Source organism: Rhinopithecus roxellana, chromosome 3, assembly GCF_007565055.1.
Source record: "Rhinopithecus roxellana isolate Shanxi Qingling chromosome 3, ASM756505v1, whole genome shotgun sequence".
Lineage (NCBI taxonomy): Eukaryota > Metazoa > Chordata > Mammalia > Primates > Cercopithecidae > Rhinopithecus > Rhinopithecus roxellana.
The window spans coordinates 65,515,711-65,587,799 of record NC_044551.1 but is presented as its reverse complement, the minus strand read 5'-3'; the positions used below and the strand labels follow the sequence as shown (position 1 = coordinate 65,587,799).

Genomic DNA, 72,089 nt, shown 5'->3' with positions numbered 1-72,089 from the left:
TAGAAATCTACCCACACTATAGGATTTTTATCGGTAAGAAAATGGAGGGCGGCATGCTTTCTTAGACTAACTCTAGTCTAGGAACTGTGTGCGTGATCCTAACACTCATTATTATTCTTCCCCTGCTCCCCAGCGTGCGGGCGCCGCAGAATGAGGAGTGGCGAGCCGGCCTGCACTGTGGACGAGGCCCGCGGGCAGACGACGCGGCGGCTCCGGGCGGTCAGTGTCCGGGACTGGGGCCAGCGCCAATGCCTCCCGGCCGCCTGGGGGCGCCGTACTCCGAGGCCTGGGGCTACTTCCACCTGGCCCCGGGGCGCCCCGGGCATCCCTCGGGCCACTGGGCCACCTGCCGTCTGTGCGGGGAGCAGGTGGGCCGCGGCCCGGGCTTCCACGCAGGGACCTCGGCACTGTGGAGGCACCTGAAGAGCGCGCACTGGCGGGAGCTGGAGAGCAGCGGCGCCCGGCACTCACCACCTGCTGCGCCCTGCCCGCCGCCGCCCGTCCCCGCTGCGGCCCCCGAGGGCGACTGGGCGCGCCTGCTGGAACAGATGGGCGCACTGGCTGTGCGCGGCAGCCGGCGAGAGCGGGAGCTGGAGCGGCGTGAGGCAGCCGTGGAGCAGGGTGAGCGCGCCCTGGAGCGGAGGCGGAGGGCGCTGCAGGAGGAGGAGCGCGCCGCGGCCCAGGCGCGCCGGGAGCTGCAGGCCGAGCGGGAGGCGCTGCAGGCGCGGCTGCGGGAGGTGAGCTGCCGTGAGGGCGCCTCGGGTTGGGCCCCCACTGCGCTGCCGCTCAAGGACGACCCCGAGGGGGACAGGGACAGCTGCGTCATCACAAAGGTCCTCCTGTAGGGGTGTGGCCACTTCCCCACCCCAGGCCAGCGCTTCTCCGACCAACGCCTTCAGCCCCCGCTGGGACCGAAGCCAGGCCCGCAGCAGCCGCTACTGACTTGGAAGCTCCAGCTAACTGTAGGGCCTTCCGCGCCCTAAGACTTCAGCTTGAGAAGCACTTCGAAGCCAGAGCAGAACCAAAACTCACTTCCATGGGGTCACCTGGGGTGCCTGGGCGGCCTTTCGTGGGCATGCATGCAAGGATGCATACGGAACACCCGAGAGCTCCAGCAGCCCCGTGAACCCAGACCCCCTGGTGCCATGACCACTTAGGGCTGGGAACCCGAACCTGGTGACTTTGAAAGGATAGAGCGCTTCATTCCATACCAAAGACTTATCACACCATGTGCCTCCAGCAGCCCAAGGTGGAGGGTGCCGGGAAATGAGAAAGCTTTTTACCCAAAAAAAGAGTTCCTAATGCATAATCTGCCCAATACCACGTTCTGAAGGGTCGGAGGGATGTCCCCTCTAGTTTCCGTGACTGCTGTAGACCCGCATCATCTCTAGCCCTCATTGGGGCAGTCCCAAAGAGCCCCCTTTTTTACTCCCCATATTATTCAACCAATACCAGGTGCACTCTGTCTCCCCTCGGCCATCTTTCCCTTGGTTCAGACCTAACGACAAGTGTGGCACATATGTTCACTTTCAGGCCTCACATCTGCCACCTTAGCAAGACATCACCTCATCCCCTTGTCACTAGGAAGAGGGTTTCTTCCCCACGTGTCGTCATAGTCCTCACCTCTGGGCTGAAGGGGAAAGCATCCCTTCGCATAAGGCTATGTCTTTCTGTCATTTTCCATCCCATTCCTCTCTCACGTTTACTGGGTCTTTCCTCCTGTAGTATTCCCCCTTTCGCTGTCTCAGTCCCTCCCTTTCCCCCAGGATCTTCCTCATCAATACTCAGTCTCCCTTTCTTACTGAAAAGAAAGACTTAACCCGGAAGGGCCAACAAGTCCTTGCTACCTATACTTCCTCCCCAGTTTTTACTCCTTCACTCTGATTCAGTTTTCTCTGCTACAGTGGACTATTTCCAAGCCGCCGCGATCTCTCAGTGACCAAATATGATGCTCTATTTGCAGCCTTCATTTTGCTTAATCTCTCCCTTCTTGAAATTGCTCTCTTGGTAGGTGGATCCTGTTTTTCCTCCAAAGAATTCCTTTTCCTGTTGTATACTGGTTCCCAGATTTTTCACAGGCCTCTTTTTTTCTCTCTCTTTTTTTATATTGAAAAATTCCACACATCCAGAAAAAGTTGAAAGGCTAGCACAATGAATACTCAGATACATACTCTCCACTTGGATTGAATAGTTAACATTTTGCCAGATTTACTGTTCTCCCCACCCCATGCATGTGTACGTAAAATGACATTTCACCCCTGAGTATTTCCACAGAGATTTCCTGAGAACAAAGACACTGTTCTACATGATTACAATAAGATTATCATGCCTAAAAATATAAACAGTAACTTCTTTATAACCTTTAATATAGAGCCCTTAATCAGTATTCAACAATTGTCTCCAGAATGTCTTTAAAAAAAAAAAAAAAAACCGGTCCCATCAAGGTTCATACATTCTTTTGGTTTCAACTCTAGTCACTTTTAGTCTAGAACAACCCCGACATATTTTCCCATGACACTTCGTGAAGCATCCAGGCCAGCTGTCTTAGCAAATGTCCTTTATTCTGGAAGTGTCTGATTGCTTCCTTAGGCCTATATCTAATACTCCACTCGTGGCTCATCTCTCTGCAGAGTTGTAATCTCCTCTGGGCCAGGGACTCCTGAGTATCTCCAGGCCGAGTGTTCTCCCCAGGCCTGATCCTTCATGCCCAATCCCTTGCTGCATGTCTCCACTCCTTGCACATCCTGCCTCTGTGAGTGGAAGAGGTGAATCTATTCAACCCCACATCACACCCCTCACTTGATAACTAACATTTACTGGGCACTAACAATGTATCAGGCACATACTACACACTTAACATGCATTAATTATCTCACTTGACTCTCACACCAGCTCCATGGTAACACTGTGCTGGCTTTACAGCTAAGGAAACTGAGCTAGAAGGGTTAAGTAGCCTGTACAAGATCACAGCTGGCCGGCAGTAGAGGTGGGATCCCACTGCAGTCTCCCCGACAGATGCCATGCTCCCACCGTACCACCATGTACTGCTTCCTGAGATCTCTGCTTCCCTTAGTCGACCCAGCTGACACCCGGTTCCTTCCTAACTCCAACTAATTAATTCCAGTTAATGGAATTGACTGGAATTAGTGACATTAATATTTACTGAGCATTCACCATGTGTCATCAGAGCTGTGCTAAATGCTTTACAAGAATAATTACCTGCCATAAAGCAACCCTATGACATAGGTGCTACTATGCCCATTTCGTAGATGAGACAGGTTCAGGGGAGTTAGTACCAGCTTCAAGTCATGCCGCAGCTAAGAGTCTGTATGGGGTTTGAACTGCGGTCTCACTGAATGCTGGGCGCCTGCTCTGCTACGTCTATTTCTACAAAATATTGCACTGCCTTCCTGCCAAGCACAGGGCCCATTTATCGTGCATCTTCCCATCTTTGTCTCCCCCAACTGTCCCTTACCTGAGTCACAATTTGGCCAAAGCCAAAGGGATTGTCCTAAGCCAGTATTATTATCCACTCTTTCTGCTCAAAAGCCCCCAAGATCACCTATCAATCACCTACGTATTAGAGTGCAAGCTTTGACTGTCACCTGACATTCAAGTCCCCTTCTGCCCCCATGCCAGTCCTCTCCCTTCCCCTACATGTGCCCTATGCTCCAGCCAAACTGGATTCTGTTCTTCCTGATAAGACCTGGTATTGGCATCTTTATGCCAGTTTGCCTTCCCTCCACCTTCAAAAGCCTCTTCAGTCTCTCGGTACAAAAAACATCCCATCCATTTTCTAAAACCATGCTTTCCTTGATTTCTCCTCACGTCGAGACATTTCTTTCTTTTCTGGTCTCCTAGCATCTTGTGTCTCACAACCCTCAGGACAGGCCAGCTAGTGTATGGCTATGGGTTTTTATCTCACCTCCCCTGCCAGACCCTGAGCTTTTGCGGGGAGCAGACTCACCCCACTCCCACAGTGCCTTGCATTCCATAGCTGCTCAGAACATTAACCCATTCAATGTCTTTAAGATTTTTTACTAGTTTTCCTGTAATTACTAATATAATCATTTATCTTTAATTCTGAGTAAAATTCACAACAAATAAAAGGAAATAGCAGTAATAATTTTTAAGCTGTTTAGTCAATAAAGATTTAATGCATCAGTTATTGGACTGTTTGGTTTGAAGCCAATCAACCAACTATTCTAGTATGTAAAGCTACTTTTTTATTATACAAGTAACACAAAATGTATTGCCTCAATCGAGGAAGAACAGAAAAAACAATACCTCAAAATCCTGTCACCTGTGTAAAACTGCTATTACCATTTTAATGTATTTTCTTTTGTCTTTTGCAATTTTTATTTTATTTAACTATTACTATTACTCTAGTAATAGTATAAGTTATTTTCAAGTATTGGAACTTAACTTCTTCATATGGATTTATATGGGCTAGATGATCTGAATTTCCTTTTTAGAAGGAAAAAAAAAAGACTTCCACAAATGTTACTCTTCCATCTCACCAACTGTAAGAACCATGAAAACATAGGAAAAGATTTAGAGTCTTAACTACTGCCTCAAAGATGGCTAGTGTGAGCCTGAATGTTCTGTTCAGGATATACAGAACAATTAACCTGAGTGCTGAGTTAAGGGAAGAGGTTTTTACTTTGTTTATACACTTCTGCATTGTTGTAATTTTTTGCACAAAGTATGAATTACTTTTATAACAAATTTTGTTCGTAGACAAAATTCCTCTCCTTCAGCATTCAGCTTCCTTAGTTAAAATAAAATCTCCAACGAAAGCATGGATATAATCCCCGTTTCCAGAAAATCCTAGAAAGAAATGCAGCCCTTGTTCAGCCCAACTCCATCATTTGATAGATTAGGAAAATAGGTCCCAGAGAGTGACTCGTCCACTGTCAGGATATGGTGGCTGTGGTGCGTCATCTGACTCCAGCCTACTTAACGCATTTCAGCCTCTTCGGCCTTGAGGGCTCCTGCTGCTCACCTTGAAACCATTCCCAAGGAACCCACAAAAGCAGGCTCCCGGGAGGATTCCTGAGAACACCTACACATAAGCCTCAGAGATCTGCCAAGACATTCTCTTTCCAGTAAACTATTTAATATTTTTCTATCAAATAGTTGCCAAATGACCTGCTCCAGTCAAAACTCAATCTGACTTGTGACTACAAAGTAATCTGATGAATCCCAAAGGTATATACAAATCTATCTATCTAAGTCATTTTCTCTTCAAAGTAGAAGACCTGAAAGACTATACAGTTATTCCCAAAATGCTTCAACATTTCTGGAACTCCTCTTTTAGAGTGGCCATGAGTCCCCAGCACATTCTTTAAAACATCCTTGAGTTGGCATATACCCCTCTTTCCAGGACACATTTGATTTTTTAAAAGAACTGCCAATTATTCAGAGTCTGGTGAATATGGTAGATGATTAACCAGATTAACATTTCTGGTTAATAAGGTGAAATTATAATAAAACAATGATAATTATTTTAGTGTGGCTCATAAATTGGTCTTGATAGTGGTATATTAAGGTTAAGTAAATGCAGCATGGTCACCGTAGAGATTAAAGCCCATTTTAGTTGGTTTATGATGTGAATGAATTCCGGTAGCACTGGGAGTCATTATATGTTTAAATAGTATTAAATGTTTCTTTTTATGAAAATCTTAATTATGACATTCTCTGAAATCTGGTTTCACAGTATTAAAATAAGGCTTTAAGGAAAAACATTAAATGGTAATGAAAGCTTTATTCTTTCAGTATATATTCTCGTGGGCTTTTGGTCAAGATAAGTAATGACCAGATGAATGAGCTGGCAACCTTCTGCCCTCTGAAGTCTACTAGTAATTGGAAGGTAAGTACAACGTTGTCACATGTTTAAATACATTTGATAATATTCTACCAGCTTCTCCCTGTATTCTGCATGCTGGGCAATGAAATACCATAGCATTTTAACATAGATGAAGAGTGATTTTTTTAAAGGAAGAATTTCCAAAAGTCATTCTTGGCTGGGCATGGTAGTTCATGCCTGTAATCCCAGCACACTGGGAGGGCCAAGGCAGGAGGATCGCTTAAGCCTAGGAGTTGAAGACCAGCCTAGGCAACACAGGGAGATCCCATATCTACAAAAAATTAAAATTTGTAGCCAGGTGTGCTAGTACACACTTGTCATCCTAGCTACTTAGGATGCTGAGGTGGAAGGATCGCTTGAGCCTGGGAGGTGGAGACTGCAGTGAGCTATGACCATGCCACTGCATTCTGGCTTGGGCAATAGAGGAAGACCTTGTCTCAAAAAAAAAAAAAAAAAAAAAAAAAAAGACATTCTTACATAGCAGGCAGACATTGTTTGCCTCCATTCACATTAACTTTCCCATCTGTGTCTGCTCTTCACCCTCCAAAGACTTTTTGATTTACATTTCTCCATCACTTCCAGTTTCCAGTGACCTCATTCCTGTTGCATTTTTTTTTTTTTTTGTATAGTCAGGCACCACCTAAAGTTTCAGTCTATGACATACCACACATACAGTGGTGGTCCTGTAAGATTACCATACTGTATTTTTACTGTACCTTTTCTATGTTTAGATATGTTTTGATATAAGAATACTTACTGTGTTAGACCACAGAATTCTGTACAGGTTTGTAGCCTAGAAGCAATCAGTATACCATATAGCCTAGGTGTACAGTAGGCTGTACCATCTAGGTTTGTGGGAGTACCTCTACCATGTTTGTACAGTGACGAAATCATCACCAAGGCATTTCTCACAACATATCCCCATCGTTAAGTGATACATGACTGTACTTAGTGCTCAGATTTAGAACCACAGAACCCACATGTCTGAGCAAGCAGTTATTATTCTCAGGTAGAGGAGATACATCATTGAACAAGGGGCTGCAGCCTCAATGAGGTCTGTTGTTTCTACATACCCAGAACTCTCAAACACATGACTAAAAAGATTTTGAAAGCACAGTTTGTAAGATTCCCCTAAATAGATCTGGTTTAGAAACAGTCTGAAAACATTAAGAAAAAAGCCCCAAATCCTTCCTGCATCAAACACTCCACGCAAATTTTTGCTTTAAAATTTTGGCTTTAAAACTTTGGAATGAACAGAAACTATTTTGGATTAATACTCTCTGGAATTATCAAGGCCTGCATGTATTACTTGGCCCTTACATTCTGCCAAATCCTATGTAAAAATAAATGTAAGCTCCATGAAGGCAGGGAGCCTTGACTATTTTATTCACTGTTGTATCCCTAGTAACTAGAACAGTGCCTGGCCTGTGCTACATGTTTCATGGCTATTTGCTGAATTAACGTATGCTGCTGAAAGACTTTTACATATGGGGATCTGAAATCTACTTCTTGGAATTCTCCCTGTAGCTCCCATGCTCCCATGGAGTACTGAGAGCCAGGGTTGTCTGGCTAGATCTTCCTATCATTCCTCCAGATGACTCCATTTCCAAAGTCATGTAGAATCCATTCCTCCTCTTTTGAGGATGTTGAGAATCACCTACAGTAACTTCTATCCTTTCTCACTATTGTCTGCCAATCTCCTCCTCATTTTCCAATATTCACTTAGAAATCCAGCTCCTGACTCAGTCTTCTTGTCCACACCTATCTCCTATTGCCTTGTGGAATGAGGATGACCCATCCACTACTTGCTAGCCTCATTCCTCATCCTACCTGACTTCAATAACCACCATCTCTACTCTGGGATTCTACTCCTACAACCATGTCCTTGGTATTGCTAGCATGGATAATAACAATGCTAATAATCACTAATATGTGGAGGTTTATTATGCGTCAGACAGTGTGCTCAGTGCCACACAAACCTTATCTCATTTAATCTTCACCAAAACTTGAAACCACCTTTGCAAAAATTATGACAGTGAAACAGATTTGACCTAACTGACTCCATCTTGCTAACCTCCACGCTGTCCTTGTTCATTCTTGGGCCAAGACCAAACTAACTTTTAGAGGAACTTAGTTTATATTTTAACTTTGAAACAAAGATAATAACCCTTTCCTGAAATAAACCCCCTTCTTGCCTGGATTCCAGACTGCCTTTGTAGGACTAACAAATAGCCACAAGATTAGAAATTACTGTTTAGGAGTTACGCAACCAGAGGCCATAAGATTTGAACCTCTCCATTGCTCCTAGGGATAAAATCACTATTGTAAAACCTAAGATTGGTGGTTGAGATATCTTTCAGACCCTGCATTCTGATGCACCAGCTGGAGCCACCCAGACTGATAATCTGGCTCAACCAGTCCTGGCTCACCCAGGAACAGAAGACAGCAAGAAGAACCCACTTTGACCCCCTATGATTTCAACTCAGACCAAACCCATTAGTATTCCCAACTATCCTAGCCACCTATCTCCCAAATTATCCTTAACAAAAAAAAACCCAGTCTCCACATTTTCAGGGAGACCAATTTGAGTAATAAAACTTGTCTCCCACTTACCCAGCTCTGCATGAATTAAACTCTTTCTCTATTGCAATTCCCCTGTCTTGATAAATTGGCTTTATCTGGGCAGCAGGCAAGGTGAACCCGATGGGTGGTTACAAACTCCACAGAAGACACTTGGGTAGAGAAGTTCAAATAAATTTTTAAAGGTCACTCAGCTTGGAAGTGGTGGAATTTTAATTTAAACTCAGGTCAGTCAGACTCTTCAGCCTGTGCTCTTAATCATCCCTGTGGGATGGAAAGAATCAAGATAGAAACCCCAGCCCTGCCACTTCTGTCACACTGGCTTTTTGACTTTGAGCAAAATTAAAACCTCTTAAGCCTCAGTTTTCTAATTCATAAAATGGTGTCCAGAATAAAGAATGTATGTTAAGGGCCTAGCGCAGTGCCAGACGCAACACAAATGTGCATTCCATCAACAAATGCTTATTGAGGACCTCCCAAACATCCAATCCTATGCTAGGTGCTGAAGATAGAGCAGTGAGTAAGACAAAGAAGGTTCCTGCCTTCCAAGATGTGCACAGCATTTGGTGGGTGCTCAATAAATATTTGAACAAACTCTCAAAGAGGTCAACCTACTCTCAAGATTTCCAGTCGCCACTCTGCCTCCTTTTAATCAACCACAGTTATTCTGCTATAAGGCAATCTAATGAGGTTCCTTTCCTGCTTAAAATCCTTCAGTGGATTCCTCATTGTCTCAGAGATAAAATCCTTCATTTCTTAATTGTGTAAATTTCTTAACACAATATGCAGTTGTGGCTACAGGTAAGAGGCTCAGTTTTGTTCCCCCCTTCTTCGTTATGCAATCAAACCTATCTGGAAGCTTGAACTGCAAACCAGACCTATTGTAGTTAATGAGCCGGAGAACTGGAGTCACCAGTTTGGCATCCTAAACTCTCCCCACCTCATCACACAGACAGACTCACACAGCTGCAGCTCCTAAAGCAACACAGTGGGTTCTTTGAAAAGGTTTGAAAATCTCATTGTAGGACACAGCCCATTACTGCGTTATGAAAGCAATTTAGTGGATGCAATCAGTGATGTGGAAAACAAGAGTGTATTACATGAGCCTATGGCAAAGTACTGGTATACAAAATGTATGTTACATATGCTATGAACATGCTTGTGTACTGAATTGTAATACAAACTGTATTCATATTGTAGATCATCATCAAAACAGTTTGAAAGCCATTGTTGTAGATCCTCTATGTAGCCTCAGTTCCCATGTTTCTTCAGTCACAGCTTGATAAAACTCCATCAAGCTACTTGCAGTTACCCATTGTCTGCTTCAGTGCCTATAGTTGTATAAACCAGATGTGGTGCTAGGCTCTAGGGATGCAACAGTAAGCATACCCAAGGTCCTGCTCACATGGCACTTAAGAATCTAGAGAAACAGACAAATATTACACTAACCACACTAATATATAACTGAGAACCAAGCTAAGTGGTCTAAATGAAAGAAATGGTTTTTCAAAACACGTATCAAAGGCAATTAATCTAGTCCAGGGCTTCAAAGGAGGCATTCCTGAAGATTCAATCAGCAGAGACCTAAAGACCATGTAAGAATTAACTAAGTAAAATGGGGGAGGAAGAGCATTCCACATATAATACAATATTAAGAGGCTCTGTGATGAGAGAAGGCGGCCGTGTTTGACAAACTGAAAAAGGGGCCAGCATGCTAGGACCCAACGAACAAGTAGGAAAGTGACACAAGATGAGACTAGGAAAGCTGGCAGTGGCCAGATCCTTTAGGGTCTTTTGGGCCTGGAGTTTGTTTTATGGCCTCAAATTAATGGGAAGCCAAACAGGAGACGATGAGATGAAAGTTGTCTGCAGTGTGGAAGATGGAGGAAAGAATGCCTGCAGGAAGACCAGTTAGGAAGCCCTCAGAATAATTCTGGTGAGTGGTGACAGTGAACTAATACATTGGAAACAGACAAAGGGGAGAAAAGCTGGTGGTTGTGAAACAGAGGCTGACTCAGGCTTCTGGCTCACGCAACTGGATGGATGGTGTTACCAGCTGGAGAGAGTAAACTGGAAGAGACTAGGTTTGGAGAAGATTGTGGAGTTAGTCTTGGAGTTGCATTTAAAGTGACTCTGAGGTGGATATGTAAGTCATAAGCTCAGAATCAATATCCTAAGACAGACAGAAGTCATGAGTTTATAGATGGTAAGTGAAACTGGGTATACATGTGAGAAAAATGCCTGGGTTTGAGCCATGAAAGCTTAACCACAAATTTACCCACTTCTGGGTAAATTCCTACCACAAATGTGTATATACATACACATTAATCCCACACCTGTTTACTTTTTTAAAGTTGAAATAAAGAAATAATAAAATGTGAAAGTTTGCTCACTCTGGGTAATTAGCAACTCTATATGTACCTTTGTAATTTAAAAATAAAAATGGGATTATGCCATATATACTTTGCTACAATCTGCTTTGTGAGATATTCTTCTATACTAGGGTATACACAGTTCTATCCTATTCATTTGAATGACTAGAAAGTATTACATAGTAGGGATGCATCACAATTTAAGCAACCCCTAGTCCCCACTGATGGACAGGTACGTTATCTGGCAGACAGTTACCTACCTGCCCCATTCAACATCCACTGCCCCCTTCTGCTTGGTTCACTGAATGTATTTCATTCCAATGGCACATTCTCAGCTGCAGGTCATGGTTCATGACTGGCTTAAGCCAAATGTGACCATCTTGTTGGCTACTTTTATAGCATCTCTTCTATGGGTAGCCATGCTATCCGGTTCTGGCTAACGACCCTAAGAAGTCAGCTTCTGAGTAAGCTGTTGTTTTCCTAAAAAAAGAGAACTAACACTACACTCTGCTCTTTCCTCTTTCTTCTTGCTTTAGGTACGAATATGATGTCTAAAGTTTCAAAAGCCATTTTGCAACTACAAGGCCATAAGCCAACACTAAGATTGGTAAAACAGAAAAGCAGAAGAGAGCCTGGGCCCTGAAACACACAGCAACATAAGTCACCACTGCCTCGTTTTAAAGAATCAAAATGCATTTCCACTTTAAAGGCTGAAAAAGTAAAATGAAATGTTTGAATTAAAGATTCAGAGCAGAAATATAGTTATAGCCTACTAAAAGAAGCACACTTACAACAAGATGGTGGGGAAAATACTTTCAACTGTTCCTGAGACTGCCTTTGGGTTTGGGGTCCACAAGTGCTTTCTAGCCCCCTGCCAAGGACATCCCTCAGTCCTGCAACTTTACAGAATGGCCTTTGTGTGCAATCTCCAGCGTCTCTTGCTTTCCCTTGTTTGAGATTTCTGTCTTCTTTGCCTGCTCTTTAAAAATATGTCAAATTAAGAAATAATCTTTTGGACAGGTATGGTGGCTCACACACGCCTATAATCCCAGCACTTTGGGAGGCCGAGGCAGGCAGATCACCTGAGGTCAGGAGTTGGAGTCCAGCCTGGCCAACATGGTGAAACCCCATCTCTACTAAAAATACAAACATTAGCCAGGCATGTTGGCATGTACCTGTAATCCAGCTACCTGGGAGGCTGAGGCATGAAAATCGCTTGAACCCAGGAGGGTGAGGTTGCAGTGAACCAAGAGAGAACCACTGCATTCTAGTCTGGGCAACAGAGCAAGACTCTGTCTCAAAAAAAAAAAATAAATATAAATAAAAATCACAAAAAATAAAAAATCTTTCTACGAAAAGTCAGAAGGTTTTTGATTTGCGTAAACCATTACCTTCTATAAATTCAGGATAAAAATGAAACATCAGAAGTAATACTTGTTTCAAAAGCAGAAAAAAGTTCCTCTTTGACGATTAGAGTGCTTCCTCTATTTAATACTGGAAAAAAATTTCTATTTTACTTTAATGTTGAAGGCTTCTTCTGTTTTCAACTTTGCCAGCTTCTCATGTTCTGGCAAAAATATTAGATGTTAGATTTCTTAAAATTCAGGAACTTGCAGCTCCACTTAAAATATATACTTAAAAGCTACTCAGTTAGAAAATGTATTGTGTAATTAAACAAGTATTTAAAATTAGACCCAAAAAATTTATGCATAATTCAAACTGTACATAATTCACATTTATGCTTCTAAACAAATAGAAGCTAACATCTGTACTACTTTTACAATTTACACAGTGCTTTTATATACATTTTCTCATTTGCTATTCACGACAGACACGTGAGACAAATATTCTTATTTTACAGATGGAAATAGATCCAGACGTTATTCAATACTTTAACCACTAATAGTGGAACCCTGAGACTTTAGATCTGCAAAGGGGTTTAATAATACAAATATCACATATATTTCCATTTTCTACACCATATTTACGTTTTCCATTTTCTTAATAGAAAATGATAAAAAATGTTGTCCCCAATATAATAATACAAATGGAAAACATTATAGACAGTCATATACTAACCCAGTGACCAAGATTCACCAGAAGCAAAACCTATTCGGGGGTGTCTTGTATTGTTACATATAAACAGGGCACCAGCACCAGAACCACATTTAGACTAGTACTTTTTATTTCTAATTAAAAGAAAACAATGCAGGGCACTCCTGCGGCCTGCAAGTCTAATTGTACATACGTATGTGTCAGACTATGCACGTGGCCAAGAGGAATGCAAAGAGATATTTTATCCAAATTTGGAGTTTAGGGCCTGATTGTCCTAGCTTAAGCCCATAGGAACTTGACAACTCGTTCATATCTCTCATCTTTAGTCATAGTTTCTTTTTCTCCAACCCCCTTTCTAACTACCCTGTGCCATTTAGACTGGAAATTCTAACAGGTAGCTTTTTCTTTCTGAATTATCTTTACTACTGTATCATTTTTATTTTCAGAATATTTCTCATTTCTACATCTTGAAGACATTTCTTTATAGTAGTTGGGGGAGCTAGAGCTTACATTCACTGCCGGAAAAGGGTCAGTTCCAGTGTTAACTTCCCAGCAAACACCCGAGAGAAAAACTGAACAGAACGGTGATAAGTGGCAGAGCAGTGACACCTGCACCCAGCAAGCCGCACTGCAACTGTCTAATATTTGAGGCTCCCCTTTGTCATAATTCTGCCAATTTAAACTAGAAAATTCTGGCAAAGCAGATCAATACATTTAAATCACTGGTTCAACAAACCACTCTTTTTCATGTTATAATGTTTTTATTGCAATTGAGGACGTTTTCAATAAGTATTTTGAGCTTGAGGCCCTGACTAAGTATTCCTTTTGTACTAGAAATCAGATTTCTCTGGCACAATTCCATTGCCTGCAATGGTCTTTATCAAAACTACAAATGCCAGCACACTATTTCAATATGTATTCAGTGGTTCATATCTAAATACCTCATTAGCTATGAAACCAAATATAAATGCTGAATATATAGTACATAGCAACAGATTCTTCACAGAAGAAAACAATGAAAGACTAATTTTCTACAACATGTTACCTGTTCATTAGTTCTTCAATAATATTACTTAGGCTATTTCTTTCAAGGATAACAAAATGTATGCGCCACTACCCATGTCTTCTCAACATTTTTAATCTAGGTTCTAAAGGGCATAAATGAGGATGCATATAGTCAGATTTATTTTTATAAACTTTTGATGTTTCTTTTGTTGTGCATCTTACATGAATATCTGGAGACAAGAACAGGTAGATGTACATTTAAGTCAGTAGTTACATGAATTTTGCGTATATGGCTAGTTGCTTATATGGATGTTGTAAATGACAAGATAAAATAACGAAGTTGGATAAACTCATCCGTGTCCTGTGAACTTTAGTCTATTTACTGCATAAATTGGTTCAGTCACTATTTATTCGTTTGTAAAAAATGGTTTTTAAAAGCTGCAAACCATACACATTTCTGAATCAGGAAGAGGTAAACTGTGACACAGTTCCCCCGTGCTGCTGATTCTTTTGGGGAGAAAAAATAAGAGTTTCCAAATTCTATTTTTAAAAAAGCTAGAGTTTTCTTCTATGATTAACCTTCACTCTAAAGTCCCTTTTACCCAAGGCATGGTCCCTGGGTCATCTTTTTGAGGCTTAGTTTCTGGGAAGTTTTCAGTAAACCGCTCTCGTGCTTTGTCCCAGTTTTTTTTGTTCTTGTTTTGGAGAAGGTGAACATCTTCAATTGAGGATGGTTTGCCTGTCCCCAAGCCTGCATGTGTTCGCCGAAGCTGAAGCTGGATCTGTTACCAAAAGTTGAGCAGAGGACTTATTTTAGAGTCTAAACACATTGAAATCTGCTGTGTCCAATTAGGACTCTATACTTTTTTGATTTATTACAGATTGATGCAAAAGAAAAACCTGTCAAATGCATCAAATATATACAGGAATATATATACTTTTATACATGGAACTTACACTCATTTTTCTATGTTGTCTTGCCTGTCACTAAGTACAGCCTACTTTACAGAAAATAGAGTGCTCCTTAACTAGCAATCACCAAATTTCATTTAGATGCTGCAGAGTATGTCATTCCACCCTAAACAGAAATAAAGGCAATGGATATGTTCAAACCCACTGTCCTATCCTTACCTAAGTAAGTGAACAAGCAGGTTGAACATTAATAACCATAAAAAGAATCTGATTGTTTATTTTCATAACAGGAAGGGAGCACTTCTCAATATTTTAAGAACATTCAAAGCTACCATTTACTGAGTGCCTAATGTAAGGTACAATGCTTAGGGGCTTTATCTTCAAGATAACCCTGAAAAAGAGTTCTTATCCCCATTTTTTCACAAGAAAACTAAAGTCCAAACTTGCCCAAAGCCACATAGCTAGTAAATGACAGAGCACATATTCTAACCTAGGTCTGACTACAAAATCCTAGTTCTTTCCACTGTAACTCAAAAAAAATGAGAAAGCTGGTATATATTCACACTGATCCATCTATTATTTCTTTAGGTAGTAAGTCATTATCCAGAAAGTTCTACAGTCAGGTTACTTCTTAAGGTTTGTGTGAAAGATAACCCAAACCTCCTATGAACCATGGGACCATTAATTAAACCACTATGTCGTTTTCCAGACATTATTCTCTATATTCCATGTTAACATGCTCTGATTCTTGAACCTAACAGATTTTTCAGCTCATACAGAATCCACCTGTTTGTAAACTAACACTGTGATTGTTCTTCAGTGCTCAGTACCAGGCACAGTATGACAGTTATTAAAAATGACTCTAAAACACAGAAGAACCTTTGGCTCAGGAAACAGCACTTCTTACCCTAGCTTTAATATAGGGAAAAAAAAAACACTCAAAAAGAGGCTTTCTAGAACTATAAAACACAAAACAAAGCACATGTATATATCTGGTAATTGTGAATGCCACAAAGGCAGTAATCATGTCTGCTTTTGCTTTCTACTATATTCTTAACACTTAAGGCAATGTTTGGCACATTAATGTATACAGTAAATATCTGCTCTAGGAATAAATGAATACAAGAAAATGCAAGTCTTACCGGAGTTTTCATTCCTCCACCATCCTTCCCCAAGCCCTCTCCTTTCTTCCAGCCCATCTTCTCCAACATCTTCCGACCTTTGTTGCTATCAGTAATTTCACTTTAAGGAATATTAAAATGAGTTGATTGACAAAAGATCTTTTAGGTCGCATTTATAATAAATTCATGAATTAAAAGTAATTGGTACAAGTACTTTAGAAAACCACTTGGCGGCCGGGCACGGTGGCTCAAGCCTGTAATCCCAGCACTTTGGGAGGCCGAGACGGGCGGATCACGAGGTCAGGAGATCGAGACCATCCTGGTTAACACGGTGAAACCCCGTCTCTACTAAAAAATACAAAAAACTAGCCGGGCGAGGTGGTGGGCGCCTGTAGTCCCAGCTACTCCAGAGGCTGAGGCAGGAGAATGGCGTAAACCCGGGAGGCGGAGCTTGCAGTGAGCTGAGATCCAACCACTGCACTCCAGCCTGGGCAACAGAGCGAGACTCTGTCTCAAAAAAAAAAAAAAAAAAAAAAAAAGAAAGAAAACCACTTGGCATTACCCTAACAAAGTTGAAGACACAGAAATTCCACTGGTACATGTCCTACTTAAAAAAGCATGTGCACCAAAAGACACATACAACAATGTTCTTCCAGCAAATCTAATAGCAACAAATCAGAAACAATCCAGATGTCTGGCAATGATTAAAATGGATAAATTGTGGTATAGTAATACAGTAGAATATTATTCAGTAATAAAAATAAACCATACATAACAAAATAATGTGGAACAAAAAGAATATAGACACAAAATAAATATTGAATTGTTCCATTTCTTTAAAATTTTAAAATAAGTGAAATTAATCTATTGCTGTCAGGATGGTGATTACCTTTGGGGAGGAGAGCAGGACAGTGATTAGGCAGGGCACAGGGAGAATAAGCTTCTGGGGTTACTGATAATTTTCTATTTCTTGTCCAAGAAATGTGTATTCTGCAATATGTTAATTTTATGATGTATCACTGAGCTATATACTTATAATCTGTGTTCTCTTCTGTACATGTTATATATTAAGAAGTTCAAATGAAATAAAACTTCTTAATCACTGGTTGCATTTTGTCCTATGATTCTATACTCTGCTAATTTAAGAGTATTTTATGTTCTATTATATCTTTTCAGTTCCACAAAATATGCTGTTAGCCCTTCAATAACCAAGCAATGTCAAACCAATGTGTTTTATTTTAAATTTGTCTTATTTAATTTGAATGTATTCTTTATATTCTCCAAGATTATATTTTAAATATTAAACTTGAAAAAAAAAGTGTCATGTTGCTTAGTGTACCTATTTTGTAATCCTATATTTCATCAAATAAAATGTTGGTAATGGATCAAACTCCATCAACTCTAAGGTACACCATTATTTTATGTACAATTAAGAAAAAATTTTTGCCATTTGTAACCATAAAACTCTTAGTGTCAATGCAATATGATATTGAATCAAAACTTTATAATTAGTTATCAGTTCTATATGAAAAATTTTAATTTTAACTAAACTCAAAATTTATATTCTGAGGAAAAAAATGTAGCTAATATTTGATTAAACGCAGAAATATGGTCATATTGTAGGCCTCAAAAATCACCCTTTTCATTTTTATCCAAACTACTTTGCCAAGAGAAAACTGAATCAGAGAAAAATAAATAAGAAAAATTATATTTCATGGTCATTAAGAACAAAAGTATTTGAGTATTAAAGTAATTATTAAAAAATACCAGTACATACCAAGTTCTTACCAGTCTAGGCTTCTAGATATCTAGCATATAAAAGTACACACACACAACTGTGTGGCTAGACTGTTAACATACATATACGTGTGTTTAAGTACAGGTACTCATGTATATGCTCAGCAATTTTTTAGGGGATAATGGAATTCTAAGATTAGTGGAAAGTATAAATAGACTTAGTGTCTCCATTTTGTTGTTAAAGCGTTCATTTTAAGGCCACTTATTGGCTAGGCATGCTGGTTCACGCCTGTAATCTGAACACTTTGGGAGGCCAAGGCAGGTGGACCATGAGGTCAGGAGTTCAAGACCAGCCTGGCCAACAACATGGTGAAACCCTGTCTCTACTAAAAACACAAAAATTAGCTGGGCGTGATGGCACGCAACTGTAATCCCAGCTACTCAGGAGGCTGAGGCAGGAGAACTGCTTGAACCCAGGAGACAGAGGTTGCAATGAGCTGAGATCACACCACTGCACTCCATCCTGGGCGACAGAGCAAGACTCCATCTCATAAATAAATAAATAAATAAATAGGCCACCTATCAGGATATACAGCCCTGAATATCAGACCACCCTATGAATGTGATTATGAACAAAGGATGTTTCGAGCCACTGTAATTCAAAACTTACGAATGAACAGATGCAGGAGCATCATCTCTTTGGAAAGTTCCTTCACTGCCAATCTCCTCCCTACGTTTTCCAGCTCTATCTTTATATTTTGGATTCTTCAATGTCTTTTCATCTTCGTATTCGGTATTCTTAATAAACACAAAATATTCATTGAGGAAAAGAAAGCTGAGAAATAAAACAGAATTTCTGTACATGTGCCTTACTTAACGAATATGGTTCAATGTGGCCTCTATAAACAATAAAATAAAACAAGCTATGATATAAAGAAATTGCTGGGTATGGTGGCTCATGCCTGTAATCCCAGCACTTTGGGAAGCTGAGGCAAGAGGATGGCTAGAGGTCAGGAGTTTGAGACCAGTGTGAGCAATATAGCCAAGACCCCCGTCTCTACTTGATTTATATTAAAGTTACAAAAAAAAAGATATGAAGAAATTGTCATATTAGGTATGCTACTTTTATTCTATCCCCTTTAAAATGTTTATATTATTTCAAGTTATGCCACAACATACATATACATAAGAAGATGATACGGTGAAAATATAGTATATTCTGACTCAATGCTGCGTTCTCATCTCGTCATACGAACTACTACTATTTGAAGAAAAATACAGAATCCCTGGGGTCTGGGGGAAAAAAAATCTATCTCCCCTTTTCTCTAAGGAACTGAAAGTTCCAAGGGATCTACAGTAGTTTGATACTGTTTCTTGGAAGGGAGAAATGTAGAGACTTTTAAAAAACCCATTTAACCTGGCAATAATAGTTTTTTGCTTCAATAAAGCTCCATTTAAGTGACTAATTAGTCACTTAACAAACATTCACTGGATAAAGAGTATGTCAAGCTCCATGCTAGGTTATGAAATGCCAGAGGGAAGATGCGCATAACCTCTGGCCTGTTACAGTATGAGTGGTTCAATAAAGGTATACACAAGGTGTGGTGGCGGCACAAAGAAGCGGTAGTCAATTCAGCATTCATAGACGCCTTCCCTTTCCCTTTGTTATAACTTGCTGATCTTTCCAGAGAAGCTGGAAACCAGTGAATGGTGAAACTGTTCCACAAGTGGCAGCACATATACGTGTTTTATTTGGCTTCACTCAACATAACTATTTTGAGATTCATCCAGGTAGGTTGTGGCCTATATTACTAGTTCCTGCTTTTTAATTGCTAAGTAGTATTTTCACCATATAGATATACCATAGTTTGCTTATCCATATATGATGGACATTTGAGTTTTTCTCTGTTTTTGGTTATTCAAAAAAAAAATACAATGAACATTTGTTTACTGGACTTTTTATGCACATATGCTTGCATTTATCTTGGGTAAATGTCTCAGAGTAGAATGGCTGAATTGTAAAATAGGTGTATGTTAAATTTTAAGAAACTACCAAAGCAACTGCACCATTTTACATTCCCACCAGCAGTGTACGAGATTTCTAGTTCCTCCACAACCCTTGCAATACCTGTTATAGTCAGTTTTGAAAATTTTAGGCATTCTAACAGATTTGTAGTGGTATCTCATTGTGGTTTTAATTTTCATTTCCTTAAAGACTGATGACAGTGAACATTTTTTCAGGTGTTTATTTGCCATCAGCATACCTTCTCTGGTGAAGTATCTACTCAAATCTTTGGCCCATTTTTTAACTGAAGTGTCTTCTTCTTATTAAGTTTTGAAAGTTTTTTGTATATTCTAGATATAGAAGTCTTTGACCAGATACACGATTTGCAAATATTTTCTCCAGTCTGTGGCTTGTCTTTTCACTCTCTTGTCTTTGGAAAAACATAAATTTTTAATTTTGAAGAAATACAGATTATCAATTTGTTCTTAAGGATTGTGCTTTTGGTGTTAGGATCTTTGCCTTAAAAAAAAAAGTTTCTAGAAGTTTTAAAGTTTTAGGTTTTATTTTTATGTCTATGATCCAGTTTTGGATCATTTTTATAGATTGTTCAAGGTATGGATCAACACTCTTTTTGTCTGTGGTTTTTTTTGGTAAGGCCATCCAATTATTCTACCACCATTTGTTGAAAAAGACCACTCTTGGCTGGGCACAGTGCCGCACGCCTATAATCCCAGCACTTTGGGAGGCGAAGGTGGGCGGATCACCTGAGGTCAGGAGTTCGAGACCAGTCTGCCCAACATGGTGAACCTCGTCTCTACTAAAAATACAAAAATTAGCCGGGCATGGTGGCAGGCACCTGCAATCACAGCTACTTGGGAGGCTGACGCAGGAGAATCACTTGAATCCAGAAGACAGAGAGCAGTGAGCTGAGATCGTGCCACTGCACGCTTCCAGCCTAGATGATGAATAAGACTCTGTCTCAAAAAAAAAAAAAAAGACCACTCTTTCTCCAACAAACTGCCTTCATGCCTTTATCAAAAATTAATTGTCCACACATATATATGGATCTACTTCTGAACTATTATTTTGTTCCATCCATCTATTTATCTTTATGCCAGTATGATACTACCTTAATCACTGTAGTTTAATTATAGTAAGTCTTTAAATCAGGTTGTATTAGTTCTCCAACTACATTGTTCAATCAATGGCATCTTTTTTGTAGAGATAAGATCTTGCTATATTGCCCAGGCTGGAGTGCAGAGCCTATTCATAAGTGTAATCACAGCTCACTGCAAGTGATCCTCTTGCTTCAGCCTCCCAAGTACCAGGGACTACAAACTACAGACACTACCGTGTCCAGTTATGTCAAGGCATCTTAATGCAAGTTTTCTGAAAACCAGAAATGTATATTCAAATGTCGGCTATTATCATTTTTCTACTCCAACTTCAATAGTTTTTAGATTATGAATACCAGAACACTAAACTCATAGAAATCACAAAATCATACTACACAACTATTTATATATAAAATGTACTCAGCATATTTAAAGACATTTTTACTGAAAACCAGATATACTGCCTAACAAATGAAACAATATTTAACATCCTCACCTGTAAACCATATTTTACTCGTATTTTCTTTAATTCTTTTCTTCTTTCCAACTCTTTTTCCTCCTTACTTAGTGTTGGACCAACTGAAAGAAAAAAAGTTTGGTTAAAAAAAGCCACTAAATCTGATTTTGTAGAAAATTAAAACTAATGTTATTTAATTAATAAAAAACTAGTATAACCCATTAGTAACCATTCCGATTAACCAAAAGTTGAAATAAACATTAATATAAAGGATAAAAGGGTTGTGATGATGTCCTTTCAGCATTTTGGTAACTAAACCTATTTGAGAAGTAAAGCAAAAACTACACATAATAGGAATCCTACAATATAAATATCAAAATAACAATGAACAACTCGATTTTTCAATATGATTATTGTAACAGAATCTCAAATGCAGAAATATTAAGTAAATTTTGCAAAGGAACATAGCCATAAGCAAAATAAAAGTCAGAGAAACCAAAATTCATGTTACTGCGCAATGCAACATACTCATTTTCAAATTAGTATCAGAAAGCAAAAAAATAAACAATGAACATGCATACTTGGCATTTGGGGGAAAATTTATGTCAAAAAAGATGACCTCTTACTAGTTCAAAGCATCTATTTAAATTTTAAGAGCTTTAGATGGGTGGGATGAAAGCACAACAGTAATATCCTACAGTGCCATTATAAAAAATAATGGTACATAGACAATATAAAGCATGAGCTATCAACAGGACAGAAAACATATCAATCAATAACCCTTAATGCCTTGGCCTATTATTTCCTATGTTGATATTACATGACAGAGTTCAACTGTGGATGACTTTTTTACATCAATACATACATGTCAAAAGGAAATCAATCTTTATTAAATTATTACTTTATTGTCATTACTTTTTAAATTATTTTAATTGATAAATAAAAATTGTATATATGGCGTACAACATGATTTTTGATATATGTATACATTGTGAACTGGCTACATCAACCTCATTGACATATCCATTACTACCTCATGTACTTATCATTTTTTGTGTATGATGAGAACACTTAAAATCTACTCTCTTACCAATTTTCAATTACAACTGCTCCTAAGGACATTTGACTACCACTACAGTCTGACTCAAAAGCCTACTAAACTGGATTAGCAGAAACAGAGCTAATCAATCTCTTTCCTGGTCAGAAAGCAGACCAATACTACATATCATGAAGCTAAATTATTACACAGAAAAATCAACTACAATTATAATCTATTAGCCTAGGTCTCAAATTCCAAATATATGTCATTTCTTAGTCTCATTTGGTAATATTTACTGAAATATATCTCAATCTATTATTACATCAACTGGATACAAGACCAACAGCTTTGTATAAATATCTCTCAATGAAGTATCATATCAATTAGACACGTAGCCAGTAGCTGACTGATATTTTTTAGAACATTTAGGTAATGAAAGAGAAACGTTATCACAGCCACATTTAATCTGTTTCACATACCAAAAGATTCATCTTTCTTATCAAGGCGAAGGTGGGCTCTAACCTGCCCTGGTTCACAGCCATCACAGGTATCACTGCCAGGGTGAATGTGAAAGGATAAGACAGTTTCTCCAATTTTCACTTCATCTCCATGCTCAAGTACATAAGGGTCACATTTAGTTTTCGGCTAGAGGGGAAACATTTTACAAAACAGAAATCAAAACAATCACATATGGTTACCTTACATCTATTGTAATGTCTGATTACAATTTTAAAAATATATTTAAAATAGCTATAAATGAAATAGACACAAACATACTTCCCCAACTTAATGATGCATAAAAAACAATTCTACTAGTGGAGATGAAGACAGCTGAACTGAGCAATTTGTCAAACCCACCAATCTCCGTATCCAATCCGAAATATCCAATTCTAGACTTCAATCTATTACCAAACCATATAATCATCATAGTAAAAAAAGATGAAGTGTTAAGAGAATGGGATAAATGCATCACATCTCCCTTTCGTTCTCTCTTGATAACTCAGTTTTATTTCCATTTTTACTCTTACAGACTAAGAATAAGGCCTCCCTCCTTCCCTATATTTTCTTTTTTTTTTTTTTTTTTTTTTTGAGACGGAGTCTCGCTCTGTCGCCCGGGCTGGAGTGCAGTGGTCGGATCTCAGCTCACTGCAAGCTCCGCCTCCCGGGTTTACGCCATTCTCCTGCCTCAGCCTCCCGAGTAGCTGGGACTACAGGCGCCCGCCACCTCACCCGGCTAGTTTTTTGTATTTTTTAGTAGAGACGGGGTTTCACCATGTTAGCCAGGATGGTCTGGATCTTCTGACCTCGTGATCCGCCCGTCTCGGCCTCCCAAAGCGCTGGGATTACAGGCTTGAGCCACCGCGCCCGGCCCCCTATATTTTCTTTTTCTTTTTTTTTTGAGACAGAGTCTCACCCTGCAGCCCAGGCTGGAGTGCAGTGGCGTGATCTTGGCTCACTGCAACTTCAGCCTCCCTGGTGCAAACGATTCTCCTGCCTCAGCATCCCAAGTAGCTGGGATAACAGGCACACATCACCAAGCCCAGTTAATTTTTGTATTTTTAGTAGAGATGGGGTTTCACCGTGTTGGCCAGGCTGGTCTTGAACTCCTAACCTCCGATGATCCACTGGCCTCGGGCTCCCAAAGTGCTGGGATTACAGGCATGAACCATCGCATCCAGCCCCTATATTTTCTTATTATGTGCCAAATAGTTTGTTACATGCTGAGGATGTAAGTGTGAACTGAATAGACATAGCTTTTGCCTTTAAGAAGTTTCCAATTTAGTAGCATTTCCATTAAGACAATAAAAAAAAAAAACAACGGAGGACCTTCAAAGTTGTTACTGAGACATTTACACACTTACTCTGAATAGCTTTACAGTGGATTCATAACTTAAAATAAGGCACAGATACATAATTAGAAGTCAAAACCCAACAGCCAAGGAAGACCCACTGATCATATTCTTTTTTCAGTCTTTCTGGAAATTCCTTTCCAAGTAACACATTTGGGTTTTACTCTGAACCAAATGATAAAGATTATGGCCTTCAGAAATAAAAAAAATTCAGTTTTAAAATAATGTGCAGGTAACTAATTAATACATATACACTCACCTGAAGAATCTGTTTTCCATTAACAACTGTGCCATTTTGACTGCCTTGATCCACAAGGACATAACTTTGTAAGTCATGGTCAAAATAAATTTCTGCATGAAACTTAGAAAATAAAATCAAGCAATTATTAATTACTACACTTTTCAAAACTATGGACAATTTCTGTATGATATGATGATGTTAACTTGAGTGTTTGATAATTTAAATTTTATTATATTTAACACTTTTTTAGAAACGAACTATCATATGCTTCTGGTAGAAACAGAGGCTATAGAAGAAAACGTCATCTATAACTCTACCTTTAATTACCATGAAAAATTTAGAGTATGTCCTACTTTTTCTCCTTTTTTACTAGAGATTATAATTTGAAAAATTTTGACCTAATGTAAGTATTTCTCCATATCATTAAAAACTCCTTTTCTTTTTTTTTTGAGACACAGTCTCGCTCTGTCACCCAGGCTACAGTGTAGTAGTGTGATCACAGCTTCCTGCAGCCTTGACCTCCTGGGCTTCGGCAATCCTCCCACCTCAGCTTCCTGAGTAGCTGGGACTACAGGTGTGTGCCACCATACCCGGTTAATTTTTGTATTTTTTGTAGAGACAGGGTTTCACCATGTTGCCCAGGCTGGTCTTGAACTCCTGAGTTCAAGTGATCCTCCCACCTTGGCCTCCCAAAGTGCTGGGATTACAGGCATGAGCCACCACACCTGGTCAAAAATTTTTAATACAAAATGTGATTTGAAACACTCAAGGCCAACCTCTCAGAGAAGTTTCCAGGATCTTCAATAGTTAGGACTAATCTTTCCCTCCTTTTTCCATAGCACTTTTATCTATTCCTCTTATTTTGCTTCTTTAACGTTAAGTCATGAGGTTCATCCAGTTGTTATACAGTTATTGAGTTGTCGTTCATTCATTTTGCTGAATGGTAATCCATTGTGTGGATATACCACAACCTATCCATCCATCCTTCTGAAAATGGACATTTAGGGGTTTTTTCCAAGGTTTTACTAGTTTTTTAAAATATTACTATAAACCTTCTTGTACCTGCAATCTATTTGTGTGCAAAATGCAAGTGTTTCTCTGGAGTACACACCTAGGAATGGAATTGCTAAATCATAATAGAAACAAATCTTAAACTTCACTAGATAACTGTTTTTCCAAAGTGGTTGTATCAATTCATATTCCCACCAGCAGTCTGAAAATCCTTGTTGCTCTATGTATACTAAACCAAAACTTGACGTTGCCAAAATGTTTAATTTTTGCTAGCCTAAGAGGTGTGAAATTGCTTTATCATTGTGATTTTAACTTGCATTTCCCTGATTAGTACCAAAACTCTTTTCTGAGACGGAATCTCACTCCGTCACCCATGCTGGAGTGCAGTGGCGTGATCTTGACTCACTGCAAGCTCCACCTCCCGGGTTCACACCACTCACCTGCCTCAGCCTCCCAAGTAGCTGGGACTACAGGCACCTGCCACCACACTTGGCTAATTTTGTGTATTTTTAGTAGAAATGGGGTTTCTCCATGTATGCCATGTATGCCAGGATGGTCTCGATCTCCTGACCTTGTTATCTGCCCACCTCAGCCTCCCAAAGTGCTGGGATTACAGGCGTAAGCCACCATGCCCAACCCCCAAAACTCTTTTTAATATTTATTAGTCATTTGAATTTCCTCTTCTATAAATTTTCTTTTTAAGTCCTTTGTACATTTTTTTCCAACTGGATTGTTTAGAATACGTCTTTCAGTACTGCAAAACCCTATTCCAAAAAGCTGTTCTAAATTACTTTTCCAATAGGAGTGATATTTAATAAATGATGAAAGAAAATTGACACCTTGGCTTCATCTGTATTTCTCAGATTACTAGAAAGACTGAATGGCTTTTCATATATTAACCATGATATTTCCTTAACTGTGAATTGCCTGATGTATCTTTTGCTCACTTATCTACTGGTGTCACAGTGGGATTTAAAAACAAAAATTCGCGTGAACTTCTCAAAAATAATGTATATTGTGTCATATTTGTTGTGCCTGTCCGAGTCTGCCTTCTAAACTGGTTTCTTAACATACAAAGAGCAAAATTATTTTGTCCTTTGTAATTTTTACCATTTTTTAAACTCAGAAAGTCTTCTATCTAGTGGTCAAATACTTGTTTTTTCCCCTAACATTAAGTTTCTATTTTAGAAGTTTCTATTTGGATACATGTTATATGTGCTATCAAACTGACTTCACCAACTAATTATCCACCCACCAATGGATGTTAGTTTAAAAAAAAGAAAGAAAAAACAGAAATGCCACCAGAAGCCTGGTGTGGTGGTGTGTGCCTATAGTGCTAGCTACTCAGGAAACTGAGGCAGGAGGATCATTTAAGCCCAGGAGGTGTCGGGGCTGTAGTACGTGCCACTGCATCCCAGCCTGGAACCTGCGCAACACAGTTAAGAACCTGTCTCTATATCAAAAAAAAAAAAAAAAAAAAAAGAAAGCCACCATAGAACTATCTATAGTTTAGATTGAAAGTGGGGAAGGATCTCGGAACTCTTTGCTATTTAAGTTACAGATTAGGTGTCATTTTTTGGAGGCCGGAGACTTGAGGTCATAGTAAAAAAGTAAATAAGCAAGATAATCTGGTTAGAATTAAAATTATAAGGACTTTTTCCTCTTGCTGAATGAGTCTCCAAAAAGTGAAAGTAAATGGACTTTCAAATTAAAAATGAGAAATTATATTCCAAAAAGACAAAAATCACATAAAATCTATTTTAGGTCCACATTACAGTCCGTTAAATAAAAGCAAAATGGGAACGATGGAAGGTTAAAAAAAGAGAAAAGCAAAAAAGGAAAAAAGATAACAACCATAAGAGGGGAGAGAAAACACAGAAAACAGTACAGGAAAGAGAAATATAAAGAGCCCCGGCCAGACATGGTGGCTCACGCCTGTAATCCCAACACTTTGGGAGGCTGAGGCAAGTGGATCACTTGAGCCCAGGAGTTCAAGACCAGCCTAGGGAACCCCCAGGCGAAACCACATCTCTATGAAATTTACATAAAGATTAGCTGGGCATGGTGGGGTATGCCTGTAGTCCCAGCTCCCTGTGGGGCTGAGGCGGGAGGATTGCTTGAACCTGGGAGGTTGAAGTTTCAGTGAGTGTACTCCAGACCGGGTGACAGTGAAATCCTATCTTAAAAAAAAAAAAAAAAAGTTAAAATATATTAAGAGCATCAGGAACTAAACCTTTAGTTATTTTCTACTTATAACTTGAGTTGCAATTCTGTTCTATTTGTTTTGAAAACTCAATTGTTCTTTTTCCTGAAACCATTAGATGCTCAATTGGGAGAAGTTTTAAACAAGATCCCTGAGCGGTATAGGATATATTCTTGGGTTGTAAAATCCTCCGGCTCAAAGTAACCACCTCCTAAAGTAGCCAGAAGCCAGGTAAGATTCAATTTTTAACTGTCATAAAATACAGCCTATTTATTTCACTCAATAAATATTCACTAAATGGGTACTGCTTTAAGACGTAATATGTTTTCTACTCCTGTCCAGATTCTTAAAAATAAACATAATTTTGTTTATTCAAATTGTGATAAAAAATTTTATTTTCTCAAGCACTGAAATAAACAAATCTGCACTGCCTTCGTTACCATTACTACACTGTATATTAACCTTCCTATTAAATGAGAAAAATCCCTAAGCTTTCTACTGTAATAATAATATAAAAATTTACATCTAGGGGACTATATTTGAGAAATCAAAGAGCTTACCTTACTGACACCAACTTCAGGGATTCGGAGAGTATGCTCCATATCCTTTTCTCTGCAGAATGAAGTAAAGTGTCTTTAATAATTTTTGAAGCATATTGTATAAATGCAGCACTTATAGAGTGACATGGAAAGAATTTTTAAGAATAGATAATGTTAAAATACATGTCTATCAACAGTAAATCTCCTGGTTATGGATTATCCAGTTTCCTTACTGCTACTCTAGACTTCCTGTGCTTTCACACAGTGATTATTTGCTCATGTCTTTTTTTCCCCCCAGACTGTGCTTCCTTTGGCCAGAGATTTGCATTAGTCCTCTTTGTATCCACAGCACATAGAATAATGCTTAACTTATGGCCAGGCGTGGTGGCTTATGTGCCTGTAATCCTAGCACTTTGGGAGCCCAAGGTGGGTGGATCACTTGAGGCCAGGAGTTCGAGACCAGTCTGGCCAATATGGTGAAACCCCCGTCTCCACTAAAAACACAAAAATCAGCTGGGCATGGTGGTGCACACCTGTAATCCCAGCTACTCAGGAGGCGGAGGCAGGAGAATTGATTGAACCCAGGATACGGAGGTTGCAATGAGCCAAGACCATGCCACTAAACTCCAGCCTGGGCAAAAGGGCACAACTCTGTCTCAAAAACAAAAAACAAACAAAAATATATGTTCTTAATAAAGCCTTTCTGAAATAACTGAAAGAATGATATAATAATATTAACTGTTTTACCTTCCAATTGTAGCAGGGTTTACAGCAGTAATGATAAAGAGTGATCCTGTCTGCAACACAGGTGATCTAATGACAATTACTCTAATACATGGGGGCCAAATTTTGTCTTCATCTGCCAAGGAAAGAAGTGAGTAAATATTAATTTAACTACTATGAAAAAGAACTTCATAGGGATAACTAGGCAGCATCCATAAAATAAAAATGTGTTGGTCAAAAATCTTAATTCTGACTAAAACAAACTTCTTAAATTCTGCTGTATAATACATAGCAATGGGTAAGGCTTAACACTGTTATTAAAGTGATCAACATAAAGGTTGCAGGATATGTAGCATCTATCACAGTTATCAAATAATCAACTCTTTCTTTTTTAAGGTTTTGGAATCTGAAAATATCCCAAATATTTTTATATTATTTTAAGTTACAAAAATTGAGTCCATTAAAAAAAAAAAAAAAAAAAAGGCTAGGCACAGTGGCTCACACCTATAATCCCAGCACTTTGGGAGGCTGATGTGGGCGGATCACCTGAGGTCAGGAGTTCGAGATCAGCCTGGCCAACATGGTGAAACCCCGTCTCTGCTAAAAATACAAAAATTAGGGGGGCATGGTAGTGTGTGCCTGTAGTCCCAGCTACTCAGGAGGCTGAGGCAAGAGAATCACTTGAACCCAGGAGGCAGAGGTTACGGTGAGCCGAGATCATGCCACTGCACTCCAGCCTGGGCAACAGAGCAAGACTCTGTCTCAAAAAATAAAATAAAATAAAAAATAAATTAAATAAATTAAAAAAGAAAAGCAAAAGAAATGACATTGAGAACCAAAGAACAAAATAAGCTCATACACTACACAGTTGGCCCTCAGTATCTGTGGGGGATTAGTTCCAAGATCCCTCCTTATATGCCAAAATTCTATGGATGCTCAAGTCCTTATATAAATGGTATCATATTTGCATACAACCTACGTGCATCCTTCTGTATACTATAAATCATCTCTAGATTACTTATAGCTAATAGAATGTAAATGCTATATAAATAGTTACACGGTATTTACGGGATAATAACAAGAAAAAAAAGTTTGTACATGTTCAGTACAGATGCAGCTATCCCTTCTTTTTCTGAATATTTTTGATCTGAGGTTGCTTGAATCCACTAATGCAGAACCCATGGATACAGAAGGCCAACTGTAATATGAAATCCTGTGTTTTAAAAGTATGTCTTTATATATTCAAGTTAAAAAAAATTAGATTTACCATAATATCCATGTAATTGAATTCATAATGTATACTTTTTAAAGACAACTTGTTTTTCTCTCTTAATTACAAAAGTAGACTACAAATATCTAACCCACTAAAACAGCCTTAATCTATATTTTAAGATTAGAATGCAGGTAACTTGGTTTTGAATTCTATTGACTACGCCATTCAATACAATGAAACTTTCTCAAGGTCCAAGTATTAGTCATTTATTCACATCCTACTCTCTAAAAACCAAGTAGCAACCCACATAATTTTCAATAACATCATTAAAATAATGTTTACTTTCTGGCAGGTATACGACAACTCACTAACATTTTTAACGGTTTTGTTCTTATATAGTTACCAGACTGGGCTATTTACTTAAATAATGATTATCTACTCACCTTCATCCTCACTATCTTCTGCAGTTACATTGCCTTCACTGGTAATGTCTTCGTCATAACTATCCTCAGTCTGAGAATCTGTAATTTCACCTTCCTCTGGTTCACTATCAGTCTCCATGATTTTCTCATCTTTAAATGATGTTGAATTAGAGATGTTTTCATGAAGAGGAGACTCTACAGTATTTCCACTAGCTGAAACAGTGAATTTGGGGGGACTATTTTTGTGATGAATGCCTATTTTCGCCTTCTTTTTCATATTCGCAATATTTTCTTCCTCATTGCAGCTTGTATGTTCAACACTGAAGGTTTTTTGATCCTCTGAATTCAAATCCTGGAGAAGGGTGGGTAGATAGGTGGGAACAGAGGAGAACACTCTTAAACATCACTATCTTATAACATTACATCAAGTTTCAATGAATTTGTGAAGATGTATGTCAGTAAAATAACAATGGTTACAATCTGTTCCCCCTCTCCTTCTCACATTTTCTTTCTTGATTAATGATATTACCATCTTCTTATCATCCAAATTAAAAATCCTATAGTTATGTCTGAGATCCCCTTAACCATATATAAAATTACCAAGTGCTACAGACTTTTCTCAAAATATATCCAAATCTGTCCCTCTATTCTCAGTGTCTTAACATTCCTCGTTCAAGCCCTAATCACATATTGCCTGGACTATGGGATAGCATAGACCAATAGTGTCCAATAAAAATGTAACACAAGCTATATTTGTACTTTTACATTTTCTAGCAGTCACATTTAAAAAGTAAAATTATTATTATTATTATTTTTTTTTTGAGATGGAGTCTTGCTCTGTCGCCCAGGCTGGAGTGCAGTGGCACGATCTCGACTCACTGCGAGCTCCGCCTCCCGGGTTCACGCCATTCTCCTGCCTCAGCCTCCCAAGTAGCTAGGACTACAGGCGCCCACCACCACGCCCGGCTAAGTTTTTGTATTTTTAGTAGAGACAGGGTTTCACCGCGTTAGCCAGGATAGTCTCGATTTCCTGACCTCGTGATCCACCCGCCTCGGCCTCCCAAAGCGCTGGGATGACAGGCGTGAGCCACCGTGCCCGGCCTAAAAAGTAAAATTATTAATGAGATAGTTTACATGGTCTGCAAAATCCAGAGTGTATCTTACACTTAACAGCACATTTGAGTTTGGACTAGCAACACTTGAAGTGCTCAACAGCCACATGGAGCTGGTGGCTACCTTACTGAACAGTGCAGGCCTAAAGAATACCTATTCTAAATTTTCTTTTTAAACTTGTAATCAATGAGCAAGTCAACACAAATAAAATACAGAATTAGCTTTACTTACAACATGAATTTAAAGATCCAAATGTACTCAATATGTAGCAAAATTGTAGTTTTGCTAAAATTGAGTACTTCAGATTTGGTTTGATAATACATAAAAGTTTAAAGTACAAATTAATGGTAACTATCTTATTCCAAAATCTTATTACTCCAAAATCTTAACTTGCCTGGCATAAGTCTTTTATTATTTATTGTATATTTATAGCTGATATGCCTTATAACAAATGAAAAAATCTATTTTTCAATTAACAAAAATTATGTATTTTTATCATGTACAATATGAAGTTCTGAAATATGTACACCATGTAGAGTGGTTAAATTGAGTTAATTAACATGTACATTACCTCAAATACTTATCATTTTTCTGTGGTAAGAAACTTAAAATTTGCTCTCAGCAGTTTTCAATAATACAATAAATTGTTATTAACAATAGTCATCATGTTATATACAATGGTCAAATCTATTATTTTAGCCTTAGAAAAAGCAAATAATTATTTTCCATTTTTTTCCCTTGGTTTCTGACACACTCTCACTTTTCTTTCTACCTTAGAGCAACATGAGGCGAATGCATATGCTCTTCTGTTATTTTATTAAATATGACAGCATCTCACACAGCTTTCTTTTTTTTTTGAGATGGAGTCTCATACTGTCTCTCAGACTGGAGTGCAGTGACGCAATCTCGGCTCGCTCCAACCTCCACTTCCCAGGTTCAAGAGATTCTCCTGCCTCAATCTCCCAAGTACCTGAGCCTACAGGCATGAGCCACGACGCCCAGGTAATTTCTGTATTTTTAGTAGAGATGGGGTTTCATCATGTTGGCCAGGATGGTCTCCATCTCTCGACCTCGTGATCCACCCACCTCACACACCTATCTTTAATAACAGCATAAGTTCAGCTTGAAGACAGGCTAAACATTCACAGTGTGATAAATTATATACACTTCTGGCAATACAAATTCCTCAAGAACAAGAACAAGGGCAAGGAGCTGAAAAACCATGAGGAGCTTTTACATTATAAAATTATAGCAAAAAAGTTGCCTATCTGTATATACTCTTAAAAAAGCACTTGTATATTTATTCCTTACTGAACAACATATGCAGGGAAAGCTATTTGCCAGTACAGAACGTTAGTCAGTCATTAAGTGAAAAGAAAGGAGGGCTTATTTACGGGCATTGAGGCACATATGTGTATTTCAAATTATTTACTCCTATCTCCCCTACTGTCTTCCTTCCACATAACCTCCACCTACAAAAAGTGAGGCTCAAAAATATCTTTAAAAATAAAGAAAACAGATGAAGATACTCTCATGGCCTCACAGGTACCTTTTAGAATCCTCAGGAAATTCTCAAAATTCCAACAGAATTTTTCTTAAACCTCTTGTCTTGGAATTCACATATTTTCAAAGAAGGATTGCTAAGATGAGTAGTTATGGGAGCGAAGCTGGACCACAATATCAGAGAATGCTTTCCACCTCTATTCTCTAGTTTTTCAGGCAAGGCCATTTGAGGAGCCCTATATACTCTTTTCCTATTGTTAGTGAGAGGTGCTTTCACAAGCTAGCTTTTTTTTTTTTTTTTTTTTTTTGAGATGGAGTCTGGCTCTGTTGCCCAGGCTGGAGTGTGGTGGTGCGATCTTGGCTCACTACAACCTCCGCCTCCCAGGTTCAAGTGATTCTCCTGCCTCAGCCTCCCAAGTAGCTCGGATTACAGGCGTCTGCACTACACTCAGCTAATTTTTGTATTTTTAGTAGAGACGGGGTTTCACCATGTTGGCCATGCTGGTCTTGAACTCCTGATCGCAGGTAATCTGCCTGCCTTGGCCTCCCAAACTGTTGGGATTACAGGCATGAGCCACCACACCCAGCCTACAACCTAGCCTTTCAAACAGTTAAACCACTAGTAACACGCACTAGCCATTAAAACAGAGATCTTGAAAGCAAACAGAAAACTCATTTCTAGTATTTAAGTCACATACTCTTCTATTCCTAAGTATTGTCCACAAAAAAACAGAAGAACAAAAACAAATCAAATAGAGAACAGAAAAAAAATCCAACAGAATCCTAACTCCTTATGTGAACTTTAGAATTTAGTATCAAGTAATTTTTCTTTTGTTAAGAAAAACTGGCTGGCACAGTGGCTCACGTCTACAATTCCAGCACCTGGGGAGGCCAAGGTAGGCAGATCACTTGAGCTCAGGAGGTCGGGGATGCAGTGAGCCGTGATGGCACCACTGCACTCAACCTGGGTGACAGAGCAAGACCCTGTTAGGACAGGACAGAAGGATAGGACAGGACAGGACAGGACAGGGAGAAAAGGATAGGACAGGAAAGGACAGGACAGGAAACCATGAGGTAAAATTTCAAGAGTAAGATATCAAATAGTTGCCACAGTTGATAAAATGTCAATACAACAAACAAGCCTCCTTTCTTACCTATAAACCACCAAACTTATCTGTTTAGAGAACAGAAATAAAGAACACTGATAACTTTTTATATTTTCCTTCTTTCAATTTAACATTGTATCATTGTAAGCATTTTTGGGGTTCCCCTTAGTCTTTACAAGTAGCATCTGAAAGCCTACATAATACTTTTTTCAATTAAATGTAATTATCACTTTCTTAACCATTGTCTTGCAGGCCATTTAAACTCTCACTCCATAGTTGTCAACAATGGATTGTTTTTTTTTGGGGGGGGGTAATGTTTTCCTGGCTGGGTGCAGTGGCTCTCGCCTCTAATCCCAGCACTTTCGGAGGCGGAGGTGGGTGGATCACCTGAGTCAGGAGTTCAAGACCAGCCTGACCACATGGAGAAGCCCTGTGTCTACTAAAATTACAAAAAGAATTAGCCGAGCACGTTGGTGCATGCCTGTAATCCCAGCTACTTGGGAGACTGAGGCAGGAGAATCGCTCGAACCTGGGAGGTGGAGGTTGAGGTAAGCCAAGATCATGCCATTGCACTCCAGCCTGGACAACAAGAATGAAACTTCGTCTCAAAAAAAAAAAAAAAAAAGTTGAACCTGTATCTACGTCGACCTGTAAACTGTGTTTATCTTTTATTATGAATTGTGCATTGACATCAACTTATCAACTGAAGATCTGAATTCTTCTTCCAAACTATACAACACGAGATATTTTATCTGCCCTAAATCTATCTCCTTCAAATTTTAAGAAATGCTTTCTATTTCTAGTGACAGAGTTTATGACAAAGTCCATGTTTGCTCCATCTAAACTTTCCTTAGTTATCTTAATGGGCATGTTTGAAATACAGAATTATTGAATGATTTTCAGTTTCATAAAAAATTTTGTCTTAATTATCATGTTATCACCATTATGTAAAGTTTTAAAATTATAAAGACATTACCTTTTCCTCATTTGTTGCAGAAGAATCTGGATCTTTTCTTTTCTTCTTCAATTTTTTATCTTTACTTTGTTTTGTGCTAGAAGTCTGATAAGGTTGCAAATCTACTCGAGAATGAAACTGGTAACGACCACTTTCCACATCACAATAGTAATAAATTCCAGTGGAAGGATCATAATACAGTTGATTTTCCTTTGAAAGTCAAGAAAAAAATAAATTCTAAATTCATCTAAGATAAAATAAACTTAACGAAAATGCCGAATATATTCAAATGTGGTAAATAATTCTTTGAACTACTATAGTATTTTCAGAAGACAATGAATTAAAGATAACAGAATAAAAAATGCTTTACTCTTCCAAAATACTTTACCATTCAATAGCTGATCTAATTTTCCTAGTGTGAGAAACAAGTAAATCTAAATATTAAATTGAATCATATAAAACTGTCAATACTTGACCATTTTTATCTTATAAGAAACAGCAATTTTATATGGTTCCACTTAACACATTAACAAAAATTGATCATACTTTTGAAGGCATGAAAACTAAAGCATGCATAAGAAAAAGCTGACCATAGGAGAGCAGTTCTAGACTCTTTATTCTTAATGACTGCACAATAAGGGTGTGGCAGTATAAACACCTAAACCCTCCTCTTAACGTCATAAAGCAAAGATTTGCCTTTTGATGTTCATTACTTAAAATCAGTGAAGAAAATTTTGAAAATAAAGTTCATGCACACCAAAAAATGACATTCTATATAATGCAATCAATAAACAACTGTCTCCACTAATTAATTAATTCTATAGTAAATAGAACAAGCAACCATGCAAAAATGAATTTGGCAAATTACAGATTTAAAAGCCAGAAAGTTAAAATTAGGTAATCGCCTGCATTTATGATATACTGGCCAGCGCTCTAAAACCAAGATTTAATTGAACAGTCTATATTTTATTTACATCCTAAATCCATGCAGACCAGACCTGGAAACATCTTTGATGTACTGAGACTGAGCAACTAAAACTTCCTGAAAAAGAATAATTTATTTTTCTAACTACTGACACTTGCAATTTATTGTCTTTAATCCCTCCATTTTGCAGATCTCTTACAAAAACATTTAGATTTCTCACCATCTTTCTCTTAACTAAGAAACTGAATGGAGGCTTTCCAATCTTTATTTCTAGTAATAATGGAACTTTTTTTTTTTGAGACGGAGTCTCACTCTGTCGCCCAAGCTGGAGTGCAGTGGCCAGATCTCAGCTCACTGCAAGCTCCGCCTCCCGGGTTCATGCCATTCTCCTGCCTCAGCCTCCTGAGTAGCTGGGACTACAGGCGCCCGCCACCTCGCCCGGCTAGTTTTTTTTGTATTTTTTAGTAGAGACGGGGTTTCCCCGTGTTAGTCAGGATGGTCTCGATCTCCTGACCTTGTGATCCGCCCGCCTCGGCCTCCCAAAGTGCTGGGATTACAGGCTTGAGCCACCGCGCCCGGCCAATAATGGAACTTTTATAATTCAGACCTTTTTAATCTGTTTGTCAGTCCCAAATATAGACATTTTCAAAATATAAATTTTACTAAAATAATAATTAGCACGATAAAAATGGCAACACAATGAAGTTCCTAATTTACTCAGAAATATAACCTGCAGAATGTAACCATTTACAGAACAACTGATGTCAAGAGAAAAGATACAGAAAGGAAGGCAGAAGATTGACAAAGACTAATGTCTACCTGAAACTGTTGTTTTCCTAGAAACTAAATAATAACTACTCCCTTTGGATAAGTGTTTAAACATTAATTTTCTGGTTATTAATTAGCATTGTCAATTAGCATCCTCCATGAAAGAAAACTCTCTCTGTATAAGGACTTACAGTTTACCATATGCAGACTGACAAACTAATGAAACCTCTTACGTTAACTGAGATATTTAGTATGATACTATGTTCTCTAGATAAGTTAACAATAGTTGCAGTAACAGGAATGATGAACATCAACTCCACTTTTGTGCACCACATTCTATAATTCCGCAGAGAACCACATTATATTACTAGATTCTTGAGTCTGAGGTATGTGACTGAGTTCTATCATTGTCATCAAATCTGGAATGAAATACAATTTAAGTATTAGACTTCAACAACTATTAACACTGTATTGGAAATCAAGAACTGTATTTTCTGGTTCTATCCTAGTCAGTGGTCCATTATATTTTAGATCCCATATTAATTCCCTAGTTCTCACTGTTAACAGATTGATTTTTGTTTGTTTTTTGAGACAGGGTCTCACTCTGTCACCTAGGCTGGAGGGCAGTGGTACAATCATGGCTCACTGCAGCCTCCATCTTCCCAGCTCAAGCGATGCTCCCACACCAGCCTCCTGAGTAGCTGGGACTACAAGGTGAGCCACTATAGCCGGCTGACTTTTAAAATTTTTTATAGAAAGAGTCTCACTGTGTTGACCAGGCTGGTCTTGCACTCTTGACTCAAGCAATTCTCCTGCCTCAGCCTCCTGAAGTGCTGGGATTACAAGAAGTGAGCCACTATGCCTAGCCAACAGATTGATTTTTTTAAAGTGAAAGAGTTAAAAGACACAGAATATAGAACACTGGCTAATAATAAACACACTACTAAGAATTCAAGAAAGAAGTCTCCTTATGTGGCCTAAAATGAATTCATAAAGTATTTGAAAGAATTTTTAAAATTCTTACCCCAAACCTAAAATTAACCTTACTTCTCTATTAATTCTATGAAAAAAAAAATAGTTTAGGTTCTAAAATATTTACAATGTAGTTAATTATCTGCTTTTATTAACAAAAGCTCTAATATTTTGTATGTTATTTTTCTACATAAAGACTTCTCCAAAACATTATCTATAATAATCACAATAAACAACCTTATTTTAAAAACTCAGAAGTGTAGCACCATAAGCTATTTTAGAATTCTTCTGAGTTTTGAGTCTAATATAATTTTTCAATGCAGATTTTGGCTTTCTTACTTCGGCTTAGGGTTTAACATTTGATATCAGGCACTAAGTATGTATCGTACAGTATTAAAAGGTCTGAGATGGAATTTGAGACCAGCCTGGCCAACATGGCGAAACCCTGCCTCTACTAAAAATACAAAAATTAGCTGGGTGTGGTGGTGCACGCCTGTAATCCCAGCTACTTGGGATGCTGAGGCATAAGAATCACTTGAACCTGGGGAGTGAAAGTTGCAGTGAGCTGAGATCGCACCACTGCACTCCAGCCAGGGTGACAGAGGGAGACTCTGTCCCAAAAAAAAAAGATCTGAGATACTTACAGAATCATAATAGAAACCAGTGCTGTGGTCAAAATACAGTCCAGTATTTTCATCATAACTAAATCCAGTCTGTGACACAGCCGCTTCTGCTGCAGCTCTCAAACTTTCAGCTAATGATGAACCTTCTAAGGATGTATCTTCTGTTGCTAATGCAGATGCTGGTTCCTATAAAAGATACAGTCATGCCAAATAAGACAAAAGCTTCTGTATATCAATTAAAAAGCTGGCTGAACTCAAGACTTCAGACTATGTTTAAGTAATGACTTCAATTTCTACAATGGAAAAGGATGTCTATCAATTACGATTTGAACCACTTTTTAGAACATTTACTAGTGTGTCAGTAACTTCAACTTTGACCCAGTTTTGAAGGCAGTAAAAATGAGTGACAATTATTCGAGAATAAATGTATGATGCCACAGAGAAGCCATCCACAAAATACAGACTCTGAAATATTGACTAAGACAAAGACCTAGGTTCTTCAATAATTATATGTTCAATTGGAAAAAAAACTTCAAAAAGACAAATGAAGGAGAAAACCATAGATTAAATGAGGTATGTCAAACACAATAGGGATTCTGATTCAAACAAACTATAAAAACAAATTTACAGATTCAGGGAAATTTGAACAGTGGCAGGGTATCTGACATAAAGGAACATTAAAATTTTTTAGGTGTAAATGTGGTATTGTTGTCCACAGTTCTTTCGTTGAGTCAAAATATTTGGACAAATTTTGTTTTAGATTCTGTATATCATACAATTTTGGAACACAATGTAGCAGGAAAACCACTACACATATGAACAAGTTCTACTTTTGGTTTTTGAAAAACTGGAATATTCTTTGTATAATTACACATAAGAATGTTTACAACGCTTGTATATGCTGTGACAGACCAAAGAAGTCTATCTTTCCACATAATAACAACAAAGGACAGGTTCTTGGGCATCAACAGTTTCGTGTTTAGCATTTTATTACCTGTGAATTTGAGGCAAAATGGTCCACTTGTCTACATTTAACATTTTCTGTTTTATCAGTACCAGGGTAAGCATCATTTTCTATTTGTAAATGGTCTTTAGAATTCAAAGTATAAGTTTCGATATCTTGATCTTGTTGATCTGACAGTTCAGTCACTTTACCTGGAAGACTAACATCATTGTAGTATGTCTGATAATAATAATCTGTAGCAAAAAAATTAAGTGAAATCATATCATATTAGAATAATATATATAAAAAGGACTTAAATACAAAACAATGGCATTTAAATACAAAAAGCATATACTTCAAATAAATCATGATTTTTACAACTGTACAAATTTTAAAAGATTAAAACAGATGGTACAGATAAATCTGCAGAAGTGTGTATCTCTGATTCTGATGTCTCTTTCAGGACCCTAGCTGTCAGTTAAGAAAAAAAAAAAAAAGGTAAGTTGGTTACATTTTCCACAGCAAGAGTAAAATAAAAATAGGTAGATAGGTTGTATTCTATTTTTAAAAACTTAACTCTTAACTTCTAACCGGATACCTTAATATTGTTGCTTATCAATTGATAAAGAAATAAAGGCAAGGAATTAGGGGTTGATTTTTTTTTTTTTTTTTTTGTCAAATTTCTCTCCCCATGCAGACTTTGTAAAATGTATCATACAGATAAGGTTAGCACTATTGCTGTGTTTAGCAATTGAGCCAAATTATGTCCTGAATGAAGCAAGGCAAAACTTAATAGGAAAGATGGTTTCTTCTTGTGATGCATATATATTAAAACTCAGTATCTCAGCTATTTTGCTTTATAACATAATGCCACTCATGAGGCCATGGTGGTGGGCTCACCATTCCCACAAGGGTGAGAGAACTGACACTATACACAATTCTAATTAGAACACATCAACAAGAAAACAAATGCCCCTGGTCACAAGCAAGGCAGATACAGAAGTAGATGGCTAACTGCGTGCCAAAAATTACTCAGTGAGTGTGCCACTGAAAACATTAGCAACATTATAGAAATCACAGGAATGACAATACATTTCTACTTTTTCCTCCAGAAGAACAAACTGATTATCTGAAAATACCATATCATATGGAGAGACGTCAACAGCATTAACAATTCTCATTTACCTTGATCTTAGTTTATTTTAAATTTAAAGAAAACTCAACATTAGCATGATTTGAATGTAACAGTATTAGCATATCCTCACTATAAGCTAAATACCTGAGATTGACCAAGGAGCATGGTTCTCTGTTTGTACTTCTACATCAGACTTTTTATTATCTTCATTTCTCCCACGTTGGAGTATTTTACTGAGTTCTTCCACCTGAGAGAAAACAAGGCTTTAGGAAAAAGAAATCATGTAACGATCTAATAATATATATACCAATCTCCTGCTGTTACAAATAATTGTTTTTCTTGATAAAAGTTTTAGAGAAATGTCAAGAGCAGCAAGGTTACCTTTCAGAAAAGCTAAAATTACTATTTTACTTTTTACATTTAAAAGAGGTTTTCATTCCTAATCTCTCTTACTAAATGTCCAAATATCTCCTCCACAAATCGAACTAAATAATGACACTTTGTGAACACGTTCCTTTATTTCTAACAAATAAGATTGTTTTTATGTTAATATTTTAAAGTCAGTAGTTCTTTCTAAATAATTCAAAAATTTAAAAATTACAAATTCTCATCCCTACTGAATTATCTAATATTCATTTGGTATTCTCCACTTGGAATTAACTATCCACTTGAATATGTTAATGCCACTTACAAGCTTTAATACACATTTTTTCATTAAACAGTAGTCCTATAATTAACTGTAGCACAAGACAACAGGGAAGGTGACTGCCTGAGAGGGGCATCTGTCCTCCATGTACTTCACACACTAAAATACCCTTAAAAGGATGCTACTACATAGGACAGAGAGAAACAGTGTGTGGAAGTGCCCAAAAGCAGGTAATAAGCTGCCTCAGTCAATATACCTCAGCCTGAGAGGACCTCAATGTGAGACAATGTCTACTACACACATGAAACCAACTAAAAAACAAGCTTTTAAATATTTATTTAATGATACAAACAGCTTAAACAGAGAAAGGCAATAAAATTGACTATATACAGATTATCTGTGCACTTCATGAGTTATCAAATCTGTTGCTAATACTAGGGCAGGAACTACAGTGAGGGAAGCAAGACACTGATCATGAAAAATTTGAGGCCCTCCTCTGATTCATGCAAGCACAGGCTCCATAACTGGAAATTAGTGCCCCATTAAATTCCTTGCCCTAGGAGCCTGATTGCCTTGCCCTAAATCCTGGCTCTGGCTACTGTCTGTTACTATGAATTAGATTACTTAGTATCTACTACATGCTGGGCACTATACTTGATGCTTTGGATAACATCTCATTAATTCACAAAACCACCTGAAATATTCGTTGTCCTAACCCCAATTTTACACACAAAATATCAGATGAGACAAAGTAATTTGCACGAGGCTATTTTGGGGTCTTGTACAAAACCTACATGTATTACGGTTCTCCAGTTATCATTAATTCTCAAGCAAAACTTTTTAACTGCTCCAGATAAGACATATTCAGTAATTTGGAATGACAGTTAATCAAATCCACCCTCTCCCCAACCAAGGGAGGCTGACCAGGAGAGTAAGGAGTTATCACTATCCAAAGTAGAGTCAAGACTTTCTATGAGATTAAATGTTCAATACTGAACTAAAACGGAGGCATGTGGAAGACGATGCTCCTCTCAGGCAATTACCTTCTGTTTGCTTCTGCTGCAGTTTAGTCACAGAACTATTATTTTTTTAAGTGTATTAAAGCTTATAAGAGGCATGAACATATTTAATAATGAAATCCACGTGGAGAACACTGAATGATATTAGATAATATGAATGGGAAAATTTAAGAGCTTTTAAATTTTCTAATTCTTTAGGTAGAATTGCTGACCTCCCGAAACATCAGCATAAAAACATTCTTTTCTGTAAGAAATAAAGGATCTGTTCACAAAGTCCCATTATTTAGTCTGATTTATCAAATTAACAGTGAACACCAAAATGCTGGCTCTTTGAAAATTAGCAAAAAATGTTTTAGAATCTCTAACACAAGCAGTACTTCAACAATTTAGAATTATAAAGCCCTTTTCAAAAGGCTGTCATTTTGAAAAGGCTGTCATATTTTGCTCCCCTCTCCTATTTTTTTGGGGGGGGACGGAGTCTCGCTTTGTCGCCCAGGCTGGAATGCAGTGGCCCGATCTCAGCTTGCTGCAAGCTCCGCCTCCCGGGTTCACGCCATTCTCCTGTCTCAGCCTCCCGACTAGCTGGGACTACAGGCGCCCGCCACCAAGCCCACCTATTTTTTTTTTTTTTCTTTTTTTTTTTTTTTTTTTTTGTATTTTTAGTAGAGACTGGGTTTCACTGTGTTAGCCAGGATGGTCTCTATCTTCTGACCTCGTGATCCCCTGCCTCAGCCTCCCAAAGCGCTGGGATTACAGGCGTGAGCCACCACGCCCTACCCTCCCCCCATATTTTTTTTTTTAACGTATTTGTATCCTCCTACACAGTTACACACCGTAGGTGTTCAAATTGACTAAACAAATAAAAACTTTCCAACAATGTCATGATGTCAAGAACTCTATGTAACAGTCATACAATGTCATTGCAACTCAGCAGTTATTTTCATAGTCCGTTTGGTAAAACATAAGTAAGTTTGATGACGTTTTAGTGTTCGGTCTATATACTGGTTTTAGGAAACGTACCAATAAATTATGAAGAACTAGACGACGGTCAAATTGAAACTAGTTACTATGTGGAAACAATCTGCTGGCAGAGAGTGCCTGCCAACAAGGTGGAAAATAAAATATTATGCTCTTGGTTTTTATTTTGAGACAGAGTCGCACTCTGTCGCCCTGGCTGGAGTGCAGTGGCACGATCTCGGCTCACTGCAACCTCCACCTCCCAGGTTCAGGCAATTCTCCTGCCTCAGCCTCCCGAGTAGCTGGGATTCCAGGAGCCCGCCGCCAGGCCCGGCTAATTTTTATACTTTAGTAGAGACGGGGTTTCACCATGTTGGCCAGACCGGTCTGGTCTCGAACTCCTGACCTGGTGATCTGCCTGCCTCGGCCTCCCAGTGTGCTGGGATTACAGGCGTCAACTACCGCACCCGGACAAGGTTTTTTGCTTTTAATGCGACAGTTTAAGTATTAACATTTGCCCCTACTATCTATCTTGAAAACGAAATAAGCTGCTTAACGTCTCCAACAAAAGCAGTTATATATCTTCCCTACTTCCACAAGAAAGCCCAAGTAAACGATCAGAGGAGCAACCTTACACAGGTATAGCGTTCAAAAGTTTGTAAAATTGTTTACTCGTGTTTTACTCCACCTTCACAACTGTGAGCTATCACTTCCCATTTAATGGGGAACTGAGGCTCGGTATAAGTGTACACATCCAGTGAATGGCAACGATGGGATTCTGACTCAAGTTCAACATTTTATTAACTCAAATGTGCTCTACAGTAAATGCGCCTACTGTCAATGGGAAATGGGATGTTGGGGCAAGCGAGAATGAAGACAATGTAGCCACAGTACTTAAGTTCAATTCACACCAGTCGCGAGACATGGATTTAAGTCAAGTAACCTGAACTCAGGTTTGCTCCTAATGTACTTGGAATTGTAACTGCGCTGAACTTTTACTTATTTATATTTCAAGTACTCTACAGTAGTTCTGAGCCCCTGCCAGGGACCCCTTTCGAGGCCATCAGGGGCTTCGAAGGCCTCGCCTCGGGCTGGATGGGGCGCGGGGCTGAGGCGGACCGCGCACCTGCGTGCGGAGCTCCTGGTTGTTGCTTTCTGCGTTCTGGTACAGCCGTTCTGTGTGATGCAGCAGCTTCTCGATCTCCCGCACCTGCCGCTTGCAGCTCCCGCAGTTCACGTTCCAACTTCTCCACCTTCCGCCTTAGCTGGGCCAGCTCAGGCTCAGGGGAGGTGGGCGGCGACGGGGACTGCGCCTCCGAGGCCATGAGGTCCGGCGCGAGACTGCTTGTTGCCGCGGAGGGGCCGCGTTCAGGCCGAAACGGACGCCCACGGACCCAGAGGCCACGGGAGCGAGCGGGCAGCGAAAGGCAGCCTCACACCCGGCCGGCCGCGGTGGCCCCTGGCCATGACGCCCTGAAACTCACTTGTAGCCGAACGGGGCTGCGGGCAACGAGCAAAGGGACTGAGGATGGCCCCTGCCCGATGTGCGCGGCCTGGAAACCGGAAAACTTTACTGGAAACTACCTTCTCCAGCTACAGAAACAGGGAAGAGCGTAGGATAAGCAGCCGGAAAACCAGTGTCCAGAAAACCAGGGACCAGAAGCGTTCTGGCAGCTCCCCAGTTGAGCCGGAAACAACGGCGCCAGCGGTAGGCGGGGCCAAGACGGAACAGGAAGCGACGGAAAGCGGGAAGGACCCGATAGTGTACGTGCGGACGTCTAGCCTGCGGAGGCGCGGTACCCGAGGGCGTGGAGAGCTGTTGGCAATGTGGCTACCGAAGCCTTAGAGTGATAGGGAGGCTTGCAGCCTCTGGTCTCAGACATTTGCACTTGCTGATGTTCTTTGAACAAACTTTTAGTATAGCATGCATTTCCTATCTCCTTGTTTTACAAATAAGAACAGAGTACCCCAGTAATGTTTTGTGGGGACTATGATGCTCTACTTACCTATGTCAACTGAAGAATGAGGCGGTTGATAAATTTAGAAAAGGGCTTTATTTCTCATGAAGGGTTACAGCCTGCAGGGTGGCCATCCTGAGAGGCTTGGAAGCATAGCCTCTGGTCAGAAGCTGAGAACAAGACACTTGGAAGGAAGGGCAAAGGGAACAGAAATTTATGCTGAGCAGGGTGGCCAAATATATTCAATGAGCTGTAGGAGGATTCATGAATATTTATGAAAGGAGAAACATGTACATGCACAATTAAGCTTCCTGGCTCTCTGTGGGACCCATATTCAAAAAATGGTGGTGTTAGCATGATCCCAGTGTGAAGTTTTCATCCCCTGACGTCAAATGGCAAAGCAGAGGAGATGAAAACCCTCACTGTGAGTCCCTGGTAGATTGGCCAGAACTGCTCTGTGGTTGGTGGTCTCTTATCAGGAAGGAATGCTGGTTGGTGTGAAATCAGCCCAACTGTCCTATAGAACTGATGTTTATGGTTTCTTTTGAATAAACCTGGAAACTTACCCTCCCAGTCTTAAAACTTCAGAAAGTTACATCTGTCTTATGTGAGTTCCTTTCTTGGGAAACCAACCATGAGGCCTCCCAGATAGTATCAAGGAACTGAAACTTACCAGATCACTGCATCTGGACAATGCGGCACCATATCCCTCACCCGTTATGATTCCCTAACCGGCCACATGCTGCCTGTTGAACAAGTCCTCATCCTTACTGCTTACTACTTCCTGTTTTCCCACATGTAGTCACATTTCTCCCTTGCCATATAAACCCCTAATTTTAGTTGGTTGAGTAGATGAATTTGAGACCGATTTCCTATTCTCCTTGGCTGCAGCACCCAAATGGAGCCTTTTTCCCTGGCAATACTCCTTGTCTCAATGACTGGCTTTCTATGGAGTGTACAATGGATCTGTTCAGTCAGTTGAGGGGCTCAGAATTTTACTTTTATTTCTCATTTAGTCATTCTGCTGATTCCTAAGTTTAGACCCCCTGGGAAAATAGAGCAAGTACATTAGGTCTGAGCCATAAAAAGGAGCATCCCTGGTGGCAAAATAAGAGAGAGACAATATTCTGTGGAACAGGGGAGAAAAATGCTCTGGTTTGGTGCATTTATTTGGTCTTTTGTCTGCATGACCCTGGCATTGGTTCGCCAATATTTAAACTGATGAGAGCTTCTTTGGAACACACTTCCTTCCTTTGCCAATGTCATTTAGAATTAGGTCATGAGCTCAGAGTCCTGGGCCTGAGATTCGTGGAGGTCAGCAGCTGTGTCGTGCAGATGCTCCTCTCTCGGGGCTCAGCACAGTGCCTGTCACAGAGCAGTATCCATAAATGGTGAACACAGCTGAACAAGATAATCCTGTTTGGTGTCTTAGATCAGTGGCCATTTCCATTAAATGTATTTTCTTATTTTTTGTATTATTGATGCTCTGGCATCTGGGGTCTCCCCGACCAGGGAGATACCCCCTCCAAGGGTTAGCTAATTCCTAGACATAGCAAAGAACTCACCCAGCATGCCACCCACTGATCATCCACCTTCTTTATCAGACTGTTAAACTCCATGCCAATATTCCCCTGCCCTAATCACTCCAGGGCCAAGTACCAGACAACTAGGAACAACTCCTACAGCTCAGATCCCACTGAAATTATGCAAACTAAACCTGCTTACCCTGACTTGTCCATTCCTTCCTGCAAAAATCACATAATGTTTTTTGCCATGTTTCCTCCCACTCCTTCTGCCTCCTTTTGGACCTTGGTGTTTCTCCACATTGCCTTGTGTGGCTTGGTGTGCATCCTCCTCTTGGGCTGGGTGAATAATAAACTATCTTTTTAATAGCAGATCATCTCCTGATCTGTTGGCCTCACCATACCTAAATAATAATCAAATCTAAATTTTAAAACATGGCTCTGTATGTATTTTTGTCTTGTGCTCTGCCACTAGATCATTCATAAACAGTGAGCTTTCCAGCAGAGACCTGCCCTCTCTAGGTCCTGTACACATTCCTCCTTAGGCTTGAAGAGCTCTTTACAAGGCATTGTATCTGGAAACATAGAGATTATACCTTATTGTCATGTCAAGAGTAACCCTCAAGCCATCAAAGGAAATTTAGTGAGAAGACATGGTATGTCCCCTGTGATGTAGAAAAAAGATGTATTGAAAAAGAATTCTGACTTCCCTTGATGCATTATGACTCCACCAATGAACATATTGAAGTCTTTTTAAAAGATGCCAGTTTTCTACTTTCTCCACCTTTGGGGGATAAGAAAATCCATAAATACCATTTGAAAGGTATCTTTAAGATGGTATTTCAGTTTTTAGTAATTAACTGGAGAATAAATAAGCTTATTAACTGCTACTTCAAGCAGTGATCCTCTTATTTGTCTTAATCTATTCAAGGCTAAGTTATCTTTACCTTGTAATACCAGTCTGTACCTTACCTCTGACCATTAGAAAAGAATGACTTTTTTTTTTTAGAAAAAGTCTTGAATATCAGGAATTGCATTAAGATGCTAGTATCAGAGGTGGTCTATAGTGGCTTATTAAACAAATTAGAATGTTATCCTGTTACAGAGCCTAAAGAGGGGCAGTCCATGGCCAGTGACTCCACAGTTCTTCAGGGACCCAGGCTCGGTATGTCTTTCTGCTCTGCTATTCTCGGAGCATGTTTCCAGAGCCTCCAGGTCGATCCATGGTGCAAGATGGCAAGGGATGAAAGGAATTTCCCAAAGCCCCACCCAATGGTTCCTGTCTACGTATCAATAGTCACCCCTTGCTGCAAGTGGGGCTGGGAATTATGTGTATATGTGTGTTTTTCTAAGCTAGACGTGTTATTCTCCTAATAATATAGGGGTTCTACAATTGAGGAAGAAGGGCAAAATTCATGTTGAGTAGGTAAATAGCAGTCTTTGCCACACCTAGTTTTCAGATCTAAGAGGTACTTAGCATAGTGGGCAGAGGCGCTGCCCTAAAGAAGCATTCAACTTGACACCCTTCACGATTTGATTTTGTTTTGTAATGTTTTTTTCCCACATCCTCTCCAATAAATTATATGAACCATTTTTGTACTTTTTGCCATTATGAATATAATGAGGTATTTCCTTGCTGTTTTAATTGATACTCCTCTGATTACTAGAGAATCTCATGCATTTGTTGAAATATGTGTATGTTGAAAAGACTATATGTCCTTTCCTTTCTGTGAATTGCGTATCCATATCTTTTTTCCCATTTCTTTCTTGTTATTTTGCAGTTCTTTATATAAGCAAGGTATTACTTCTTTATCAGTTTTAGATATTACAGATATCTTCTCCCAGTTTGTCATGTATCTGTTAGCTTTGTCCAGTGTCCTTTGTTAACTAGGAATTCTTAATTTGTATGTAGTGAAATCAGTCTTTATTTTATTTTACTTTTTAAAATTTTATTTGGCTTTACGGTTTAGGGTTTCATGAAGATTTTCCTTACCCCAAGTCATATTTTCTTCTACTGATCTTATAATTTAAACTTTCGTATTTGTTCTCTATTCCAACTGGGGGTATTCAGACATGACCTAGTTTTCTCAAGACCATCCCCTTTGCATTGCTTTGTAGTACCACCATCATCTTCCATCAGGTTCCCATCTTTATATGTGGGTCTAGTTCTGAGCTCGCCATTCTTTTCCATTTGTCTATTAGTCTGCTCCCATGCTGGACCCAGTCTGTTTTTATCACTTAGGTTCTTTAGTGTGCCCTAACTGGAAGGGCAAGGCCCTATTTTGTTTTTCTTTTTCAGAATCAGCTTATTCATAAACCTCTATTTTTCCATGACATTTTAGAATGAGTTCCTTGAGTTCCAATGGGATTTTTATTAAGATTACACTGAATGTATAGATTTATTTAGGGGAATTAACATAAAACTTTATTTAGATAGTCAATTCACTTTTTTTGCTTAAGATTTTTCTTGGACTTTAGTACAATTTTAACACTTGTTTTGGGAAAGGTCTTGGGCATTGTTTCTTAAGTTATTTCCTAGACACTCTGTAGTTTTATTGTGAATAAAATTTTATACTGTAGTATATTAAAGAGGGAAAGAAAAATCGAAGTGATGAATAGGTTTCTAGGTTGGACGAGGAAGGTAGGGACTATTGGAGAAGAGTATGTTGCATGAGGAGGAAGGGATGCTTTAGTTTTGATTTTGTTAATTATATTGAATTTGAGGTGTTCAGTAAATAGTGAGCACTGCAGAAGCCTATCTGAAGCTTGAGAAACAGATCTGGCTGTAGAACTAGTACTGTGTGAAGCAAACTCAAATGGCTTCCAGGGGCTAGGCAGATAAAGCAAATGAGTGGACAAGGCAGCTACTACTCAGCTCCTGAGAACTGTGGAGACGTGGGAGTGTGGACCCTGTGCTGCAAAGCTTCTGATTTTTCAAAAAAAAAATCAATCAGAATTTTTATGTGAAATCTCTCTGTTTTGAAAAACTGGTTCAAATTAGAAAAGTAATTTCTGTAACGTCAGTGTCATATGATTTATTTTATTTTGTTTTGTTTTTTGAGATGGAGTCTTGCTCTGTCTTCCAGACTGGAGTGCAGTGGTGCGATCTCAGCTCACCACAACCTCGGCCTCCTGGGTTCAAGCAATTCTCCCACCTCAGGCTCCCGAGTAGCTGGGACTACAGGCACCAATCACTACAACCAATTAATTTTGTATTTTTAGTAGAAACAGGGTTTCACCATGTTGGTCAGGCTGGTCTCCAACTCCTGACCTCAGGTGATCCACCTGCCTTGGCCTCCCAAAGTGCTGGGATTACAGGCATGAGCCACCATGCCCAGCTGTCACATGATTTATTATAAGGAATTCACTCATGTGATTATAGAGGCTGAGAAGCCGCACAATCTGTTGTCTGCAACCTGGACACCCAGGAAAGCCCATGGTGTCATTTGAAGGCATGAGAGCCAGGGAGCCAATGGTATAGATCCCAGTCCAAGTCTGAAAGTCTGAGAACCAGGAGTGCCAAGGGCAGGAGAAGATCAATGTTCCAGCTCAAGCAGTCAGGCAGAGCAAGAATTCAACTTTACTCTGTCTTTTTCTTCTATTCATGCCTTCAGTGGGTTGGAGAATTCCCATCCACACTGGGGAGGGCCATCTGCTTTACCTAGTTTGCCAATTCAGGTGCTAATCTCTTCTGGAAACAACCTCACACACACCCCAGAAATAATATTGAAGGAGATAAATGAGCATCTTGTGGCCCAATTAAGCTGACACATAAAATTAACCATCACACTTTGGAAATTGCATGAATGGCCCCAGTTCTTTATCTGTCTTGCTTCCTCATCCTTTGACATGTGATTTTGTGGTTTTCCTCACTAAAAGGGAAGAATCTCGCCTTCACCTTTGAGCTGGTTTGGCCATGTGATTTGCTTTGGCCAGTAGAATGAGGTGATGTGCCAGAAGAGTGGCACATCTAAGCCTAAGTCCCAAGGCCTTAGTGATTCTGCTTGCCCTCTGGAATTCCTGCCATTGCCATGAGAAGAACATACCCAGGTATGTGTGTTGGTCTCAGGAGAAAGATGAATAATACAGGGAGCAGACCTCTCCTAGCTTAGATGCTCCAGCTAAGACCAGCTTAGAGCAGAGATTTCAGGAAACCCTCAGATAAATTAGCAATCCTGGTGGTGGTGATCAGCCAGCTCACACATCACCCCTAGGCTTGTAAGAAATAACGAAGGATGGTTGTTTAAAGTCACTGAGGTTTGGGTGTTTAGTATGCAGCAATAGCTAACTCATACTCAATCTGATCTAGAGCCATTCCAGGAGCCTATGAATTTAATCAGGCTGGAGTTCAAATGCCTGAGATATTATAATATTCTACAACAGAGGAATATTGTCAATTCAATAAAAAGCTGATTTATATCCAATTTCTTTTAGAGGGTCATCAATTTATATTTAATTAATATCCACCTGTCATAATTTATATTGGATACGGTGGGTAGCCAACTTTTTCTTACCTGATTCAACTTTTTGATGCCACAGGAGAATATCTGGGGAGCATAGCATTTTGATAGTTATGATTTATTGCCCCATATTACTTTTGGTCAATTGACCATTATCTGTTTCCTCCCCTGGAGGCCCAAGAAAAGAATGGGTGGGTATAACATTAAAACACTGGAGTGATGGTAAAGGAAGCCGGAGGAAGCTGGGTAAGACACTCTTCTCCACCCCCAGCTGAAATTCTTACATTTTGTACCTTCCTCTTATGACAGTATAATGAGTAAAAACATTACTGTGTTATGAATCTTCCCACGTCCTCCTCCCTTCTACTCTCCCTTAATAATAAGAATTCAAACTCTCAAAGGACAGTCTGTCCCACTGGACCAGTTCGAGGTCTTTAGAATGCAAAATCAATGGTTCATACTAGAGCAGTACTTAAGCTCTTTGTGGTGAGAATGTTTTTAAAAATTCTAGTTCATTATGGATTAATACTTTTGTAAGACACAACAAAATGCATGAGTGAATGGGAGAGGACGAGAATAAGGGATGCAAGAAAGGTTACTGGGCAGTGTGAAATGGTGCCCTTTTAATAGTTCTCAAGAAATGCCAAATTAGTTTGGATTTTTAATTTTAAAAAGCTTTTTTGGCTATTTGAACTGTACTTTTTTTAATGCAACTGGCCCGTTCCAACAGGAATGTTTTAGTGTTAAAACTGGATACAAAATACAAAAATCAGCAACCATTGTTAAATTCTGAGGATGTTCATTGCTTGCTGCTGCCTTTCAGGTATCCTACAGCATAAGCAGGAAGGTGCCTACCTAGTTCTTTACAAATCACTCAAGCTAGCCCTTGCTCAACTATGTCTAATTGCCTGCTGGTGGGAGCATAGGTCATATCTTTGTCCTCAGCCTAAACCTGAACATGAGCCTGAGCCTGTAAATAATTTTTATTCAAAATATTAGATTCATTCATTTTCTCACTGTCTCCAAGGTTCCTGAGAGTTAAGCCCTTTCTGGCTGCAACTTTAAAAAGTGTTTTTGTGGCAGGCACTGCTTGTTGTCAACCCAATAGCCATATTTTCCCCTTTCTGACAAGAGAACTTGAATTTTCTTCTGGGTAGCAATGCACCTAGCTAAAGTGTACATTTCCCACTCTTGTTTGCAGCTAGGTGACCATGTGTCAAAGTTTTGGCCAATGAGGTATAAGTAGCAGACTACAGGCAAGGTTTCTGGAAAAGCTATAGTTTCCTGTTGTATTAGTCCGTTTTCACACTGCTGATAAGACATACCAGAGACTGGACAATTTACAATAGAGAGAGGTTTAATTGGACTTATAGTTCCACGTGACTGGGGAAGCCTCACAGTCACGGCAGAAGGCAAGTAGGAACAAGTCACATCTTAACATGGACGGCAGCAGGCAAAAGAGAGAAACTGTGCAGGAAAACTCCCATTTTTTAAACCATCAGATTCAATAATCTCCCATTGGGTCCCTCCCACAACACATGGGAATTATGGGAGCTACAAGATAAGATTTGGGTGGGGACACAGAGTCAAACCATATCACCAGTTTAAAAAAGATCGCTTCGGTCTTTTGTTTTTGCCTTTCTCTTTCTTCTTCTTCTCCCTACCTGAAAGATGGACCTTATGCTCGAGTTGGAGAAGCCACATCATGACTGTGCGATGAACACCACACCCTAAGGAAAGCAAAGCAGAAGGATGGGAGGATCCCGGGATGTTAATGCCACTGGAACCACCCGTCTCTGAACTTCCTCTTGATTTAAGTCACCATAGTGGGGTTTTTATTTCATTCAGCCTAATGTAATGCCTAAATGACATAGTTTATCTACTTTGTCAAACATCTTAGTAATTTTTACTAACCTAACTTTTAGGCAAAGTATTTACTGTCCCGTCCTCTAGGAACACTTTAAGAGAATTCCAGCTCAAGGAATAATTGCTGGCAGTATGATAAAGTAAGAGTAAGTTTAAGAACCTCTGGCCTTTGGGAGGCTGAGACGGGTGGATCATGAGGTCAGGAGATCGAGACCATCCTGGCTAATATGGTGAAACCCCGTCTCTACTGAAAAATACAAAAAACTAGCCGGGCGAGGTGGTGGGTACCGGGAGTCCCAGCTACTCGGGAGGCTGAGGCAGGAGAATGGCATAAACCCGGGAGGCGGAGCTTGCAGTGAGCTGAGATCCGGCCACTGCGCCATAGCCTGGGCGACAGAGCAAGACTCCGTCTCAAAAAAATAAAAAAAGAACCTCTGGCTTCCTGGTGCTTCCATTAGCAATGGAAGATTTGAGAATATGCAGGGTTCTTCCTGACCGTCTTTTGTTCTTCCTCTGTGTGAATGACCTAGGAAAGCTTTCAGTTAAGAAATATATCAGTTGGCTCCGAAAGTTTTATGTCCTCCAACCTTTTCCCCAAAAGTCAAGTGCAGTTAAACACCAAATAACATTTTAGTTGATGATGGACCATATATATGAGAGTGGTGCCCTAAGACTATAATGGAGCTGAAAAACTCCTATCACCTAGTGATGTTGTAGCCTCTGTAACGTCATAGCACAATGCATTAACTTTTCTATGTTTACACAGTATTCAGTACAGTCACATAATGTACAGGCTTATAGCTTAGGAGCAACAGACGGTACCATGTAGCCTAGGTGTGTAGTACTAGGCTATACCATCTAGATTTGTGTAAGTCTTTGTGTAAGGACATGCTATAATGTTCACACAATGACAAAATCGCCTAAAACTGATGAATGTCTCAGTATCCCTATTGTAAAGCCACACAAGACAGTTGTATTAATTGACAAGTCTCCAGCAATTAATACTTTAAAACTTTCCAGAAATTTGGTAAAGTAATGTTTGTGAGGCTGGGTGCAGTGGCTCACGCCTGTAATCCCTGCACTTTGGGAGGCCGAGGTTGGCAGATCACCTGAGGGCGGGAGTTGGAGACCAGCCCGACCAGCATGGAGAAAGCCCATTGCTACTAAAAATACAAAAATTAGCGGTGCATGGTGGCCCGTGCCTGTAATCCCAGCTACTCCAGAGGCAGGAGAATTGCTTGAACTTGGGAAGCGGAAGTTGCGGTGAGCAGAGGTCGCGCCATTGCACTCCAGCCTGGGCAACAAGAGCGAAACTCCGTCTCAAAAGCAAACAAAAAAAGCCCGGGCACAGTGGCTCACGGCTGTTATCCCAGCACTTTGGGAGGCCGAGGCGGGCAGGTCACAAAGTCAGGAGATCGAGACCATCCTGGCCAACATTATGAAACCCTGTCTCTAGTAAAAATACAAAAATTAGCCAGGCGTGGTGGTGCGCGCCTGTAATCCCAGCAGCTCCGGAGGCTGAGGCAGGAAAAGCACTTGAACCCTGGAGACGGAGAGATTGCGGTCAGCTGAGATACCCACCACTGCACTCCAGCCTGGTGACAGGGCTAGACTGCGGAAGGAGGGAGGGAGGGAGGGAGGGAGGGAGGGAGGGAAGGAAGGAAGGAAGGAAGGAAGGAAGGAAGGAAGGAAGGAAGGAAGGAAGGAAGGAAGGAAGGAAGGAAGGAAGGAAGGAAGGAAGGTTCGTTTGTGAATATTTTTCAACCAGTATGACATAAAACCGCTCCTGGTGTGTTTGAAAGTTTTAGGCTTTTCTCCTTCCCCTTTGACAATTAACCAAGAAATGATATCTAGAAGAAGCTGTAATGATAGTGGAAAGAAGAAGGTAACTGGTTGTGTGTGTATGTACATGCACATGTATGTCTATTACTACATGGGTTGATGGAAATTGCGATTGCTTACATTTGTAGATTACCGTTTGAGTCAGACTTTAAAAAATGAGTAGTATAATTTGCTTTTAACTTAACACTATCCTAGAAAATAAAATTTATTTTTAAAATAATGACTGAACAGAATACCTGTGTATTGAGCACCACCAACACATTCCCATAATAGTAAGTATTGAGTTTATGCTACTGAATTAAGTTGAAAGACCACCAAGTGCACAAGCAGACCCGAGCTACTTATAGACAGATGTCTGAAGTGGTGTAGGACTGTGGAACTCACAGAGCTAAAAAAAAGTTGTGTGAAACCTTTTATGTGTGTGATTATTCCTTGGTCCCACTTCTCTCACCAGGGTGATCATGTGAACATGAGGTGTGATCAGCACATACACAGCAAGGATGTAGCCACTCTGTACTTGGCTCTTTCCTTCTGAGCCCAGGCTTGGCTCCATAATCCTTATCAACACAATTGCCCCAGGTGGCTATAAGCAATCACTGAAACTGTCATGTGGGATGAAGCCTTAAGTCATCTGGGTAAGACCCAGAGAGTTGTGGCACAGGAAGCTTGCATCTTTAATATGGTTCTACCAATATTCTTGTTCATCGTTATCTCTAAAGTGTAGATAAAATCTTCAAGAAGGCTTTGAAGGCAAAATAGAGAAATGTTTATTTGTTCAACAAATATTTATGGAACACCAACTGTGTGCTACGCATGGTGCAAGGCTCTAAGAGGGAGGGGTATAAGGTTGAGTGAAGATAGGTTTAGTTTCCTGTCATTTAAAGTCTAGTGGGAGAGGCAGACATTAATTAAGAAATCACAAAAAGTACAATTGTAAAATAAGATTACTAGCATTAGAACTTTAGCATCCATTGAATACAATGTATTCTATAGAAGCACAAGTCTAAGAATGTCATGGGAGTTATATTTAAAGGACAAACAAGCTACAGATTATTAGAGAAAATGGAGTAAGTGAAGAGGCGGGCGGATCACGAGGTCAGGAGATGGAGACCATCCTGGCTAACACGGTGAAACCCCATCTCTACTAAAAAAACAAAAAATTAGCCGGGCATGGTGGCAGGAGCCTGTGGTCCCAGCTGCTCCGGAGGCTGAGGCAGAAGTGTGGTGTGGGCCGGGGGGGGCGGAGCTTGCAGTGAGCCGAGATCGCACCACTGCACTCCAGCCTGGGCGACAGAGCGAGACTCCGTCTAAAAAAAAAAAAAAAAAAAAATAGTGTGCAAAGCTCTAAATTTAGAACCTAGCACATAAGAAGTTTGCAATGAATATTAATTATTGTTGTTCTGTTTTATGAATAGTGTTTGCTACATGCCAGGAGCTAGTCTAACTACTTTTCAAAAAATAATTATTTACGTGCTAGGCACTGTTTTAAGCACTGTATAGATATTAACACATTTAATTCTCATAACAGTCTTGTGGGATAGGTATCATCATCATCATCATCATCATCACCACCTCCATTTCACAGAGAACAAAAATGAAGTCCAGAGATTAAGTAACTTGCTTAATATAACACAGCCAGTAAGAGTCAGAGCTAGGATTCAAATTCAGGCAATCTGCTTCCAGAGGCAGTGCTCTTAAATTCACGTTAGTGTCATCATCATCATCATCATCATCATGAACCATAAATTCAGGTTTATGCATCAGCATAAGGCATTAATGTATACATGTTATTATTGATTATTAAAGTTTTGTCTACACAATAGATGGTTTAATACGATGTGTACATTATTCTTGTAAACTAAATTACATTTTAAGGGCAAAAGTGGGCTTGCTAATGAAAAAGTAGATATAGAACCATTACAGAAAGCTTAAAAAGATTAACAGGAACACAAATCTGCAAGGAAAGTTAGAGTTCATTGACAATTCCCTCTCTTTTTATAGGATGGCTGAAAGATCATTCTATTAATATATCCTACTTGTCTCTCAAGTTGGTATGATGACCAAATGTGAAAGCACTTTGTAAACTGTTTTTTAAAAACAAAGCCCTATAGAAATGTAAGTTATAATTACCTGTCTTTTATACCCTACAAGATTCAGAACAGTATTCATTTGTGTGACATATACATGCATTCACATCCTTGGGAAATCTCTCAAGGGATATATAACATTCTGTCCATGTTGGTTACCACTGGAGAAGTGGGATTTCTGCTCTGACAGGTACTTAATTTCTCTCAAATCCTTTTTACTGAGACCAAATGATGACTTGAAGAAGTAACACAAAACACAATTTGACCAGAAGGTGGCAATAAAGCATTGACATTTTCAAAAGGTTTCAGGCAAAAGTTTAAGGACTAACGCGGTATTGTCTATCTAAAGAGTCAAAATGTTGCCTGGAGCTTCTAATGGTCCAGATTCTGGGCCTGATGTCCTTCAGATGATTATGGAATTAGAGGCCTGTGTTCAACTATAAGGAGCAACTCCCCCACCTTCCCACTGTCACCCCAGGTGTCCCTATCCTGGAGAGGCCAAGAGAAGAGGTGACTGGAACGTGGTGAAATAAATGCCAGTACGAATGCGCAGGGAGCTCCAGGAATGCTCAGGCTGCACCAGGAGCAGGGCTATTTATCAGAAGAGTATGTCCCCATCTTGGGGCATTATGGGAGGAAATTAACATGAAACTAAGAATCCCCACTTGAGTTAACTTTATTGTGTCAGTGGAATGATTCGTGGGATAGTGTAGTGATGTTGTTTGTAATCCTTTGGTGAAGTTTTTCTATGTACCCATTTTACTGCATCTAGCAATGTGATATCTTCTCTTTGTTCTTCATCTAAGGAAAATGAAAGAATGTCGGGAGAAACTGGTATGTGTACTCTTTGATTTGGTACCCCACACCTTCTACCTCAGGTAACCAAAGAAAAGGATCCTAAGAAGACTCCCTTACTTCTCGGAGGTGCACATTAGTGCTGGATAGAGTAGGCTGGGCCCAGGTTTGTTAAAGAAGAAATCATTCTGACCCTTGTTAACATGGTAAGAAGGATCCCAATTGGAACTATTGCAATGGGTAAAAGTGTCAAGACCACTGCAATAGGGGAGAGCGATTGGGTTCAACACTGAATATGGCAAGAACAAGTGGAGATTTACAGCGAAGGAGCAGATTGGGAGTAATGATGGGTGGAAATTTTCTAAGAAGGGAAATCAAAGATGGGGGATTCTTGCTAAAGTAGCCAAAAAGGGCTCTTGCTGAGGGCAGGAAAGGCTGTTGATTAGACATCAACAGCGATCAAATATCAGAGGTGTGGGATTCTCTCTAAACTGACTTTGAGGGATGCTTGTGAAAGCTGGGCACGTTGAGGCCTAGTTGAGAAGAGGGCTCAGGAGAGACTGACTAAAGTTTAGTCAAGGAGGGAGTCTTTGTCGGGTTCAAATGTACAGAGAACATCAACACCTTAATTTATTTTATTATTATTATTTTCTGAGACAGGATCTTGCTCTGTCACCTACAGTGGAGTGCAGTGGTGTGAATTTGGTTCACTGCAGCCTCGACCTCCCAGGCTCAAGCAATCCTTCCTCCTCAGCGTCCTGAGTAGCTGGGATCATAGGGAAGCACCACCACGCCTGGCTAATTTTTGTATTTTTAGTAGAGATGGGTGTTTGCCCTGTTGCCCAGGACAGTACCTTAATTTAATGCAGAATCTGCTTCATAAACTGGCAGAGTTTTGATCTTCTGCCAAATGCCTAGACAGCCAGAGATTCAGTTGGAATACGAATGTTTGTATATTTTGCCATATATATTTTATTCCAATATAAAATTGTTAGAGAATTTATTTGTATAAACTTATAAGAACATGTGTTTGGGTACTTCTCTTAACAGCACAATTCTTACTTCAATTAATCTGTATACGTTGATAAGCAATGTACCTCACCTGTGTTATGGCTGTGTTGCTTTTGCTGGGACCTTGAAGAACCAAGTGTGTTTACGGTAGACGTGTAGGCTGGCTTACACTCTGACTTTCAGAAACCAGGTTAAGCCTTAGCTCTTTAGCAGTTCTAACTAGGATGATACAATAGCTGAAAGATTAAAATATAATTAAATAGTAATCCATAGCCTTCTGAAGACCCTTATTTAAAACACACACACACACACACACACACACAGAACAAAGACGTGCTAAGTATCTTCAAGTTTTTATGTGTTTAAGTAGGTACATGCTTATCAAACTCTTTCTGTATCATTAACTTTGCAGGTGCCATTCTCTTTTTTCTTTGTTTTTAGAGGTGGGGTCTTACTTTGTTGCCCAGACTGGAGTGCAGTGGTGCGATCATGGCTCACTGCAGCCTCAACCTTCTGGGCTCAAGCAATCTTCCTATCTCAGCCTACCTAGTAGTTGGGACCACAAGTGCATGGCACCATGCCTGGCTAACTTTATTTTTTTATTTTTTATTTTTTATTTTATTAGAAATGGGGTCTTGCTATGTTGCCCAATCTGGCCTCAAATTCCTGGGCTCAAGCGATCCTCCCACCTCAGCCTCCAAAAGTGCTGGGATTACAGGTGTGAGCCATCATGCCCAGCCTTGTAGGTGTCATTTGCAGTTGATGACCGATGTGAATGTAATATTGGATACTTCAGGAACAAATGCATATTGATGTAGAGAAAAGTGGTATGTGAAGTGGTGTCTGTGTCTTGTGCTCACTTGTCAAATTGAATCATGTTAGCTACAGCATTATATCACAGACAAAAAGACAATAATTACAAAACACTAGACGAAGGAACTTTAAGTAATCACAGCAGATGATCCCAGTGAACCAATTCATTTGAAAACAAGTAGCTTGTATAATTTATCTTCCCTTCCTATATGAACCATGCCATTGGCTCACCAAATGATAGATGAAGGGAAATTTATCTTTATAGAAAGATTTTAGGTGATAAGTAAAGAAGGAATGATGGAATTAGAATATCAGCATTTCATAGCCCCTAATATATTAATGGACCTAAATATCAATCATCAATATCTGCAAACCAGATATTATGTGTCTCTTGATAGAGGCCCATAACAATACCTATGAATTTGTCCTGCCCCAGAATTCTAAACTGAATCTGCACACAAGCCTCTACCAATTTATAGGAAGTCAAATATTCTCACTTGAATGGGCATATCTCAGGTTTGATCATATAATTTGAGGACCCAGAGGTGGCCAAAGGGCCAAAGGCCAAGAAAATGAAGCTCCACCTTAGATGCTTACAGGAATCACTTGAGAATCTTTTAAAATGATCAATGTTTAGTTTCACCTTAGACCTATTGAAGCAGGACTTTGGGGATAGGGCCCAGTACATTTCAAAAGCTGCCCAGGCAATTCCAATGGGCAACCAATGTAAAGAACATATTTGGAGACACACACAAAAGCAGGATAAAATGATCATTCTACATATTTGCACAGTAAGTTGAATTTTCTAAAGCTCAACAACCTTTCCCATTGCTTCACTGACCCCCTGAAACCCATCTATGAACCCAGAATAAGAATGGTTAAGAGCTTAAAAAGTAAAGCTGAAATGGAGAGGTCATTCAGAAGGGAAATAAGGTAGGACAGATCCAAGCTCTGAGATGGAATCACTCAAGAGCAGGAGTGAGATCTGGCAACACCATGTAGTGAAGTCTCAAACTGGTTAGCACACAGTGGAAGTCTAATAGGAGGATGAGGATGAGGCTCAGGAAGGTGCAGGCTGCAAGCTGAGCTCAGACTGCAGGGTGCCCTGCAGCAGAGGCCAGGAACCTTGAGTCTCTTGCACCAGATGACTGCCACGGGAAGAGGTCCAGTATGAGTTTCCTGTAAAACAGGTTGACTGTGAAGTCTTCTTTGCAGAAGCAAAGGCATCAGTGGGCCACGCATGAAGCTCTTTTGTTTCATGAAGGACACTTGCTGAAAAGAATTAGATTCTCTCTTACTCATGTAGACATTGGTGCTATGGAAATTTGCTTTCTGAGTTAAGGTCAAAGAGGGAGAAGGTAAGTCAGGAACTAAGCATTTCCTGGGTACTTACCATGTGCCAAATTCTTTCACCTATTTCTTTGGTGAATTTTTTGCTCTAAACTGGCACCTCTCAGTCTGAGGGAAGGCACACATCCATGTTAGACAGATTTGGCTCACTTTGAACGTTCTAGTTTATATCCTTCCCAAATAGAGAGTTAATTGGGGCTCGAAGGATATTTTTGAATGTACCGAGGATTTTGCTTGGTTTAGTTAGGATGAGGCAAATAGATCAGAAGACTATTGCCATTGAAAATACAGCTTGTGGTGGGGTGCAGTGGCTCACACCTGTAATCCCAGCTCTTTGGGAGGCCGAGACGGGATGATTACTTGAGCCTAGGAGTTTGAGACCAGTCTGGGCAACTAGTGAGACACCATCTCTACATAAAATAATAATAATAATAATTTAGCTGGACATAGTAGTGCCTGCAGTTCCAGGTACTAGACAGGCTGAGGCAGGAGGATCACTTGAGCCCAAGAATTCAAGACTACAGTGAAATATTATCGTGCCACTGCACTCCATCCTGAATCCCAGAGGGAGACCCTGTCTTTTAAAAAAAAATGAATAAATAAAAAAAATTCACAGCTCCCAAGAATAGGGGGCGAGACACACAGGGAAGCACCAGAGTTGATCAGGAGACACAAGGAAGGAGCGAAAAACTAGTATTGTGTTTCCATGGAAGGAATGAGTGAGGCAGGGTGAGCAGCTGAACAGGCTGGGCATGCACTGGATACATTGAAGAATCTCAGCGGGCCCTAAACTACAGGGTGATCTCTGGTTGGCCAGTACCTGGGTCTGGGATGGCTGAGGAGAAGGGCATAGTGTCCCAGGCTGCAGAAGCCTGATATAAAGAGGTAGGTGGGGTATGGGCTAGGATTGGTTGGTTTGCATATCAAAGGTATGCTCTCACAGGCAAGTTGCTTGCCCTGTACAGGAATCAGCTGCCTCCTGTGAGGGGCAGTTCCTCCTCAGGTCGGCAAGGACCCAAGATGACAAAGCTTCATAAAATAAAATAATTAAAACATGATTAATACAAAAAACCTTATTTCTAACTTCTAAAATACTGTCTATGTCAACCAACAAAGTAACTCATATAATTGGGAAGCATTGAATAAGCAAGATCATCTGATTTAATCTAATTAATACTAGTAGGTAACATTTCACTAGTTTCTTCTATGTGCAACCTACTGTGCTAAGTACTTCAGGTGCTTAATTGTATTTAAGACACATATTTGTATCTTGATTGTAATAGTAGTTACACGAATCTATACATGGGATAAAATGCCATAGAATTATGCAAAGCCTTACCCTTCCTCCCCCAAAGAAGAGTGTGTGCAAAAACTGGTGAAATTTGAGTAAGAACTGAGTCTATTTAATTGCATTGTGACAATCAATTTCCTGGTTTTGACAGTGACCTGTAGTTATGGAAGATGTCACCATTGGGGTAAGTTGGGTGGTGGATACCTGGTACCTTACTATACTGTTCTTGCAACTTCTTATGAATCTACAATTATTTCAGAATAAAAAGTTAAAAGAAAACCCTTTGAGACCAATACTATTTTGCCCATGAGGAAACTGAGGCTTGGAGAGAGGTTAAGTAACCTGCCTAAGGTCACTCAGCTAGTAAGTGACAGTGTGATTCTAACCCAGAGCCTACCTCCCGTCAACACAAATTATATTATTCACCATAATCTTTAAATAAAATAGTGACTCCTGTTAGTCATGGGATATGTCCAGGTTCCAATATGATCTGAAAAGTATGTAAATAAATTCAATTATACCATGGTGCTTGAAAGGTAAACTGCAGCATACTTAAAAGTTAGTACAGAAATTGTGACTGGTCTGTATCAAGGAATGATGAGATGATGACAGTCCATTTTATAGGTTTCTTTCAGCAATGAATTGTAAAATGTCAACACTTTTTCCTTTTTACTGTTGAAAATACCAGAGATCAGAGTAATGGTTATATAAAGAGTTTATTCATTTACCAAGAAACATTTTAGATCTGAGTCATAAATAACAGACAATGCACTTATTTTGTACAATTTAATCCTCTCTAATGGCAAAAAAATTGGCAACATATTTCCAGAATTCTAATTCCATTGTAAGTAGATGAATCATAGCACTTTCTATGACATACTTGTTAAAAAGTGTTTTCACTTCATTTAGTCTTAATTACAGTCGCAATATGCAGTGCTGAATCGATTGAGTACTCATATCTGATCTCAAGGTCTAGAAAATGTCAGAAACACATAGTAATCAGAGATCTAGTACTTTTTCCTTAACATATTATATGCCTATGAAATTAAATTCATAAATACAATCTCTACGGTTTTGTTATCCACTTCGTATCATTTTCCAAATGTTCTCAGTTACTTTCACCCTTGGTTAGTTCTTTTATTTGGTTTAGTGTGACATGGTCTTATAGGACTTTTGATAATTTGGTATCATAGGCAGAAATAATCCAGGAGGTCTGGGATATATTTTAGTGTGACTGTAGTCTGACTGGATTAATGGACAGGAAGAGACTGAGATGTCCTCAGCATATGGTTGCCATATTTCTCATTTCCTACCCTTAACTGTCTTTACAAGCAGGTTTTTCTGTAACAGGTAGGAAGATGGTGGCCCAGTGTGGGTAAGGGCATACTGATTGTAACTGACAGTAGTCCAATGTGGATAAGGGCACATTGCAGCTTCACCTTGGCCTGCAGTGATGAAAACCAGCAGAGTTTGGTTTCATCAACCAACGACCACAGGTATAGCTTCTAGAATTGGTTTTTAGTTTATCTATATAAAATGCTACACAGGTTAACTGATTATCATTTTCAAAGAGAAAAAAAGGAAAGAAAGGCTAGTCTGAACTCATTAATATTTTTGAGCATTCTAATGAATGAACTTCTATGTTACAAGTTTACCTTCATTTTTGGTCTGATTCACTGTGATGATGGCAGGTTCATAAGTGTTTCTTTACAATGGACCTGGAGTTTGAAAGTACCAAGAAACTTCTATAGACAATGGATTCTACTCAAATACTAAGTGTCTTAGAAAGTGCTTGGTCATTTAAAAGTTTCTAATATATTCTCAGTATATATTACTTATTAAGAGAATGAGGTAGATTTGATGAATAAGTAGAGTTTTAAAAATTATATTCCATATAATTTTATTAAGGATACAGTAGCCAGGCGCGGTGGCTCATGCCTGTAGTCCCAGCACTTTGGGAGGCCGAGGCGGGTGGATCACAAGGTCAGGAGATCGAGACCATCCTGGCTAACACGGTGAAACCCAGTCTCTACTAAAAATACAAAAAATCAGCCAGGCGTGGTGGCGGGCGCCTGTAGTCCCAGCTACTCGGGAGGCTGAGGCAGGAGAATGGCGTGAATGGAGCTTGCAGTGAGCTGAGATCGCGCCACTGTACTACAGCCTGGGTGACAGAGTGAGACTCTGTCTCAAAAAAAAAAAAAAAAAGGGGGATACAGTAAAGATTCTATTTAACCAGGTAACTCTTCCACATCATGATGAAATTAGGGGTTGCTATAACCACTTAGTATAGTGTATGTTCCTTTGATGAGTGGCCTCAAGCTAACAAGATAGTAGAAACCAAGAAACAAGACCTTAATTGGCTTTGTAAAGACAGATGTTGGGAAGTCATGCATGTGTGTATTAGTCTGTTTTCACACTGCTAATAAAGATATCCCGAGACCTGGAAGAAAAAGAGATTTAATGGACTTACAGTTCCGCATAGCTGGGGAGGCCTCACAATCATGGTGGAAGGCAAGGAGAAGCAAGTCACATCTTTTTTTTTTTTTTTTTTTTTTTTTGAGATGGAGTCTTGCTTTGTTGCCAGGCTGGAGTGCAATGGCATGATCTCGGCTTACTGCAACCTCCGCCTCCCAGGTTCAAGCAATTCTCCTGCCTCAGCCTCCTAAGTAGCTGAGATTACAGGCATGCGCCACCACGCCCAGCTAATTTTTGTATTTTTAGTACAGATGGGGTTTCACCGTGTTGGCCAGGATGGTCTTGATCTCTTGACCTTGTGATCTGCCTGCCTCAGCCTCCCAAAGTGCTGGGATTACAGGCAAGTCACATCTTATGTGGATGGCAGCAAGCAAAGAGAGAGAGCTTTTGCAGGGGAACTCCTCTTTTTAAAACCATCAGATCTCATGAGATTTATTCACTATTGCTAGAAGAGCATGAGAAAGGTCTGCCCATGATTCAATCACCTGCCCCATGATTCAATTACCTACCATTGGGTTCTTCCCACAACACATGGGAATTGTGGAAGTTACACTTCAAAATGAGATTTGGGTGGGGACACAGCCAAATCATATGAATGTAAATAAAGAAGATCCCATGAGTTGACACTATAGGAATCTGAAAGTTAACAATTCAGTTGCTATTATTCACTCAAAAAAATACTCAGCAAATATTTATTGTCTGTTTAGTAGGTGCACAGATCTTTGCTATGTCCTGAGGGAGATTCAAATATGAGCAACAAATTCTCTACTGTCAAGGAGCTTAATTTTTGTTGTCATAGAGGCACACGTCTAAACAGTCAAAATTAACCCAAAGGCAAAATGATGCAGGAAAAGCACAAACAAGGTGCTACGGGAAGAAGGAGGAAGAAGTCAGTGACTCCTGACAAGATGTTGACAATCATAAAACAGAGGACCAGAATGAGAAGGTGACCCAGTCACCAGTTAGGAGGCACTTGGAGGCAGGCCTTCAGTGCCACACCCAAACAAAGCCAAGGGTCTCTGATGCCAGAGCTATGTCCCATCTTCTACTTATATCAATTACAACTACATGCTGAGACTCTTCAACAGTCTTCAGTGTAAACAAGTTGAAACAAGCAAGAGTTCGTGCTGATGTCTGGTATTGTGTGTTCTTCAGGCAGTATATGTACATGTTGTCATTTGATGGATGAAATACATTTCTCTGCGTTGGAACCAATACACCCAGCAGAATTCCCAGTGTATTGCAAGCAGCCAGGCAAGGCCAGCAGACAAGCTGAAAAGATGTGTGGAAGACAATTTAGGAGAAATAGAGCCTGGGCACCCATTTTGGGAAAGCAGAAAATGAAACTTTTTCTTTTTGTGGACTCCATATGGGCTGAGCTGTTTAGGTGTCCAATAGACATAGAGGCAGTGACAATGAGAGACAGTGGCTATTACTGTGGACAAGGCACGGATCTCATCACCAAATTACATCACAGACATCCAGCAGTGGACCAGTTGTTACTTAGCAGCACACTCTGCATTCTCTCCCCTGCTTATTGGTTTCATATAAAGATTAAACCTTTTCTGCTCAATTTCAGACCCTGTTGCAAATTTTCCTCTGTCCTGGAGCACAATCACATGGTTAAAAAGAGGATGCAAATGGATCAATAATTACCAAAATCATTAAAGTCCAGAGGATCTTGATAATGAATGTTCTCTTACAAATAAGCAGCTACAGGGATTAGTAGATGAATGTATCAGAATCTTAAGAATATTATGAGAACATCAAATAATCTCATCCTTGTCTCACCCCATGCTTACATTATTGTTCATCTTACTTTCCTTGATTAAGAGGCTCAAGAGTGCTTTTTATCATTTTTCCAGTGCTAAAATATACCTATTTTACAGCAAAACATAAGAACTGAAATTATTTTCTGATGTGTAATACTGAGTAAGTTGTCAGTTGTAGCAACTTATCAAAGGTTGAATTTTCCAGTTCCAAGGAATAAAATTAAATGTAATGAAGGTGTGAACAAAGGAGTAGATAAGCATTGTGAGTGCAGCACCCCTCAGGGTTTATCCCACTTTTCAAGCCCTCACAATAAACCTGTCCATTTTGCTTAGCAAGCAGGCTGATCTCTTTCCCGAGCTGGTAAGAAAGTGTTATATTGCTATTCGTCTGTAGTCAAGTATGACTCTTTTGCAACTGGAGATAGCTCATTCATTTCTATTACAGCTTACCTTCCCACTAAAATATGCACAGAAATGACTTTATGCAGTGGTGTTTTCTTGGGGAAGGTTATTTGACAATAGGATTGTTTCCTCACTGAGTTGCATTATAATTTCATCAATGAGTTCAATGTTTTTTTTCTAATGGCAATAATTTGATTTTTAAATTTTTAACTTTTAAAATGTTCTAGCATTAAACTACTTATTTAGGGTGGATCATATGTGTGTATGCAATTTTCTGGTTATTAAGAAGTACACAAAAAAATGTAAAATGTGATCTCTGTTCCTCCAATAGCCTGAAATCTAATTATGGAAGAAAGACATACAGACTTTAAACAATTGACAAAGTAGGAAATAATGATTGCGTGCAGACAATACCCTGAAAGGAAGGGATGGGAGTAATCTGGAAGAAATAGGTCTTCAGCTGGACTTGACTGACAGAGAATATTTAAGTAAGTGAAAGGGAGTGAGGAGGGCATTTCAGGTGGTAGGCCAGCCTGGGAACATATCTGGAACCACTATTGGACCTGGCTTAGAGGTGGGAGGATGGTTTGGCAAATAGAAACACGTGTATGTACACATGTAGTGATTTACACATATGTTAGTTTTCTATTGTTGCTATAACTAATTACCACAAATTTAATGGCTTAGAACAACACAAAGGTGTTCTCTTACAGTTGTGTAGGTTAGAAGTCTAACATGGGTCTCACTAGGATTAAAGTCAAGGTGTTGATAGGGCTGTGTTCCTTTCTGAAGACTCTAGGGCACAATTTATTTCCTTGCCTTTTCCATTTCTTTGCTTGTGGCCTCTTCCGTCATCTTCAAATCTAGCAACGTTGCATCTCTCTGACCTTTCCTTCAGAGTCCCATCTCCTCTCTCCACAACCCAGAGAGCTTCTCTGTTTTTAAGGACTCGTGTGATTACATGAGGCTTACCAGGATAATTCCAGAGACTCTCCCCATCCCAAAGTTCTTAACTTTAATCACATCTGAAACATTCTTTTTGCCATGTAAGGTATCACATTTAAGACTGCAGGGATTAGCATGTGGACTTTTTTTGGAGGGAAAACATTATTCTGCCTACTACCCCATTTGCAAAATGTTTTTATAAGTGATATCAGAGAGAGAGTTAGGAAGTTGGTAAGAAAGGCAGATGATAAAAGGCTTTGAATGCTATGATGGGATTAAATTCCATCCACACTGACTGGACAGCATTTGAGTGTGAACAAGAAAGAGATATAATGATATCAGTGCTTTAAGATGATCTGTATGAAATTAATGCACGGATTAGATTGAAGTGAAAGAGACAAGCTACTCCAAAGAGAGAAATTAGAAGGTTATTGCTATAATTCTAAGTTTGGGTGTAAGAATTCAGACTAAAGACATAATGGGAATTAGGGAAAAATCTGGGAAGAAGATTCAAGAAACTTGGAAACTAATTAACTTACAGGAGATGAAGAAAAGGAATGGACATTATATTAATTCTTTCTCTCCTCCCCTATCAGGTAGACAGTGATCAGCAAACTGGTACTTTAGACCAGTAGAAAAGCCATTGCTTTAAAGGATCTTGCAGTGAAAATTTTTGCAAAGACAAAAAGCTATTAAAAATCTCACATATAGCCGGGCGCGGTGGCTCAAGCCTGTAATCCCAGCACTTTGGGAGGCCGAGACGGGAGGATCACGAGGCCAGGAGATCAAGACCATCCTGGCTAATACGGTGAAACCCTGTCTCTACTTAAAAATACAAAAAACTGGCCGGGCGCGGTGGCTCAAGCCTGTAATCCCAGCACTTTGGGAGGCCGAGACGGGTGGATCACGAGGTCAGGAGATCGAGACCATCCTGGCTAACACGGTGAAACCCCGTCTCTACTAAAAATACAAAAAACTAGCTGGGCGAGGTGGCGGGCGCCTGTAGTCCCAGCTACTCCGGAGGCTGAGGCAGGAGAATGGTGTAAACCCGGGAGGCCGAGCTTGCAGTGAGCTGAGATCCGGCCACTGCACTCCAGCCCGGGCGACAGAGCAAGACTCCGTCTCAAAAAAAAAAAAAAAAAAAAAAAAAAAAAAAAAACTAGCCGGGCGACGAGGCGGGCGCCTGTAGTCCCAGCTACTCGGGAGGTTGAGGCAGGAGAATGGTGTAAACCCGGGAGGCGGAGCTTGTAGTGAGCTGAGATCCGGCCACTGCACTCCAGCCTGGGTGGCAGAGCAAGACTCCGTCTCAAAAAAAAAAAAAAAAAAAAAAAAAAAAAAAAAAAAAATTCTCACATATTAGCATACTATGATATGAATAATATGCTAGTATATAAGTCAATTTTATGCACAAAACACACATACTTGAGAATAAGTAGCACATTAAAATAATACGTTTACAGTGTAGCCAGTGCAACTCTAAAAACAACCTTTTGTAAAAGCCAGTTGAGAAAGTTTGGGTTTCCATGAAAGAAAGGTTTAAAAAATTTCATTTTCCAGAAAGTTAAACCCTATCATAAGCTTCCTTGGAAAGTGTTTCCAGTGAAAAAGAGAGAGAAAGGAGAGGTTAATGACTTTGGGAAATGAGACTCCCTAATTGTCCACTTTCAGTTAACTCACAGAGCAGTCTTCCTTTGCTGGGGCACATGGTTCGGGAAATATCTGTGTGAACTCAAATACAGGGGTCTGCCCAAGACCCAGGCAGCCCTGTTCATCAGGAGCCCCTACTGGAGCCAATCATCCTATCAAATTTGGCCCTACTGACTCAGGATTCAGGTTACTTCCATTTCATCTTCACCAACAGAAAAGCTAGAATTCAACCCAAGGATATAGTAGCCAAAAAGATGTGAACAGAGCAGAAAAGGGCAAAGTTATGCCAGACGGGATGCAGATGCGTGTGTGTGTGTGTGTGTGTGTGTGTGTGTGATGCATATACACATATATGTATATGTGTGTGTATTTGTATGTGATATTTATATGTATATATGTATGTGTGTATATTTAATGTATGTGTGCTTGTATCTTTGCACCATGTTTCTATTATAAAACACTGAATGATACTTGATTTTAACAATACAATAGTTTAAATTGCTGCTTTTCTTAAAAGTCTATGACTACATTAGCATAAATTCAAAAAATTTGGGGATTCTTTCACATTGTCTGCATTTTTGAAGTAGTTATCCATTCAGTAACTACTAATCACAGGCTTTATCAATTTGCTGTGGAACAACATCGGGAACATCATTTATTATCAGTTTATTTCTGGCAGGTGATATTAATGCCTCAGAAGACTTTCACAGACATTTAAGTCATCAACAATATAGATTGAGGCCAGGTGCAGTGGCTCATGCTTGTAATCCCAGCACTTTGGGAGGCCGAGGAGGGAGGATGACTTGAGCCCAGGAGTTCCAAGCCAGCCTGGGTAATGTAGTGAGACTCTGTCTCTACAAAAAATACAAAATATCTATGTATATACAGAGAGAGAGAGTGAAAAAAGCAAGTTGTAGAGTATGATTGTGTTTTTGTAAAATAAAAAAGCTATATAAATGAATGTGTGTGCATTGATCTCTGGAGAGTGAGAACTGACTCAGGCAGGGAGAGTATGGACGCTCCACTTTTTCTTTATAATGGTTTGTACCATAGAACTTACATTCAGAGAGAGTATGTGTATATGTGTGTTATTTTTCTAAATGATTTTTTAAGTTTAAAAAAAGTATTGTAAAAATTATTTTGCAATTGTTCAAAATAAACTTTTCTAGATATGTGTGATTAAGTAGTCAAGACAAACAGAGTGATGCTGTCTGTGTTATTGTTCAGTCAGGCTGACCACAAGAGTCAAGGCTTCATATGTGCCTCCTCATATCTAGTGTTCTATAAATAGCAGGCAACCCGCAAAACTTCAAAACACTGCTTTATCAGAATATGCTCTCCACAAGTATCAGAGTATGCTCCTCAGGCGGTATGGCTCAATAATCACATGAATCTCACCCCACAAATCTGATCTTTGAATTAACTGTAAGTACTTCATATTAACTCAGCCCAAGAAATATATTAAAACTAATTGTTCACCAGGAATATAAATGCTTAAAGTGTGTGTCATTTCCAAGAAGTCATACTAGCCAAATCCAATAAATATGACTTGATCTGAAATTTAGCAAAATTCCTAAGTGAAGATACACAAAGCTATGACTGATGATAGCATCTTTCTCCCAGTACCCAAACCTGTGTCTTTGGACTGATTCAGTTCAGTTTAATGCAATAGGAGCAAAGGCTCAGTTCCTTTTCTCTGAGAATCTTTGAATCTGCCCCATCCTTTGTTCTTCTTGACCCTAGTCTCCAACAGATCACTGAATTCTGCTGAAGGCAGGTCCTTTTCTCCCCTAAGCATTTATCCTGTCATGCCTGGGTGACTCAACTGCCTTCTCTCTCATTACCTTGCCTCCAGTGTCTTCCCCAATCCCCTCCACTTTGTGATCAACTAAATCTTTTGTTTTGTTTTGTTTTTGTGATGGAAACTTGCTCTGTCATCCAGGCTGGAGAGCAATAGTGTGATATCGGCTCACTGTAACCTCTGCCTCCCTACAACCTTCGCCCCCAGGGTTCAAGCGATTCTACTGCCTTAGCCTCCTGAGTAGCTAGGAATACATGTGCCCACCACCACACCCGGCTAATTTTTGTATTTTTAGCAGAGACAGGGTTTCACCATGTTGACCAGGCTGGTCTAAGTCTTGTGAAAATACCATTGCATTTCTTATTATTAAAAATTTATTGTAAAGATAGAAGAATTTAAAAAGTTTGGCACTTAAGCAGAAATAGCCCAGAAATAAATTCATGTTAAAGATGTTATTTTAAGTCCATGGCAGTAAAATATTGTTTACACAATAGATGGTGTTGGGTTAATTGGCTGGTCATTTAGAAAAAAGCAAGTTGGCCTGGGTGTGGTGGCTGACGCCTGTAATTCCAGCACTTTGGGAGGCTGAGGTGGGCAGATCACTCAAGTTCAGGAGTTCAGGACCCGCCTGAGCAACATGATGAAACACGTCTCTACAAAAAACAAAAATTAGCGGGGTGCAGTAGTACATGCCTGTAGTTCCAGCTTCTTGGGAGGCCGAGGTGAGAGAATTGCTTGAGCCCCAGACCTCAAGGCTGCAGTGAGCTATGTTTGTTCCACTGCACTTCAACCTGGATGACAAAGCGAGACCCTGTCTCAAAGAAAGAAAAAAGAAAAAAAAAGACAAAAACGAGTCATGTCTCACTCTGTATAGGAAAATCAATTCTGGATGAATGAGAATTTTAAATATAAAAATG

The 72,089-nt window shown here is 39.5% G+C and overlaps 2 protein-coding genes across 2 annotated transcripts; one reads left to right on the top strand and one right to left on the bottom strand.

The window, feature by feature from the left end:
* Nucleotides 1-150: 150 nt before the first annotated feature.
* On the top strand, nt 151-4,164 carry LOC115896561 (zinc finger BED domain-containing protein 3-like). The gene is given in 2 exon segments (XM_030927953.1): nt 151-193; nt 196-4,164. Coding segments are annotated over 2 exon segments (693 nt in total). The 3' UTR covers nt 846-4,164.
* Nucleotides 4,165-12,523: 8,359 nt separating this feature from the next.
* On the bottom strand, nt 12,524-44,866 carry AGGF1 (angiogenic factor with G-patch and FHA domains 1). The gene is given in 15 exon segments (XM_030927592.1): nt 12,524-14,663; nt 15,936-16,035; nt 18,322-18,449; nt 21,268-21,350; nt 22,747-22,912; nt 24,377-24,478; nt 28,133-28,184; nt 28,859-28,970; nt 30,491-30,821; nt 35,168-35,356; nt 38,456-38,620; nt 39,429-39,631; nt 40,657-40,759; nt 44,261-44,359; nt 44,361-44,866. Coding segments are annotated over 15 exon segments (2,133 nt in total). The 5' UTR covers nt 44,460-44,866; the 3' UTR covers nt 12,524-14,462.
* Between the last annotated feature and the right edge of the window lie 27,223 nt (nt 44,867-72,089).